At 41.1% G+C, this 72,089-nt stretch overlaps 3 protein-coding genes across 3 annotated transcripts; all 3 read left to right on the top strand.

The window, feature by feature from the left end:
• The first annotated feature begins 27,352 nt into the window (after positions 1 to 27,352).
• LOC136747126 (odorant receptor 131-2-like) lies at positions 27,353 to 28,376 on the top strand. The gene has a single exon (XM_066700082.1). It carries the CDS (start codon positions 27,357 to 27,359, stop codon positions 28,374 to 28,376), a length of 1,020 nt encoding a protein of 339 aa, XP_066556179.1. The 5' UTR covers positions 27,353 to 27,356.
• A 19,858-nt stretch (positions 28,377 to 48,234) lies between these two features.
• Positions 48,235 to 60,214, top strand: LOC136747125 (odorant receptor 131-2-like). The gene is made up of 3 exons (XM_066700081.1): positions 48,235 to 49,173; positions 55,344 to 55,409; positions 60,122 to 60,214. The coding sequence occupies exons 1-3, from the start codon at positions 48,235 to 48,237 to the stop codon at positions 60,212 to 60,214; spliced, it is 1,098 nt and encodes a 365-aa protein (XP_066556178.1).
• A 1,594-nt stretch (positions 60,215 to 61,808) lies between these two features.
• Positions 61,809 to 62,857, top strand: LOC136747323 (odorant receptor 131-2-like). The gene has a single exon (XM_066700261.1). The coding sequence runs from the start codon at positions 61,820 to 61,822 to the stop codon at positions 62,771 to 62,773; it is 954 nt and encodes a 317-aa protein (XP_066556358.1). The 5' UTR covers positions 61,809 to 61,819; the 3' UTR covers positions 62,774 to 62,857.
• Positions 62,858 to 72,089: the final 9,232 nt, after the last annotated feature.

Raw genomic sequence — 72,089 nt, 5'->3', positions numbered from 1 at the left:
GTTCACGTTGCTTTATTTTGCACAAAGACTTATCTTGCCGAAGTTTTGCTTTGCAGTACTCCGACTTCCTTGTCCTTTGCAGACCTCATTGGTAAAGCCTAGGGCTCGTGGCTACGACGGCAGCGTGCGCTTACCTGTGGGGCTCGTGTTGGTCCCAGCTGTGGGGATAAATTGAGGGATTGAATTGTCTAACTCTTTAGTAGATGTATAGTTTCTTAGTAATTTTCTATTGTTTTGGTGAGGGTTTTAGGATTTTAACTTGCCCTGTTTTATTACAGGCATTTTAGTTAGTTTTAGGATGATTACAGTTCCTACGATTATAATTTTGTGATTTAGTGATTGTAACATTTTATGTATGTGGTACTGAACAGACTTCGTGCCCTGTATCAATTATAAATTGTGTAAAAATAAAACTTGTACTTACCTTACTCATCCGTGTGGTGGTGCCTTGGGTCTGTCGAGCTCTTCCCTCTGGTAAAACACCCTAACACCCATAGGTGGTGACATCTCTCTCGGAGATTAACTCCCCCCTCCCAAAAGCATGCTAAACAGTCTCTCTGTACTCCTCTGTATCAATAGTCTTCTGATATACTACTGATACAAGCCTGGCAGCCAAACTGTCTCCTCACCAACCTATTGTTATGCTATTGATACCAGAAACCCTCTGCCATTCTGTGAATCAGCACACCACTCAAGAACATGTAGGGAGAACTGACATGTCCCAAACTATCAAATATTACCAGAGTGGATTTTTCCCAGTTTCAGAGTTTTATTCCTTACAAGGGGACTCCATTTTGTATGGGGGTGGAGTTGTGGCTGCTAGGTAAGACATTTCTTGTGGGGACAGCTGTGGAAATTGTCACTTCTGTTGGCTTAAAAAATGAATGCTGAACATGAATCGACTACAATTTGATTTGTGTTGGCTGGTATACATCAAAACCGTTTGAAGTGGCCCTGCAAAAATGTATACCACCAAAAATTAAAGTCTACAAAATGTAAGATTCTGTGTGTGTGCTCTCATTTCTACCTCGCTAGTGAGTGAGCTAATGCTTCCCAAGTAGTAAATAACAAAATGGGACACTTACATCAGAGTACGAATCTCCCAAGCAATGCTCGTCTATGGTAGGTTCTCCTTTAAAAAAAAAAAAAAAAAAAAAGACTAATTGGCCAGTATATGAAGATGCAAAACATAACACACTGGAAAAAAGTTTTAAATGTGAATAAATTAGATTTTTGTGGAGTCTCCTGTGTGACTAGCAGCACTGTCATTTTCTTATCACTTATCTCTCAACCTTATTATATGATCATCTGTTAGGGTGCATTAAGGCTATTCAAGTCAGAGCTATTTCTATATATCTATGTCCTATATATTGTAGTGATCGGGGACTGTGGTGTGTTTGTCTGTCAAAGCTGTGGCTTTACTCTGACTCTCATTATTTGTTTTGTGCTGGTGAATCCATGTAGCAAAAGGGGCTTAAACGCTACAATATGATGAGCTTGAATTAACGATGGTTCAAACTAACTAGTTCAAGGTTTGCCTTTGGATTTGAGTCAGAAACCCCCATCAATTAATGATTTAAATTATGGTCGAGGATGATGCTGCATTAGGCTTCTTAAGTCAGATTTATCTGTAGATTGAACAGAGCCTTAATGTGGTGCGTATCCAAAAATACCATGTTCCAAAATAACTGAATCACAGATTAATAAAAAAGCACTCTGCTTTCCATCCAGCAATTTCCAGTGTTCCCAGTCCCTCCTGACTTCCCTACTCTGGGGCCGCTGGGGCTGATTAAAGCAGGCCTGTCACCTGTCAGCTCAGGCTCCTCATCGTGCTGCTCTTCCAGGGCCCTGTAGGCCTTTGATAATTAATCCCCCTCACCTGTCATTTTCATTCAGACGGAAGAGTCTGAGCACAGATATATTGCCTGGTTTCAGAGCTGATATCAGTAGAATGGCAGAAGATGTTCTTAGACCTGCTTCTATGATCCACAATCACTCCAAAGACAACTGAGGAAACTCACAGGTATTTCCTTATAAACATATTTGTTTTGTTTTCCTTTAACACTGGAAATGTTTGGATGTGGTTTCAGTTGGGTTAATCTGTGAAATATAGATGTTTATGGTTATTATTTGTTATGGTTATTAACAGGAAAGCTAACCCCTGAGATGGGAACCATGACAGAATATTTGAACAACACTGTACCACAGCGAGCACTGGAGCTAAACACTGGGATTCTGGTAAAAGTAATCTTTTCCATGACACTGTGTCTCATCTTCCTCTATGTGAACGGCATTATGCTCTTCACCCTGAGCACAAGAAGCACCTTCAGAGAGACATCACGCTACATCCTGTTTGCTCACATGCTCTTCAATGACTCCATACAGCTGCTGACCAGTACGCTGCTGTACATCTTTTCATCAGTAAACCTGTATCTTCTCACTGGTGTGTGTGCCGTTCTTTTTTTAATCGCAAGCATCACTTACTGCAACTCACCATTGAATCTTGCTATGATGGCTCTTGAAAGGTACACAGCAATCTGCTTCCCTCTGAGACACAGTGAAATAGCTACTCCAACAAGAACTGGAACTGCCATAGGTGTGATATGGTTCTTTGGCAGCTTGAAAGACATAATTTGCATCTTGAACATTTTAGTAAATGAACCCTTATACTTCTTGACTTCTGTGCATTGCACAAGCAACATAATTTTCAGGAGAAAAATACTGTTTGATGTGAGCACAGCATTCACATCTTTCTATTTTGTGGCAGTGGCTCTCATTATCATATACACATATGTGGCAATAATATTGGAGGCCAGGTCCGTCTCCTCTGGAAAGAATTCAGTGACGAAGGCACGAAACACAGTGCTCCTGCATTTTTTTCAGCTTGCCCTGTGTCTCACATCATTCCTATATGGTTTGCTGGAAAGTCTGGCATCAAACTTGGATGGGTCTGTGTTTCTTACCATCAAGTCCATCCTCTTCATTGTGCTTATCATCTTTCCAAGGTGCTTAAGTCCACTGATATATGGTCTAAGAGATGAGAGCTTCAGACCACTTGTGAAATACTATTTTATGTTTGCTTTGAGCAACAGAGTAAAACACCATTCAGACACTATTTAGAGGGCTTGTGCATGGGAGAAAAGGTCTGCCATGTTTCCTGTGGGAATGTAAGAGATTGTTAGCATATACAGCAGTCAGAACTGAGGGACAGATGAATTCCAAAGAATACCAAGATAGTTTAGCAGAAAAGGTGATGCATGCTACGTCTCAATGCTCAAGCTTGGTGAGAAATGGAATACGATTGAACACTGTATTTTACTATTACTATACTATACTATTACTATAGTTACTATTTCTGAGAGATACATCTTGATACACACAATACTGATAGTTATGCAATTTGTGTTTTTTCTCATTTGTATTGAAAAATACTGAAAGTAATGTTCTTGTGCAATTTATGTTTTAGAAACAATATGTAACAGGAAGTGACAGAAAAGGCTCACAGTTCGGCTGATGTTATTAATTTCAGTTATACTTCGCCAATTATCAATATACACTCACCTAAAAGATTATTAGGAACACCTGTTCAATTTCTCATTAATGCAATTATCTAACCAACCAATCACATGGCAGTTGCTTCAATGCATTTAGGGGTGTGGTCCTGGTCAAGACAATCTCCTGAACTCCAAACTGAATGTCTGAATGGGAAAGAAAGGTGATTTAAGCAATTTTGAGCGTGGCATGGTTGTTGGTGCCAGACGGGCCGGTCTGAGTTTTTCACAATCTGCTCAGTTACTGGGATTTTCACGCACAACCATTTCTAGGGTTTACACAGAATGGTGTGAAAAGGGAAAAACATCCAGTATGCGGCAGTCCTGTGGGCGAAAATGCCTTGTTGATGCTAGAGGTCAGAGGAGAATGGGCCGACTGATTCAAGCTGATAGAAGAGCAACTTTGACTGAAATAACCACTCGTTACAACTGAGGTATGCAGCAAAGCATTTGTGAAGCCACAACAAGTACAACCTTGAGGCGGATGGGCTACAACAACAGAAGACCCCACCGGGTACCACTCATCTCCACTACAAATAGGAAAAAAAGGCTACAATTTGCACAAGCTCACCAAAATTGGACAGTTGAAGACTGGAAAAATGTTGCCTGGTCTGATGAGTCTCGATTTCTGTTGAGACATTCAGATGGTAGAGTCAGAATTTGGCGTAAACAGAATGAGAACATGGATCCATCATGCCTTGTTACCACTGTGCAGGCTGGTGGTGGTGGTGTAATGGTGTGGGGGATGTTTTCTTGGCACACTTTAGGCCCCTTAGTGCCAATTGTTTAAATGCCACGGCCTACCTGAGCATTGTTTCTGACCATGTCCATCCCTTTATGACCACCATGTACCCATCCTCTGATGGTTACTTCCAGCAGAATAATGCACCATGTCACAAAGGTCGAATCATTTCAAATTGGTTTCTTGAACATGACAATGAGTTCACTGTACTAAACTGGCCCCCACAATCACCAGATCTCAACCCAATAGAGCATCTTTGGGATGTGGTGGAACGGGAGCTTCGTGCCCTGGATGTGCATCCCACAAATCTCCATCAACTGCAAGATGCTATCCTATCAATATGGGCCAACATTTCTAAAGAATGCTTTCAGCACCTTGTTGAATCAATGCCACGTAGAATTAAGGCAGTTCTGAAGGCGAAAGGGGGTCAAACACAGTATTAGTATGGTGTTCCTAATAATCCTTTAGGTGAGTGTAAGTGTCTTATATAAGGTGTCAATATAAGGTGCTTCTCACCCAAAAGTTTACTAAGTTTACTATTCACGGCACATACAGGTTAATTGAAAGAGGCTGCACATGAGCCATTCCTCATAAATTTTACAGTTCATTCAAACCTTTAGTCATGTTAGCAATATTGTAGTTGGCTTGCTTTTGCCTAATAACATGTATTACTTTTAATCTTGTAGTGCTAAAGGAGTGTGTGCCTTTTCTTTTCCTTTGAGAAATACTGTAGGAAATTGAAATTTGTGTAACACACTAAATGTATACAGCGCAATATGTTTTAAAGAATGGCAAAACTATCTAAGCTGATCATTGTCACAATTTAATTTGCATATGAATAGGAATCATGGCACTGATTAACATTAAAATATAGCTTGCAGGTTATTTTTCTTCTTCTAAATGCTGTTTGCACTGGGTGACCACTTCCTTGATCCTGCACATTAAACTGAGTCCTAATATGCATATGGATACATTGCTCTAAAATAGAATTACATTAGCAAACATGTAAATAAGTTAAAACAGGGCAGTACTGTGGTGCTGTGGTTAGCACTGTTGTCTCAGCTCCTGTGACCCAGGTTCAATTCTGGCCTTAGGTGTCTGTCTGTGAGGAGTTTGCATGTTCTCCTGTATCTTTGTGGCTTTGTCTATGGGGGCTCCAGTTTCTCTGCTACTTAGGTTGATTGGCTACTCTAATCACGTTGTGCATACTGGGTGAGGCTGTACTGGACAACATGGTTATTGATAATGAATAAATTAAAACATAAGGAAATAAATAATTGCTATAGAAGTGAAGTGATGAATGTGTCAGTGGTACTACAATTTCAATGTCAGGTCTCATGGGTGCTCTGCTTTTTCCTGACAATCATAACCCTCATTCATTGTGCTGGAAATTGTGTGCTGTGATAGTTAATAAAAACCTGCTTTAATATTTCAATTAATGATGATAAATCACTGTCTCTCTCATAGTGCAGGTGAGCAGTGAGTGCACTGTTAGAGACACACAGCAGTCACACTGCCCCTCTCTGTACAGCTGCCTGAGAGGTGAACATTAGAGCAGCTCTGGGCTCACAAGCTCCTCACCTCCTCTCTCTGTTCCCACAGCACTGTGTCTGCTGCTCTGTACCAACACCTTCTCCCACAATAAAGTGTGCTCCACAACCTGTCTGGACTACTGTCTTTCAATACATCAAATTATATACAATTTATTCAAATATAAAGTGTCCGTAGGTTTAAGTGTATTGGTGTACAACTCCAATGTTATTGACAACTCTACTGTACCACAAATGTGGCATCAGGCTTTAATTGAGGTCACTGCTAGGTAGCATATTTTTAAGCAACGTGAACCCTCAACATTTTGTGTGTGGTGGTGAAAGGATGAGAAACTGAGCTTTCTCAGGGTACTGGGGAAAATAATATATCATTGTGGCTCAGTTTACTCATGTATTACATCAGACCAGCTTCTCTATGGAGCCTGCTCTCCTGGTATGAGTGCAACGCTGAGCTGTTAATCAGTTCCTGTGCAGTGTTTTAAATTCTCTAATGAGGCCACTGGAATCCAAAGAAACAACAACAAAAGAGACGCAATTAAGCATTACAATTGATCTTAATAATTAATGAAGCTGTTGATGCCATTTCAGAAAAATAAATTAAACACTTGGGAGTTCAAGCAACGAGTCTTCCTTGCAGTGATGAAAGTCTGAAGTTCTTGACTTTTTAGGTTAGGTTTCTAGCCCTTTGATGATTAGTTTGACTGTTTTTACTGTATTTTACAACATCAAAAATAAAAACATTTAAATTTGTAGTACTAATAAAAATTAAAATCTGTTTCTTAAAAACATTTCAAAACTTTAAAATCCTAAAAGTGTTTAACAAACCAAAATACTAAATCAACTGAACATAAGATGAACATGTGCATTCAAGGAAAAATAATTCAATTTGTGATAAGATGGCAAATTGCCAATATAACAAAATTATAACAAAACAATCTAATGCATTGAAATAAACGGGTAATGCATCAGACAAACCAACAAAAGTAAAAACAAAAACAAACCAAAACAGTCTGATGCATTCTTAACATAACATAGCCAATGCATTAGAGAAATCAAACAAAACAAAATGCTCCCACCCTCAAAACAAGAAAATCATGAAAATCAAGTGTTTTTAAAAACAAATTATTTCTTTAAAACCATTAATATTAATTAAAATACATTTTCATCAATAAAATATTAAAAGCACTTGGACTTGGGCTCCAGCAGGGGCAGTGTCCGTCCCCGGAGGTGGGATCCCATCATTGCACTTTCCAGTTCTTAAAGGCTTCCTCCATGCCCCTCTGATGGATCTCCAGATTGACATGGTCTTTCACCAGGTTCATGCCCTTCTGTGCGATGGCTTTTGGGTCCGGCTCCTGCTTATTAAACAAGCAGATGTTCTGTCCCTCCCACAGGGCCTGCTTCACCACACGGACGACACGCCACCAGCATCTCAGAGGTGTAGATATGAGTCCTCTGGCTGCACAGTACATGATCTGCTGGGCAGTCATCTGCACATGAATGGCAAACCTGTGGAGGAATTGGAGACAAGGGGCATTCCTTAAAAATGTGAGCCTCCATCTCCTTTCTCAGGCAACCCTTGTAGGGGCAGGTGTCAATCAGGGCTAAGCCCCTTCTGTACATGAACACTCGAGTGGGGATACACCAACTCACAGCCAGCAGGATACATCTTTCTATGTATTCATGAGACAAACATGCGTAGCGTTAGCACAGATATTTCTGCAGGTTTCAGGAGGAAACCTGCAAATCTTCTATTCTGCTGGTCTCCTGGGTAGATCTCATCTGGCTACAGAAGGTCTTGTAGTCCTAGGAGACCAGCAAGGCTTTGTCGAGGCCTTCTTCGAGTGCGAATATTCAGAGCACGAGTGTGGCCTGGTGTATCCATGGCGCAGAGGCTGAATGGTCTCAGACTGCTGGAAAGGAAAAAGTGGTTAATAAAACTCACTTTCTTGCCAGCAGCCTGTATGTTCTTAACCACATATGCCAGCCCCTGCGCCTTAATGAGCCGCACAACATCAGGGACCCCCCTACCTTCATCCAGGGCACCCTTCAACATCAGTACTCTTTTCAGCCTCTCCATTTCACTCCCCCAGATAAACCGAAATATAATTCTCATAATTAGTTTACTTGTATGCGGACCCCAGCCGACAGGCCATGCCTGGGAGAGGTAGACCTTGTTCTTGGCCATGTCAACAGCAGCCCCCGTCGCTCTGCAGAAGCCGTCCATGCATACCACAGCCACATCATCCTTGTAGGCCATGGCTTTCAGTTACTCTCCGCTAGGGATGGGGATCGTTAATTTTTATTGATATTGGTACCATTTTCGAGATTGCTTAACGATCCGAGTCTTTATCGATAACATTATCGATACTTTTCTATTATTTGGTGGAAAGACGAGACGACAATAAATTCTTAACAGAACTGTTATTGCTATTATTGCAAAAACTGTGAGTCTTTAATTTCTGATTTCAACATAACGTATAACTATGAGAACAGTAAAATAATATATCTGCAGCAAAATGTCCAACACGTTTTTTCCAACAACAAAGAAAATAAATAATATACATAAATAGAATAAATATTATGCTTTACACAAAAAGAAAAAAGAATCGACAGCTCTTCTTGACAGCTCTTCACACACTGTCCTCGTAAATTATTTTTCCCGTTAATGCACGTATCTAATTTTAGGGGGATATCCTAGCTGATCAGGACCAGGGGAAGCCTTCTCTCACTCATGTAGACCATGACATCCCTGAGCAGCATGACGTTGTCGGCCGCCGATCTCCCCCGGGCCCCACAGACCTGGTCGGGACCCATGACTTGAGGGAGTGGCCGCTGTAGCCAAAGCATGAGTGCTTTGGCCAGTATCTTTTAGTCGGTGCACAGGAGGCTGACCGGCCACCAGTTCTTCAGTTCTTTGGATATCACTCAATTAATCAATCAATTTTTATTTGTATAGCACCCTTCACAGGGTAGCCACAGAGCGCTTTACTACGGTGGCCCTGAAGTGCAAAACACAAGAGAAATATTTTTTGAACACAAAAAATAATTTGAGAGCACAAAAAATAAATTCCACAACACACACAACGGAAATGACATCACTCATGACAAGGCAGTCTGGAGCAGGAGGAGCGGAAGAGAAACGGCTGGAAATCGGTAAGGAGTTTGTTTTTAATCTGAAATGCGCTTATTATTGTAACATGTCACTCGACACATGCTGTCCAGCAGGACCGGCAACCTCTTACACACGGAGGGACAGCGAGTCTCATCACAGTGTTTTCTCCGGTGTGAGGGGGGGTGACGGTGCGTATTTTATGAATGAAAGTCGGCTCCTCTCTCGCCGGTGCTGCGGGCCGTGATCACCCCACGCGTGTACAGGTTGCCGAGCCCCGCTGTGCGGCTGCGCAGTGAGAGAAATGCGTTTAACAGCTCTAGCTTTAGGGGTCACTTTCCAACAGCAGTGTAACGACACTTGAGTAGTAGGACACGTGTATTAATTAAGTTACATTACATTATGTGCATAACTGTATCAAAAGATCAAAAACAACATGAACGTAAATGGTCAACTGAAAATAAACATAAAAAGGATTTGAAATATACAGTTGAGGTATGCTTTTATTTTAAAAATCTGTCCTTTCTGTTTGGAAGTCAATATATATTATCAGTAAGGTGTTTGTTTCTAAACGTCTCCATGGATTATTCACATTAAGCAATCAGTGATGGCAATACATTTGTTGCACTTGCATTACAAATATTGGAATTCTAAATAGAAAAGTTTATGTAGTTTTTACCGTGTTGGTTGTTTAATCCAAAACAGTAGACTGTAGGCACTTACTGTAAGGAGTAGTATGAAATCAGTAAATGTACCTGATTATTCAAATATCTACATAAAGTTTTCAATATAGCTTAGTATATTTCTCTAAACATGCTATACTTTTTTAATGACTTGTTTTTACTGTTCATGGCTGTATTGTAAAACATTTGTAGAGAATGTGAATTGGATTTAAATATATACTTGTTGTCAGTGTTTAATTTTTTAAAACCCATGGTTTTGATAAGTTGTTGGTATATATTTTTTTGCCAGTATTTAAGATTTCTTTTGTATGTTTTCAGGTTAATGTTGGGATCATGACCGAGTGTGATGGCATTTTGAAAAAGGAGAGACGAAAAACCCTGCCTCTTTGTATTTCTCCTGAAGCTTCTGAAGGAATAAAAAAGATTCTGAAAGGATCACATACAAGTTTTATTTGTTATACTGCAATGCAAAAAACATGAGTAATTACAGTACAAATTACACTAAAGACCAAATGGCAATACCATGTAAAAAGATTTATGCAACTCAGTTTTCCATCTTTGTTATTATACTGGGTTTTGGCAGTGAGGTGGAAAAGGTAATTGATTCAAGGGAATCTGATAGAAAGGTATACAAAACAGAAGAACAATACATATACATGAGGTAGTTGGACAGGTAAATTAAGCAGATGCAAATTATGTGCATGTCATACTTTACATTTTGTTACATATCATTAATATTGTTGTACTGCAAAGTTGTCACGTTTACAGGTGAGTTTGATTGAATCAGTGGCAATTGGTAGAAGTTTGATTAAGTCTCACCTAGATTAAGTTACAGACTTGGGCTGGGACCTCATCAAATCTCAGGGCACCTGTCCATCACACTTTACCAAACGGAATGTTATTGCCTTTTGTTTTTGTAAGCATCTAATTTCTCCTACTCAAATAAACAAAAAGTGATAATATTGTTTTGTAAAGTGTGACTAGCATGTCCCATGAGATTTTACCACCACCCTATCAAATGTTTAGAACAGTAATGAAATGCATTTGAAACAAAAATATTGTCCAGTACATTTTACAAGTAGCATTAACAAATGCAAACAGCAATTGCAAATGTCAATTACAGCATGCAAAGTGCAAATGCTTGTAATTTGTAATTGAAATACAAGTTTGTTTGTTTTTTCTTTCAACCCTTGTCTGTTAGTATGGCCCTTACACTAATTCCTAGAAACTATAGCTTCTATGTAATCTTTACACAGTAACTATTTCTTTCAATTTCAAATACAAGTCAAGGGCAAATTCACGTGTCAGTGGGGTTAGGAAGTGTTTTTTTTTTCTATTACTGAGTTCAAATAGTTCAGAATGTTTTAATCTCCACAGAAGCAAATCTCTTCACAGTGAGCTGAAAGTTGCTGAAGCCGTTCGTCAGACACTCCACTGCCACAATCCCTCAATTGAAACCTAAACAAGATATTACAATTACACCAATGATTCACTGTCCCCGTGCACAATTGCACTGCTACACAAGATAAGTCTATTTCATGTTCAAATATAAGCTAAAACAAAATAAGTAACAAAATAAAATTTGGATGTACTCATTAATATTTAAAAAACTACAACAGAACATTGCTATGGCAGTGTGTTTTCAGTTGGTTTGTTATAAGAAGCTAATATTAGAAATAGTTTCCCCGCTCGTTTAGTCAAGTCTTATAAAAAATAAACTTGACCTGTGCAGCAGGTTGAATATCTTATTAGGAATTCCGGAAGGACAAGCTGACATTCTCTAAGGTCTAATTCTATACTGGTTGCAGAGCAGCTTGTATTCATTTAAATCCTTTTGGAGGATGTTAACAAAAGCAAAGCACAGAAAACACTCCTGTTCATGGCTGCCATTGAAATAACCTGCATCCTTCAAGTCTAGGAGCTCCATCCAAAACTGGGTGTTGAAGATATGATGACATTTAGTTATTCAACATAACTCACTTGTATGACACATTGTTTTAAACATATTGTGTGAAAGGTATTTGAATTTTAATAAATTATATGCAAAGTTTATTTTAAAATACAAAAACAAGGAAAGGGTAATCTACAGTACCGAAGTTCATATAAATGCATTTATGCATTTTAATAACAATCGTGTGCATGACTACTGCACAATGTAATCATATTTATCTCTTATTTAAACGTGACTTGAAAAGTGGTCAGTGTGCTTTGGATTGTGTGGGACAACAGTTTACTCATAAAATCTTTCTCGAAAATCCATCCATGCATCCACTTACCAATAAGGTTTTAATTAGTCGTTTCCAAATGCGTGACGAACATAATGTGGCCCAATAGACTGATAGCTGATCTACAGAACCGTCTCCTCTGCTGACAGATGTGCAGGACATACTCATTTCAGATACAGCTTCATTACATCACGTCTCCTCACACGCAACTGGTGTTTGTGCTGTGAAGAATCCCCTTTTAATTACTCTCAGAAAAATCAGACTGTAGAGTAGATTGAATCAGAGTATTTATTCAAGCTGCTTGGAGAAAAGTAATACACACAGACACGCAGGTCTCTGTCCTTACTTCTCTAAAATCATAGAGCTTACATGATGTTATATACATACTGCGATATCCTGGAAAGGGTGAGTTTGAACCAATAAGGGGGAGACAACTCCCTATCTTATGATATCCTCACTATCTTCCTGATTAAGCTTAAACACAATGTTTTCTATTTTATGCAACAAATATGGAGACATATGTGCCCATTTCGTTATTTATATTCCACACGTATCTAATGCATGTCTAGATAGGCAAAGGTGGGTTGTGTGCCCACTTCCCCTTCTTCTTGTGGTTTTACTAGAACGTACGTTCTGTACTAAATTTGTATTGTGTGTCTGCAGAGAGATGCATCTGATACAAACCGGTAGAAGCTGGTCTCATTATGTGCTCTTTGGTAACCTCATGTACGGGTGATGTATTTGGGGCCTCTTCATGCTGTAACACCTGAAACACCGTCCTGTATTATATTTGGACGTCCTTCATTATAATATAATAAAAATTATATTTGCTTTACTTCTCAGTGACTTCTCCACTTCATTAAAGAAAGGTTCTTCATCCTGCATGATGGGCTTTTAGAAAATCCAACATTATATCATAGCATCATAGGTGTAGCCTTTTCTGAAATACTCCCTTATTATATCCAATTGAGTCAGGCCATCTCAGGTCATACCTAAAATCGTACAAATGAATAATTAACACATACGGTAATGATCACAATTGGTAGAAATGCTATTATCTAAGTGTCACAGGCGGGGCGTGATTGGCCATTAGCGTTAATTGCTCAGTTATTATTTATTTGTTAATTATCACTCTTTTCATTTAATTATTGTGTTGTGCACTGTTTATTATTCACGATTGTTTTATTTATGAAGTATGTTCTTTTTTACTTCCTTATTGTTTCTATTTTTATGGTTAATTTGGTATTTGGGTTGATTATTGGTTTAATTAATTAATTGCTTTTGTTGCCAAGAGCAAGCTGCCGGATTACATTCTCACATCGACTAACCTGCACGCTTTCTCATTGGTCGCTTTTTCCTGTGCCCCTATTTCTCTATTTAGTATTTAAGCCCGGGAAATGGTCATTTAATGGAGAGCAATGGACTAGTGAGCAGGACATCAGGAGTGGAGTGGAGTGGAGTGGAGTGGAGTGGAGTGGAGTGGAGTGGAGTGGAGTGGAGTGGAGTGGAGTGGAGTGGAGTGGAGTGGAGTGGAGTGGAGTGGAGTGGAGTGGAGTGGAGTGGAGTGGAGTGGAGTGGAGTGGACGAGGACGAGGACGAGGACGAGGAGTGAAGCGAAGCGAAGCGAAGCAAAGCAAAGCAACCGGCAGAGTGAGTGAAGACTGGGAAAGCAGTGAACGGTGAGGATTTCTCTAAGCATGGATTATAAAGGAAGCTTTGGAAACAACGGACATTGGATTGCTGGAGATGACAGCGCAGGCTACGGAGCGTTAAGTACCCGGTTGTAATTCTTTAGAAGGGGAATAATTAGAGAAGCCATATGTTGCAGAGGTTGAACTTTCTTTATTAAGTCTTTGTTGAGATCTCCTCTGCCGGTTTACTTTGTGGAGAGCGTTCCCTGTCCTGGGGCTAGAGACTTACCTGCTGTGATTTATTTTTCGGTCTTTGTGATGCAGACGGTTGACTGCGGGATAGAAGAAAAGACATTCGTTAATTACATTTGAATTCGTGCAATCTGAGACTTGCTAATACTTGTTCCTACCTGCAGTTGCTGGGGTCCCGGTTGGCCGACGGGGTTCCAACCCAGCTGCAAAGAGACTTGTTTCCTCCGAGAGGAAGGGGGATTCTTTGGTGTGGTGTCCCCTATTGTTAACAGAAGAGACTGTGAAACTGGCATTGCTTTCTGTGTTTTATATTAGGAAATTGGGTTTTATTTATTCTACTTAGTCTTTTCTTTGTTATTCTGGGTAGGGTTTTTAGTGTTTTATGTGCCCGTTTTTATTAAAGGCATTTTAATATAGGTTTTAGAATTATAGGTAGGCCAACTTCCTAGGGTTCTGAGCTAGTACAGTCTTCATGCCCTGATCTAGCTATATATAATAACAAGTTACTTTTTTGTGAACTTGCCTTCTGTGTGGTGGTGTTCTGGGGTCCGGTCAAGCCTGCCTGGGAGAGAGAATTGACGGGGGTGAACGAGGTCCTCTCTCGTCAAACAAAAGAGGTGGCGTGGTCGTGAGTGTGTCGCCCCTACGCACCCCATAGGCGGTGACATAAGTTATATCCAAAAAGTATTGGTCACATCCTAAATATGAGTTAGACAGTAAAGCCTGGCCTGCGCTGCCCGCTCACTGCACTGCGGGACTCCAGAGCCCAGAGATCCGCCCCAGCGGCACCATGTCTCAGGTCATGCTAGTGGAGGTCGAGCCGACCTGGACAAAACATGACCTGGGTTGAGAAACGTGACTTAACTTATTCTATGTCCTGGTTTCCAAAAAAAAAAAAAAGATAATGGCGCATTAATAAAACACTATTATACACATAGTGTAAATTAATACACGTGTCCTTACACTGCTGTTGGAAAGCGACCCCTAAAGCTAGAGCTGTTAAACGCATTTCTCTCACTGCGCAGCTGCACAGCGGGGCTCGGCAACCTGTACACGCGTGGGGTGATCACGGCCCGCAGCACCGGCGAGAGAGGAGCCGACTTTCATTCATATAAAATACGTACCGTCACCGTCACATCCGTTGTGAGAATTGTGTATGTTGTGGAATTTATTTTTTGTGCTCTCAAAATATTTTTGGTGTTCTCAAATTATTTTTCTTGTGTTTTGCACTTCAGGGCCACCGTACTTTACAGACTGGAAAACACACAACAAAGTACAGCAAAATAAAGTACATAAATACAATAAAGTAAAATAAATGTAGACCTGTACACAGTTTGCATGATCTAAAATAAAGTGAGTGAACATTTAAATAAACCATTTAGGCATGGAGGAGATAAAAACAAAAAAACTCCTATGTATGGCATATAGGAGAAAAATGAATCTCTGGGGGTCCACAGCTTAAGGCCTAGGCCTAATGGTTGCCTTCCCTCCAGGCAGTATAGTTGTTACAGCGGCAAGGAGATCAGAAAGTTCTTGATCGGTGTTGCTGGCTGTGGTTTTCCCTCTGGAGGAGGCCTCTCGCCGGCCATCGGGGGGGTAGGGGGGTTGGACCATCAACAGCCTTTGGGTGGCGATGGCTCATCAGACCTTGGGTGTGGATGCCCTGCTGGCCCTCCGTGATGGGGTGCCTCAGAGGAGGGTTGTACCTCATCAGACTTCCATAGTGGGGGATGAGGTGCCTCGTAGGACCCTCAGAGTGGGGTGTTGCTGGAAGACGAGACGACAGTTGTGCTCAGATACTGGTCATGCAGTGCAGGACATTTCCAAAAACAGTTGTGCAATTGCATGTCCATGGCACACCGGCGGCACTATCGGCTAGAAAAACCGAGACTAAACAGATGAGTCTTCAGCCATGATTTAAAGGTTAAGACGGAGGGGGCATCTCTTACGTTGTCTGGAAGATCGTTCCACAGTTTCGGGGCCCTATAACTAAATGCTCGACCACCTGCGGTTTTCTTGTATATTTTACAGACCACTAAGTAACCGGCTTCCTGTGATCTCAATGGCCAACCTGGAGTGTATTCGATAAAGAGATATTTTAAGTAGGGAGGTGCCAGTCCCTTTAGTGCTTTAAATGCTAGTAAGAGAACTTTAAAGTCTATCCTGTAGTGCACGGGCAGCCAGTGAAGAGAAGCCAATACTGGAGTGATGTGTTCATGTTTTTTTGTTTTTGTAAGAATTCTTGCAGCAGCATTTTGGACTAACTGAAGTGCAGAAATAGCTCTGTTTGTGCTGCCTGACAGAATGGCATTACAGTAATCCAGTCTAGATGTAACAAATGCGTGTATCAGTTTCTCAGTGTCCTGTAACGAGAGGAATTGTCTCAGTCTAGTAATGTTTCTAAGCTGGAGGAATGAAGATTCCTCATACACATTCTGAATATGTGGTTCAAAGGATAGATTTAGAGCACAGATGACACCCAAGTTTCATGCCATCTCCTTAGGGGAGAAATTAAAGTTATCATTACTCAGATTTGTCAGTGCATGATGAACAGTTAGATTTTTGTCCCCTAAAATTAGGACTTCTGTTTTGTCAGAATTAAGCATAAGAATTTCTTGTCCTCCATGTTTTAATCTCGGACAGACATCAGATTAGTTTTTCTAGGTCTATGGTATTGTTAGGATGTACTGACAAATATAATTGTGTGTCGTCTGCATAACTGTGGAAGTTAGTATTATGTCGTCAAATTATATCACCTAAAGGGAGCATGTACAGTGAAATAAGTCAGAGGACTGAACCTTGTGGCACTCCGTACTTAACCTCAGTTATGTTTGAGTGGTTCTCATTAATCTGTACATATTGAAGTCTGTTTGAGAGATATGATTTAAACCATGACGGCACATTGTGAGACAGGCCAACAAGGTTTTCTAAGCGGTGTAACAAGATTTTGTGGTCGATTGTGTCAAAATCCGCACTTAAGTCTAATAAAATAATAACAGTGGCTTGCCCTAAGTTGGTGGACTGAAACACGTTGTTTAATACTTTTAACAGGGCTGTTTCTGTACTAAGGCTGGAACGGAAGCCTGATTGAAATTTTTCATAAAGATAATTATCAGTTAAAAAAGCTTGCAATTGGTTTGCAACTACTTTCTCTAGAACCTTAGAAAGGGCGATTAGTGTTTTCGTAGGTTAGGGTCGGCACTGGATTTCTTAAGAAGTGGTTTAAGTACAGCTTTTTTAAACTATTCGGGAACAGATCCTGAGGATAAAGAGGCATTAATAATATTGTGTATTAGGTGAATAATTAATTTCAGAGATTGTTTTAGCAGTTTAGTGGGTATAGGGTCTAGTGCGCAGGTTGTAGTTTTCATTTTAGTAATTAAGGAGACCAATTCCTGGTGATTTACTGCGTTAAACGAGTCCAAGGTAGGCAGGGGCTGAGAAGGACTGCAGGCATCAGGTATCTTATCAGGTATCTTATTATACTGTCATTCCATGCCATATGGAAGACCTCTAGTTTTGTTGCTCTCCATTTACGCTCATATCTACGGCATTCTGTTCTAAGTGAGCGAGTGTGCTCCTTAAACCTTGGTGACTAAAGCAGTGCTTAGTTTATTATTGAAATTATTTAATTAATCTGTAGATCCTGTTTTGATAAAGGTACATTTGGCAAAAGAGTAGTACATTTATTAATACTAGTAGGATTTAGGCAATGAGTTTCTATGTTCCTTTCCTGTGTGTCTGATTCTACTCCAGGCAGCTCAAATGTAATAAGGCAGTGGTCAAAAATCATCTGCTTTTGTGATGATATTAGGTTGTGAATCTGTACCCCGCGGGTAATAACTAGATCTAGTGTGTGATTGTGACGATGTGTGGGTCCTGACACATGCTGAGTGAAGCCTACAGACTCCAATAGGGACAAGAAACTAACAGTGAGGGGGTTGTCTTTAAGGTCAATATGTATGTTAAAGTCCCCCAAAATAATGAGTTTATCATAATGTATGGCTAAATTAGATAAGATCACCTACATTCGGTCATACAAATGGAATAGGGGCCTGGTGGCCTATAAACGGCTATAAACTGAAGAGCTGGATTAAGCCTAAATTCTACCTGGTGAATTTCAAAAGATGTGAAGCTGTCTAATGGCTTAATAGATAGGCGCAGGTCTGTGCGGTAGATGGTGGCTAGCCTGTTTGTTACCTGTTTGTTAGCGTCTTAGTGCATCCACTTCAATGGAATTAGCATTAATTACCATATTAGTCTTCCTGTTTTAACTACGTTGTTGGTAGAGATAAATTGTAGGTAATAGAGGTGCAAGATGCATTTTACCTCTACCCATAGTAATTTATGTAATATAGGTGTAATTTACATTACTGTGGATAGAGGTTTAATGTATGTAATATAGGTGCAGAAAATGTGTGTGCTTTTACAATGCAGTTTTGAGTAGTTTATGGAACTTTGTATTTTATTTTTGGCAACAAAGAAATGTTGACTGACTTTGTATTGAGAAAACGTTAAATAAACGAGTTGGGACTTGAGTAACGCCTAACTGAAAAGAAGCCAGCGCTGTTGCGTCTCATCCGTTCTCCTGTTTCACAGGATTATCATCTGTTAACATGGTCCAATTCCTGGGACCTGTAACACTACTAATAATCTTAATCATAATAAAAACATTTTTAGAACGTTGCCATAACGTTTTGTATAACACAACCAAACTAGAACCTTTCAGCAACGTTCTGTGTTGGTTGATACAACTTTTACAGAACGTGATTCTTTCATATTGCTAGAACGTTCATAGAACATATGTAACGTTCTAAGAACGTTTTAACGACTTTGTGTTTGTCACAACCAAATGGGAACCTTCCAGGAACGTTCGGAAAACGTTTTGTGTTAGCTGGAAATATCGTTAGTGCCAGCGTGAATAACCAGATTAGAAACGTTACCGCTAGGCAGCTCGTCTAATTTAGCTGCGATGTCAGAGACTCTGGCTTGCGGGAGGCATTTGACTTCTACTGCTGGTGACACAATCTTTATATTTGTGAATATGGAGTCTCAATAATGAGCCCCTTCTCCGCAGACGCGCCGCCGAGGGGCTGCACTCTGTTTGCAGTCCGGATGGGAGACCAGTGCGCCGGAGCTCTACTTCTTGAGTTCGTGCTTCTGGAGCCTCTTTTTACCGAGACCCAGCGACCCTGCTGTGACTGCGCAGCCGCCGGTGTGGCCTCTCGCTGCTATACAGGACGGATCCGTGTTTCTACAGACCGAGTCCAGCCAATTTTCTGCCGCTTTTATTTTTCTAAGAGCATCTACGTGCTCCTCCAACACACGTACTCGTTCCGCCAACTCCTTATTAACTACGCATTTTGTGCAAGTAAAATTACCATTATGGTCGGCGGATCTAACCATGGTAAACATGCTGCACGACAAACAGTAAATGGCGTTAGAAAAACACGTATTAGCAGTACTGCCCTCTGTGTGCGCTGTTTTGCGCTATTTTGCTGCACTTGATGGAGGTAGATCCACAGTACAGTCACTCCTGTGTGGGTCGCTGTTGTTGCTGCTCTTGCTTCACTCCCGGTCACGTCCGCACGTCTGCTGTCTCGCTCGATGCAATAAGGTGCAATAACTATCTGACTGAGTATTAAAAAAAGATGCTTTATTGCCAGCAGAGTCCCAGAGAGTCAAGACACTAGCAAGACATGGAGAGATGAATGCAGTTCACTGCAGAACAGGCCTCTGTTGGTGCCTCATACACGCTGTCTGAGGGGGCTTTCCCTTGACCTCCACCAGTTACTCCCTACATGTCCACATTCATTTCCAACAGAGACACTTCCTGTTTGTAAATATTTCACAGCAGCAAACCCTTTATTTAAAATTACATATAGATTATACAAAAAAAAAATCCTTCCTAATCCAAACCGCTATAGATCCCATTTAAATTAGCCGGTGTGTTGTTGTCATTTGCCACTGGACAGTCAGGCAAGCCAGCAGAGGAGTCGCCTAGCTCACCCCAGTTATGTATCGTTTTTTCACGTTTGCTAGTTTAGTTACGAGATGCATCGATTGTTTACGTGGTTACTTGTTTCGCTAGATATACACTCACCTAAAGGATTATTAGGAACACCATACTAATACTGTGTTTGACCCCCTTTCGCCTTCAGAACTGCCTTAATTCTACGTGGCATTGATTCAACAAGGTGCTGAAAGCATTCTTTAGAAATGTTGGCCCATATTGATAGGATAGCATCTTGCAGTTGAAGGACATTTGTGGGATGCACATCCAGGGCACGAAGCTCCCGTTCCACCACATCCCAAAGATGCTCTATTGGGTTGAGATCTGGTGACTGTGGGGGCCAGTTTAGTACAGTGAACTCATTGTCATGTTCAAGAAACCAATTTGAAATGATTCGACCTTTGTGACATGGTGCATTATCCTGCTGGAAGTAGCCATCAGAGGATGGGTACATGGTGGTCATAAAGGGATGGACATGGTCAGAAACAATGCTCAGGTAGGCCGTGGCATTTAAACGATGCCCAATTGGCACTAAGGGGCCTAAAGTGTGCCAAGAAAACATCCCCCACACCATTACACCACCACCACCAGCCTGCACAGTGGTAACAAGGCATGATGGATCCATGTTCTCATTCTGTTTACGCCAAATTCTGACTCTACCATCTGAATGTCTCAACAGAAATCGAGACTCATCAGACCAGGCAACATTTTTCCAGTCTTCAGCTGTCCAATTTTGGTGAGCTTGTGCAAATTGTAGCCCCTTTTTCCTATTTGTAGTGGAGATGAGTGGAACACGGTGGGGTCTTCTGCTGTTGTAGCCCATCCGCCTCAAGGTTGTACATGTTGTGGCTTCACAAATGCTTTGCTGCATACCTCGGTTGTAACGAGTGGTTATTTCAGTCAAAGTTGCGCTTCTATCAGCTTGAATCAGTCGGCCCATTCTCCTCTGACCTCTAGCATCAACAAGGCATTTTCGCCCACAGGACTGCCGCATACTGGATGTTTTTCCCTTTTCACACCATTCTTTGTAAACCCTAGAAATGGTTGTGCGTGAAAATCCCAGTAACTGAGCAGATTGTGAAATACTCAGACCGGCCCGTCTGGCACCAATAACCATGCCACGCTCAAAATTGCTTAAATCACCTTTCTTTCCCATTCAGACATTCAGTTTGGAGTTCAGGAGATTGTCTTGACCAGGACCACACCCCTAAATGCATTGAAGCAACTGCCATGTGATTGGTTGGTTAGATAATTGCATTAATGAGAAATTAAACAGGTGTTCCTAATAATCCTTTAGGTGAGTGTATTTTGCACCTGTATTGTAGTAACAGCTGCGACTGTTTGCTAGTTCATTAGCAACTGACTTAGGGCACTTTGTTACGGAAGCCGAGGAGTGCAAAAGCAAAACAAACTCGTTAACGGGACGTTGCAGCGACCACAGAAGAGAAAGGGCTGTAACATTTGAAACGCGTCAGCAGCGTCAGAAGAAGAAACACGCACGGACGTGGACATGTACAGGTCCCGTTCGTTTAGTGCAGATGTCCGCAGTCATGCGCAGATCTGCGCTGCTGCACCAATGGGATCAGTGGATTTCTGCAGATCTGCGCAAAACTGCGGAAATCTGCGCAACAAGAACACGACCACAAACTGCAGTGGCTGTTCATTTTCGTGTGTCGGACGAACACAGAAAGCGGAGAGAAAAGAGGATGAGTGTGGAGACATGGCCGTGAGAGCTGCAGCTGCGCAACACACCGGCTCTGTCCATCCCACATAGTGAGCATCGCATTGTAGGGTCGATATTGTGCGCAGACCTGGGTCAATTACAGATACGAATTGGTATTTGAAAATATTTTCCCTGTATTGGAGTATTTTAAATAACCTGCGCCGAAACAACCATTGGTATTTGAAGTATTTTAATAAATACGTATGAAAATCTTATTCTCCTGTCATGTTTATTCTTCCGTTTCTTTTCTTCAGTCAACTCGGCTCTCATTGGCTGCTGATCACGTCACTCTCCACGATCGGTGCCGATCCAGTCGTAAATCTGAAACCTGTTTAATAAAGTCGTAGCGGCTGCGACCAGCTTACGATCAGCCCGTCTCTCACTGCACGACCAGCTGCTTGTGACGATCAGTGCCGATCTGTCGTGAGGGCCAAATCGGGCTCAAATCGGCTTAAAATCGTGTAGTGTGACCCAGCATTAATCGGAGGACGTGAGTGCGAACGGGATTGGGACTAAATTGAACTACATTCATGTGTAAATTAACCATTTAAATAAATAATAAACTCTTATTTAAGAGTATTATTAAGCTAATAGCCCATTACCAGGATACAGCTCTGCAATTAAATACATCAGTAGGGCTACCATATGGCTCCAGATAATGGTGGAATTGCTGCAGAACACAGTGATGTTGCTTTGATCGTATTTGCATACTGGCTAATTAAATATTAACAAAATAGAAAGTAAATGGCAACCCGTTGATTTAGTTCTTTGTATAATACAATTCATTGCTGTTGATGGTAATAGCACTTTATTCACTTTAGTTAAATGGTTAATTTACACATTCATGTAGTTCAAGTTACTCCCAATCCCGTTCGGTCTCGCGTCCTCCGATTTTTGGAGCCACGGTGACCCTAAACATAGCAGAGATTGTGCACAAACACCGAGAGCGATGCGTCACAATGGCAGAAATGGGGAAACTAGGTGAGCGTCTGGGAATGTGTCTTTGCCGCCACAGAATCCTATTTCGCAGTTTTCTATAAAGCGGAAGTGGTTACATTGTAGGCTGTTATTATTTCGCATTGTTCCGAGCTATTGATCAGTGTAACTGTGCGTCTCTCGCAAGGTCTTTGTCTGTATTTAAATTTAAAGCATTTTAAATTTTTAGACTCCTGCCCTCCTGCCTGGGAGGGATTGTGCCATACCGACAGCCTTGTGTCATTCAACACTACACAAGTGTGTACCGTCCTAATTAGCTACAGGTGGAGTATTTAACAGCCCCCTGAAGCTGTGCGCCAGCGGTCAGCGCCACATTTCCAAAGGGCAGTGACTCTAGCTGCGGGGACTCCAGCGAGGAGACACCACACAGCAACAGCAGGCAGCCATGAAGATTTCTCCGATTCCAGTCCTGCTCTCTTCTTCCTCTCAAAGACCAGACCTATCAAGTGACATGGCGAGGTTCCTCATCCACCCCCCAACCTCTCCTTACAGGCATACCCCCCTCCTGTTCTCTCGAATCCCATGGTTTCTGTTACCATTTCTACACAGATGATGCCCAGATTCTTCCTGAGCAACATACGCCAAGTCTGACTCTTCCTCACCGACTACTTGACTCAGCTGCTCATCCAGTCACTGGTCCTCTCCTGCCTGGACTACTGCAACTCCCTCCTGGCCGGCCTGCCTGCATCTACTACCCACCGCTCCAGCTCGTCCAGAACTCTGCAGCTTGTCTGGTATTCTCTCAGCCCCGATTCACACGCGCTACTCCACTGCTCCGCTCCCTCCACTGGCTCCCGATACCGGCACGCATTCAGTTCAAGACATTGACCCTCACCTACCGCTGTCTCGAACAGACTGCACCGAGTTACCTACAGTCACTCGTCTCCCCATACATCCCCTCCAGACCACAGACTAACTCTACCTCCTCTCCACTCCCCTTCCTTCAAAGCCCACTCCGTCTCATCCCTGGCCTCTAAATGGTGGAACGACCTTCCTACTGAAGTCAAAACAGCTGGACCTTCTTCCGGCGTTATTCAAAAATCTTTTCAGACAGTACTTCTAATTGAGTCATTTACTCTGCTGTAAGATAGCACTTACACAATGTTTTATCATACTACTTGCTTACTACTTACTACTTGCTTACTACTTACTACTTATTGTGATTTCCCCTATGCTCCCTTTCCCTTGGCCCTCGACTGTGACCTAACATCTTGTCTGCACTCAGCTTTTACAATCCAGGATGTAAGACCTCATATATTGTATACACTTGTGTAAATTGGAATTTGTAAAATGTATTATGCCTTGAACTGCACTGTATTTTTGCACTTTGTATTGCGGTTATATTTTGTAAGTCTCCCTGGATAAGGGCATCTGCTAAGAAATAAATAATAAAAATAATAAGATAGATATTTGGGAAGCCAAGCTTTTACTGAGCGCCAAATGAGAATCCCCATTGCCCTCCTTTGCCTCCAGCTGATTCAGGTGCTCCCAGTAAGCCCTGCTTTCCCAGACGATGGGCTGCTGGGGCTGATTATGGCAGCCCTGTCACCTGTCTGCTCTGACTCCTCATTGTGCTGCTCTTTCCAGGGACACCTTAGTCTTTGATAATTAATCTCCCTCACCTGTCACTTCACTGCCAGAGACACTGCTCATCTACTTCATTAGTGACACACACAACTTTGTACACACTCACAATTACTTCATGATGTCATGTGTTTGTCTATCCTATATCTACAGCATGAACAGAGTTTCTCATTTGAAGCTTAGACCACTGCTGGACGAACTCACAGGTATTTGCCTGTATATTATGGTTTTTCACTCTCATTTGAAAGCAGGAACAAAATTCACCATCGTTTCCTTCATTTGGTAGGTAACTTGATTTTAAAATAATATTAGTCAGTGGATCTAAAAGTTAATCTAATAAGGCTTATTGTAAAATAATACATTTTGATAAGTCCATTTCCTATATAATCACAAGGGAGATATCACTGTTTTATAAATATGTTGTCCTAAAATATACAGCTGTAGAAGGAAGTCTACCTCTAGAGCAGCTGGTTTATTTCATCAGGCCACACTGGGTACACATTGTAACAACTGATTGTAAAGAATGGCTTCCTATTCACACATCTTTACATTCAGTAATCAAAAAGAAGTGCAGATCTGTTATCAATAAGATAATGTGGTTTAGTCCTGTATCTGTCTTATCAAAGCATTTCAGCAATGAAACCTGATGTGGATTGATGTAGACCTAAGGTTTTCTTTTTCCCCTACAGGTTTCACTTCCTCCTGAACCAGACAACAACAAAAAAAGAATTTTAAATCATTCATATGAATTAGGCTAGTTGAGGATTTCCTATAGAAAATGTTCACTAGCCTTGTATTTGATACCTTAAAATTTTATATTCATATATCAGGGGTGTCATGCAGCTCCATGTTTTGTAATTACGATTGTTAAAGATGGTTGGTATTTCATGCTTTTAACTACATCTATTGGGTATCCTAAATTATTTTAAATGTAAGTGACCTTTATTGTACTGCTCTACATACATACTCAATAGTATTGTTCTGCTGTTTTTGTTGTATTCTAGCCACTGGTATTTCTGATATCAGTTACTGTTAAAACATCTTCACTTGGTTCCAAACAAAGTGTAAGGGTAGGCATTGAACACTGGTGGAGTGGGAGCCTCTCTTATATATTCATCTATATTCATATTTCATCTCTTGCCAGACATTTCTTGGCACAGTTAAACTAGTTGTTTCTGATTTTATATATACTGCTCAAACAAATTAAGGGAACACTTCAAGTTCAGAAATCAATGTTAAGTGTTCCCTTAATTGTTTTGAGCAGTATATATAAGTCATTACCTTAAAAATGATGTGCATAATGCATTGTACAAAATATAAGAACAATTACACTACTGGTCAAATTTTTTAGAACACCCCCATTTTTCCAGTTTTTATTGAAATTTAAGCAGTTCAAGTCTAGTGAATAACCTGAAATGGTACAAAGGTAAGCGGTAAACTGACAGAGGTTAAAAAATGGAAAAATAATGTACATTACAGAGTTATATACTGTGTTACTACACCCTCTTAAGCATTATTTGGCAGTGTTACACCCAGCTCCTGTGCACAGAAGTTACACTGTATTCCAACAATGCCCACTACCAGTGCGGGGGGGGGAGGGTCTCATTCAGATGGTCACAGATCACTCAGTTTCAATCAGATTTCTTTGCAAATAGGCTCATTTTGTTCAGAACAACCTCATGATTAATCCTATTTGATGTTCTGACAAACACAGAGAAGTTCAGACCCAATTATGTAAAATCGTGCATTAGTACACTGTAAACAGAGTTTTCCATCTTGACATTTGGAGCTCTCGGTTGTGTGTTGCTTCTACCAAAACATGGATGGTCTTGTTTTGATCAGTAAACTGTCTAGTTCCAGAATGTCATAATTGTCAATATTGTCTGACATATTGTTTGTATTCCTACTTAGACCAAGTATCCCCCCACCCCCCCCTTCAGAATGCGTGGGGGGTATAAAAAACTTTTTTTCACATCAGAGAATTCACATTCATCATGGGATACCAAACATTTGGCAAACAATACAGCAGTGAAGAGTAGACATAGGATTAAAGAGAAGCACATCTTAAGGGTTTACATTTTGTTAAACAAAACGATTCCATGATTTATTTTTTATCTCCAGTTGTTTATTTGTTCTATGCTTTAATTTCAGAGTACGCTGAGACATTAAACAGCATAAATTTCAATAAAAACTGGAAAAAATTAGGTGTTCTAAAACTTCTGAGTGTAGTGTAGATCAATGTGATTGCAACTAAAGCTTTTTACAAAGTTGCACTTTATTACTGAAGTATTTATTTCGCCTTGTTGTACTACTTCAGTTTTAACTTTGTTACCCTAAACAATAATCACCACATCTTACCTTCCCGAACCTCACTGGTGCTGTTACTACAGCTGGCTTCAGGGGAGACTTTAGTTACAAGGGCTTTTCATAAGAAGATAAAAAATAATAATAATAATAATTAAAAAAAAATATATATATATATATATATATATATATATATATATATATATATATATATATATATTCTGCTCTGCATCCTTGCTCAACATATTTTTTTGAAGAGGAAAGGGGCTAAAACAAACAATTATAATAGCTTAATCACATCTACTTGTATTTCTGCATCAACACAAAGAAGCAGATCACATTGTACTAATTGTACATTTACAGTGCCCTCCAGATTTAAATATAACCGATGCAATGTAACAAAAACTTGGTTTTAGCAAGGAAATGCGTAAAGTGATTTTTTTGGTTTTCTTGAACAATACATACACATATAAAACACTGAGACAATCAGTGTTAGATATAGCAAAAACCTTTCAGTTCAAAGTTTACTGGATAATAACTATATTAATACTGTTCAACCTATTTTTTTCAAAAGTACTTTTGTTTTTCCATAAATAAAGGGAATTCTGCTGAACATTTTGTAATAATCAAAGTGCTGATCAGTGTGATGTACTGTACAATGTGCAACAGAAAGACAGGTGACGCCAGGTACACAATCGATGATGTGCATGTGCTGATTAAGGGGCTGTCGCTAAATTGCACAATGTAGCTGAAATGGCGAGGGATCTAAGAAAAATTGAATTTACTGAAATGTTTCTACATAGATTTGACATAAAACATATGAACAATGGGTATAGTTTTGGGGGGCAAGTGCCACAATGGCATGACGCAACTGTATATATAAAGAGTATCGTTAAAGGTCAAGAGTCATGAATGACTTAACTATTGTTAAGGATATGTCCATCTTACAATATGCATTTGTTTGTCTTAACAGGATACCTACTTATGGAGATGACAAATGTTTCATTAGTTTGGAACATCTTAACGTACCAACAAGAATCCAAGACCACAATGAATTGGGTGCCAACACTGAAAATGATAATTGTTCTCTCAACTTGCTTTTTCTTCATCTCTGTGAACAGCATGATGCTGTTCGTCCTGAGGAGCAAGCCCTGCTTCAGAGAGACCCCCCGCTACATCCTGTTTGCCCACATGCTCCTCAATGACTCCATTCACCTGCTGATCAGTATGTTGCTGTTCGCCCTTGCCTTGATGTATCTGTACCTCGTCAGGGCTGTGTGTGCGGTCCTTGTACTACTGTCCAGCACCACCTTCTATAACACTCCTCTAAACCTCGCTGTGATGGCTCTTGAGCGCTACATAGCTATCTGCTTCCCACTGCGGCACAGTGAGATGGCTACCCCTCAAAGAACTGGAGTCGCCATAGCCGTGGTTTGGTTTCTTGGCTCTGTAAACCACCTCATTGATGTTTTTGTTCCTCTGATCACAGAACCCTCTATTTTACTGACACCTGTGTATTGCAAATATGAACAGATTTTAATGTTTAAGTGGCAGGCCGATGCCTTTCAAGGATTCACAGCTTTTTATTTTGTGTGCGTGGGACTCATTCTTGTGTTCACGTATGTTGCAATCATGCTGGAGGCCAGGTCTGTCTCCTCTGACAAAGCTTCAGTGACCAAGGCCCGCAATACAGTGTTACTGCACACAATCCAGCTGTGCCTGTGCCTCACCTCCTTCCTGTACGGAGTGATAGAAGCCCTGCTGGCAAGGATGGTGGATGTGTCTGTCTTCATTCACCTGCGGTACATGAACTTCATTGTTCTCCTCATTCTGCCCAGATGTTTAAGTCCATTAATATACGGTTTAAGAGATGAGAGTTTAAAGACAATTTTTAAATATTACTTTACATGTGGTAGCAAGAAAGTAAAGCCTGTAAGAAAATTTTTAATAAAAACAGATTCAGACTTCTCCATCCATAACGGTAATCAGTTGGTTTCATCCATGAACTAAGCTTTGTGAAATGTACTCTGTGAATTGGTTGTTTAATGAAGATATTTTCTTAAAAAAATAAATAATAATAACACTTCTGCTATACATAGCTTTATGTAGATCACATTCTGTTAAAAAAAATTCTCATGTATAAATATATTAAAATGAGAAATTAAGACTAGAATCCACTTTTATTGTGAGAAATAACTAATTTCTGCATATTATCAGGGTTTTTTAAGTTTGTTTTTAAGTACTGGCCCCTTGGGCCACTGAGCTAATGATTTTACGGACCCGGATAAAATTGTACGTGGCCCAATATCCCCCCCCCCCCCTTAACAATCATTGGATCACCAAATTCTACTCATAGCAGTGGTCCCATCCATCAAATCATGCATTTAAACTCTATTTGCTACTAATTTAAACCTTTAAACAAGCTCTATTTTACAAAGTATACAGCATAATCAAAATTAATTTGCCACTCATATTTATACACTAATTTTAATAAACTTAAAATTGAAACTTAAAGGTAGGGTGTGCAATCTTTTCCAGAAACATTTTTGTTATACTGGTTGAAAGTCCCTTCACATCCTGATAGAAATCAATAATTTAAGTGGTCTAAATGTAAGACAATATATATATATATATATATATATATATATCTTCTGTGGAAGGGACAGGACTAAAAAAGGTTCGGCCAATCATTGCATTCGGTCCGAATGTAATGATAGGTTGTCCTTCCTGTCTGTCAATCTATATTTGCATACCGCCACGCAACTTGTTTGCGCAAACAATCGCACGTCATTAGCGCGGGAACCTTGACGCTGTGCAGAGCGAGCGCGAGAATGCAAGGCGAACCGCAGCTAATATTTTTAAAAACATAATAACCGTAAATAAGTCGTTTACGTTTGTTATTATTGTAATGTCTAACCTATGAATGAGACATGCGGTAATCGGAAACTGTTGCGATCGATTCCACCCGCACGTCTCTCCTCCTGGCGCTGAGACTCTGCTCTGTGTGCGCATGTGTGATAGAGGGGGCGTGGCTTTGGAGACGCCTCTGAAGCGAGGGCGGCTCTATGCTTTCAAAACAAGCTGCTAACTGCTGGCTTCTCATGATTGCATACCCTAGCTTTAAAAAGACAGCACAACACTCCTTAACTTTTTAAAAACAATAACTTTTTAAATTTCCGAATTCCACACTTAATACACTTAAATTCAATTAGAAAACAGTTCAGTTAGTAACTTATTTTGTTTAAGTGGTACATTTGTTTTGTAGCAATGTGCATTCACAAAATACTGTTCACTTTCAAGACTTAAATGCTAATTGTTACTTTATTTAAATAGTGTTATTGTAGTTCAACACAGCAGTTGAACTATGAAGTTTGCTATGCTTTAAACCACAGTTTAACTGCACTAGATTGGCCATCTAGCCTTTTGACCTCCTAGTATACCAAACAAATTCTTAAAATGTGACTAGTTTAATCTAACAATTATTCATTCAAGCTGTATGAATTGTAAAAGAATCAAACATTTTGATGCTAGTACAATACATACAGTGCATCTGGAAAGTATTCACAGCGCTTCACTTTTTCCACATTTTGTTATGTTACAGCCTTATTCCAAAATGGATTGAATTAATTATTTTCCTCAAAATTCCACAAACAATACCCCATAATGACAACGTGAAAGAAGTTTGTTTGAAATCTTTGCAAATTTATTAAAAATAAAAAACAAAAAAAGCACATGTACATAAGTATTCACAGCCTTTGCCATGACACTGTATTGAGCTCAGGTGCATCCTGTTTCCACTGATCATCCTTGAGATGTTTCTACAACTTGGTTGGAGTCCACCTGTGGTAAATTCAGTTGATTGGACATGATTTGGAAAGGCACACACCTGTCTATATAAGGTCCCACAGTTAACAGTGCATGTCAGAGCACAAACCAAGCCATGAAGTCCAAGGAATTGTCTGTAGACCTCCAAGACAGGATTGTATCGAAGCACAGATCTGGGGAAGGGTACAGAAACATTTCTGCAGCATTGAAGGTCCCAATGAGCACAGTGGCCTCCATCATCCTGTAGTGTATGGTACACTTTCAGTTAAAGAAGTGCATTTAAGTATCACCTTATCAAGAATCCTAGAATCTTGTAGAACTCAATTTATGCAATAACTGGATGCAGACACCAATTCCAAAGATATAAATTCTCAAATTTATTAAAAACAAAGATAAAATGTAGCACCACACTAGTTATACAAAAAGGGGAAAACTAATTAAAATTCACTAAAGATCAACAAATCAAAGACAAATCACTTCCGTGACCAAATCAAAGACCATGGAATCGCATATGATGACACACATAATGTTACACAAAATTACAAACACATTGACCAGTTGGTATAGACGAAGGTGAGTCTCTCATTAGTATTGTTAGTCGGACATTAAATAACTAATGCAAATTAGTATTTAAGTCAAATAACTTCTCGTTACATATATCAGTCTCATTTACGTTTGGGTGCCGAGAAAGATTCTATCATTTCTTGTAACCACAATTCTCCCTAATTGATTACTGTTCAATGATTAAGGATAGGCAGAGCCACCTATAATCTAGTGTCTATTAACATGTGTCCGTTTCAGACTAAACAGTTCAACAGGAATGAGAAGATATTTCTCGGCGTTAACAGATTTTATTTCTAAAATTTCTATTTAAATGACTGAACGCTTTTGTATTGCAGTCGACTTAGTCAATGGTCCAGCTGTAAAACTCCACTGATCAAATGCGTACAGGCGGGCATGCGCAGGTTCTAAAGTTCCTTACTTAGTAAAGTTCTTTAAAGAATTCTTCGTACAGCTCAATCTCCTTCTCCCAGTTTAACTCTTCTGTTGCCGGCAAAGACTTAGTTGGTTTCCGGTTTCGGTTCTGGCAACAGAGCTACAAGTTGAGCTGTGGCAGCGGGTTACTGGTTCGGGTGAGAGACAGAAAGAAAAAGTTGCTGTGCATTGCCTTTTAATGCCTGTCAGATCAGTAGATGATTGGTTCTTGAGTTTGTGAGATTGGATTTCGGTTTCAGCCCCCAGTGTCCTATTGGAGGAGGCTCGATTTATTTATCCATGCCATCTTTTGGAAATGTCGGTTGGCCTGGGTTCGTAGCTCTGTGTCGGGATTTCGGCTCTCGTCCACTTCAAAGAGTTTTATGACCTCCACGCCATATTCCCCAGACATTTTCACAGCAGGGATTCCAAGCCATTTGGCCCATTCTCGGTGCCATCCTCCCAAGACTGCCACTTTAATATAGAACAATTCATGTGCCGATGAGCTCAGGAAATCTGATAACTTTGGGGGAGAGGTCTTCATCAGATCAGAGCTTCAGCTCAGAGCTAGAATGCTCTATCAAAATACACCCCCCCTTAACGCTACAATCCGTAAATGGAAGAAGTTTGGAACCACCAGGACTCTTCCTAGAGCTGGCCGCCCGGCCAAACTGAGCGATCGGGGGAGAAGGGCCTTAGTCAGGGAGGTGACCAAGAACCCGATGGTCACTCTGACAGAGCTCCAGCGTGTCTCTGTGGAGAGAGGAGAACCTTCCAGAAGAACAACCATCTCTGCAGCACTCCACCAATCAGGCCTGTATGGACAGAAGCCACTCCTCAGTAAAAGGCACATTACAGCCTGCCTGGAGTTTGCCAAAAGACACCTGAAGGACTCTCAGACCATGAGAAACAAAATTCTCTGGTCTGATGAAACAAAAATTGAACTCATGTCCGGAGGAAACCAGGCACCGCTCATCACCTGGCCAATACCATCCCTACAGTGAAGCATGGTGGTGGCAGCATCATGCTGTGGGGATGTTTTTCAGCGGCAGGAACTGGGAGACTAGTCAGGATCGAGAGAAAGATGAATGCAGCAATGAACAGAGACATCCTTGATGAAAACCTGCTCCAGAGCGCTCTGGACCTCAGACTGGGGCAAAGGTTCATCTTCCAACAGGACAACGACCCTAAGCACACAGCCAAAATAACAAAGGAGTGGCTACAGGACAACTCTGTGAATGTCCTTGAGTGGCCCAGCCAGAGCCCAGACTTGAACACGATTGAACATCTCTGGAGAGATCTGAAAATGGCTGTGTGCACTGACGCTCCCCATCCAACCTGATGGAGCTTGAGAGGTCCTGCAAGAAGAATGAGAAACTGCCCAAAAATAGGTGTGCCAAGCTTGTAGCATCATACTCAAAAAGACTTGAGGCTGTAATTGGTGCCAAAGGTGCTTCAACAAAGTATTGAGCAAAGGCAAACTTCTTTCTCGTTGTCATTATGGGGTATTGTTTGTAGAATTTTGAGGAAAATAATTAATTTAATCCATTTTGGAATAAGGCTGTAACATAACAAAATGTGGAAAAAGTTAAGCGCTGTGAATACTTTCTGGATGAACTGTACAGTACCAGTGCAATGATGGTAGCTGATGACAAGGGTTATTGTTTAAAATATATATATATTTGTACATTTAGGAAATCTTAAATCACATTAGGTCAAAGATGAAAGGAAATAAAATCAGCACTCTCACTAACAAGTAATGTTCTGTCAGTTCACAAAAAAAAACAAAAAACTTTGAATTGTCCACATATTGGTCAAGATTTTAGGTAACCTATGGCAACTGCTTTAATTTTTTACAGTCTTTTAATGCCAACGACTTCTCCTTTAAAAAAGTAAAGCGGCATCTCGTATACTTTTAAAAGCATACATAAAACCAAGGACGTCAGTAGGATTTTAATACATTCAGGGCAGCCCCAGCTCCGTGATTTGCACAAGTGTAAACACCAGAACATACAATTATTTGCAAGTCTGGAATGATTTGTACTGTTATGTTTTACCAGTACAAATGTTTTGTATGTTTTAAAAGTAATTTAATGTTCCAGCAAAATTTGAGTTCAGGTCTCCAACACAAGGTTAGCAAAGGTAGGGCCTACTGATCAGATTTCTAAACAAGGCTTCAGCATCACTATAGTTACACAATGCATGTTTGACACTGCAACACTTGTTAGTTCAGTGGATCGGCAACAGTGAATCTAATTATCTGTAATGGATATTTATTTATTTTATTTGTTTGATACCTGGAATTTATTCTACCAATGAGTTTGAAATTCCTCTTTAGTGCTTTTTCCACGCCGGCCAATATCCCGCACTCTGGGTAGAGAAAATAGTTAATCGCAGAGTTTATATCCCAGAGTTGTGTAATAATACTGATACATATGTGATTAGTTTGCAATTTACCAATTTGGGGCTATAAAGCCCTGGAAGCCCGGTGCGAAAGACTCCACTACATAAAATACCTAAATCCCTACAACACTGGAACACTATAATAATAATAATAATAATAATAATAATAATAATAATAATAATAATAATAATAATAAATGTATTTATATAGCACTTATCAAGCTTAAAGCACAAAGTGATGCACAATCAATAAAGTTAAAACAAGGATATACAAAGAAATAAAAAGAATAAGATGCAAGTACATTTAAAATGTAAAAATAAAGCTCATGAAAATAATTTTTGGAAATGCAAGTGTATAAAAATGAGTTTTAAGATGCAATTTTAAAACATGGACTGACTCAAGAGGATCTAACGTTAAAAGATAGGCTATTCCAAAGTCTAGGGTTTTTTTATGGCTAGGGCTGTGCCAGTGACAGATTTTTGGTATCGATATACCATTGAAGAATTCAGCACGGTGATCGGTATTATCGCGGGGGCGGGGCCTGTTGGGCGGGGGCGGGGCTTTGTTACACTATTCTGAAAAAGTAGGAGGTCTCTTCTGTTTTATTGTTCAAACAGTAGACCTACTACACATATACAAAATAAAGGTAATATTAATAAATACACAACACAAACCGAATAAAATAAAGATTTAAATTAACGATGTGCAAATTACATTGTAAATTGTTTTCTTAAGTGTTACGAGTTAAAAAAGCATTTGAAGCAGACTTTTTAGATTGAAATACATATTTTTAATAACTATATGTAAATTAATCAATTTCAATTTTGTTGTTTTTAAGTGTTACAAATGTGTGATTTCAGTTATGTTCCGTGCCAAAAATACCAACATGACTGTCTGTCTGGCTTTAACAATGATCAGAGTTGCAATGTTTCACTATTCGTTTTAAAAACAATGTATAAATGGAGCATAAGGTACATGTCAATTTGTTATGCACTTTTCATCATGAGTTCTTAATCACAAACAATAAGGTAAAAACAAATAGCGCTATAATAAATCATAAATAACAGATTGAGCGTAATGTACAAATAACAGTATGTATTCACATACAAATAACATAAATAAAACCTCAATAGACTATTAATCAATCGCAATTAACAGATACTGTAAGTATTCAATTCAGTAGCTACATAAATAAAACCTGATCACTATTAATTTTAATCTAGGCTACTTCTTAACCCTGCTAACACACAATTTGGGCACAACAATTGTAACAATGTAATTTACGCTGCCACGGCAATTTTGTGTGTTAGCTGGGTAATGTCCTACAACGATTCCAAAACCGCCTTTAATTAAACCAGTTACCCACGGCAGTTCTACTGTTTTCACATTTTTAATTTCACCCCTCTCTATCGATGATTCTGTCTACATGTTGTAATAGAAACATATGTATATAAACTAGACGTAGAGTACCAGACGTCACTCAGTCATTCTGCACAGAATCTGACCATTGAATCACTGAATGCGCAGACTCTGTGGAGCGCGCCGCTGGGGAGAGGGGGTGGCGCATGCGCGTAGCATAGTTTGTTCGAAATGTGTTGTATACGCGTAACTTCAGAGGAATGTACGCAAACACCCACTTCTAGCATAACAAAATTAAATACTGAAACAAAACAAAAATAGCCCACAATGATGAAAAATAGATGACTATAATAGTAAAAAATGTATTTTCTGGTGTTACAGGCTCTGAGGATTTTATGGTTGCAGCACTGGCTCATGGAGCGAATCTCCCGCACTGCGACCTTACCGCATCACTAAACAGAGAGGCTTCGGAATCGCTACACTGTATACAAAATAATAATACCATTTAAAAAAGACGGTATTAACGATACATTATGAGGGCGTGTGAAGAGCTGCTATTCATGTTTTGTATGAACTGTATAATGTTTTATATTAATGTTTGAAATAGTAATATGTCAACAGAGACAATTGTATTAATTATCAAGCAAGCAAATTTTAGCAAGGCTGTTTTTACCAGTGCTGACACTGGAGAAGTCCCTTCCAGCATTTGCTTCAAGGTGTTCTGTGGCTTATCTTAAGGCTGGAGAGGTCACATCATGGTTATTGATTAACAGTTGTTAAAGATGACCATGGGACCTGATCTCTCCCATTATATCAAAGGAAGCCATCTGATTTCCACATCCCACACCCTCCTCCAGGAAGAAAACCACAAACATTACAAGGGCCAGAGACCTGACCTCAAGGCAACACTTCTTTGAAACATGTGACTGACCCTGCCCACAGAACCACATGTCATGCTTCCTGCATGTTAACTTTTGCTGTTCAGAGAGATTCCGCTCAGGTGGAGAGCTTCCATGTCAGGGCCTTCCAGGCTGGGCATATTAAATAAATGCATTATCCTCTGTGCTTGAAGACTTCAGTTCTTTACTGGGTTCAACACTTGGCATCACAAATGAGGATCTGAACTTCCTCCATTCCCGGTACCAAAATGGGTGACTATTTTTATTCAACAGCGTGACAGCGGTGAGGTGGTATACTGTTTACTAGAACAGCCCTATTTACGGTAAAAGCACAATCTCCCTTAGATTTCAACCTGTACTTTGGATCAGCTAAAAATCCCTTATCTGAGGATCTGAGTGGCCTTTTTAGTCTTAATAGGTACTTAGCATCTCAAGAATGTAGGAAGTCGCCAGACCATGCAATGCTTTGTATGCAATTAGTACAATTTTAAAATCTATTATAACATTTACCGGCAACCAGTGTAGAGCAGCTAGTACTGGGGTAACGTGTGAGGAAGTTTTCTAGTCAGTAATCTAGCAGCAGAATTTTGGACAATCTGGAGCCGGGCCAATGTATGGTGATTTAGGCCTGAAAATAAGGCATTGCAGTAATCAAGATGTGAAGAAATAAAAACATGAAAATATTTTCTCTGTATCCCTGCAGTTCTGCACAGAAATTCAGAGATATGCATTCTTGGACTATTTCTGCGTGACGCCACTAAGCCCCACCTGCAGAAATCTGTGCAGAATCACTGCAGCCAAGCGCAGATCTGAGAAACTGCTGTGGGAGGCGAGCTGTGGCTATAAGACAAAAGACTATGCAGAAATCAAGAGGGAAGTGTTAAGCTGAATGATGACTACTGCGAATGTCAACTTATTACACAATTAAACTGTGAACAGCATTATCAACACCATAGATATAGAAATATATGTACATTTATGATGCAAAATAAAGTTTTTGATTCTTTTATATTATTTTAGTTTTTATTGAAAAGAAAATGAAGTAATCCAATTACATCAATTTCTGCAGAATTTGTGAAATCTGCGCTACACAGATGTGACTGGCTTTCTTTGATCAGATGCGTCTGATGTCAGACAGTGCAGCCTAGCGCAGCAAGTTGTGAGATACGTGAACACGGATCAAGTTTATTGGTAGCTGAATGCTATGGCTGAATGACACTGTAATTGCTAAATTATTCAATTTAGCATAGGAAACTTTAAAGTACTGATATGAAGGTATAGTAAAAGTACAAACCGTTCTGTAAATGATTACTGGTATATATATTTTTTACAGTATACCACCCAGCCCTGTTGTCAATACATGGGACTGTGACTGATTCGAAAGGCAACAGTCCTCGAGACATCAGCAAGGCCATATACAAATGAACCCATCATCATCTTTAATCTGTGGTTCAATACAGGTTATGTGAAAATTATGTGTTGATGTGTACATGTCCAAAAAATATGCAGTCATAAATCTTTCTTTGTCACCAAGGTATAAGTAACATTATGTAATGGTTTAGTTCTGTGATCAATATAGAGACTCAAGACTGGATGTTGAATTTATAAAAGGCAGTCATTTACGAGATTGTCATATGTCATTGTACTGAACATTGTCATTGTCATTGTCATTGAACAAGAAACAAGTGTAGTCACTGTCAGCACAACAAAAACAAATCCTCAAAACAGGACCACAAATATGCCAGTGTTGACCTACACCCAGCTCTCTTCTACTGAACTCCTTGATCCTGCTTTTATACTGTGGTCATCTTAACCCCACACCCTAGACCCAACCATTAGAAAATAGGTGTGATAAAAGAAACATTAAAACATACAGCCCCAAACATACATTTCCAAAATAGGTCTACATGAAAGTACCATGGCCTACGAGTCAGCTGGAGGACCGGTACCTGAACACCTGGTAGCCCACTAGACTCGAGGTGTAGCCACGTCGTGGGCCCTTTTTCAAGGTGCCCAACTTATGATGAAGGTGATGTTTGATTATAAAACAAATCTAAAGTATAAAAGTAAATAAACACTCCAAAAATAGCATTACCCCCCCCCCCCCCCATGTCAGCAGTAAGGTTATTCAGGTATTTAAAGTCCCTTACCAAGATGGCCTCTGTAACCTTCCCCTACTTCCCCCAAGATGGCCGCTCCACAACCCTACACCAGGTAAGTCTTTGTTTGTTCAAAATGTTTTCAAATATCTTAACAAAGGGATGGGCCTTGCTCCATCACAGAAACCCAATCGCTGAAATTGTGATTTTAACTGCAGTATTGACACTTGTCTAATTTGAGTCATTGATTGTACAGAAACTGGCAAATATTTATTACAAAGTAATTTATGATGTATTATTATTATTATTATTAATATTATTATTTATTTATTTATGTATTTATTTATTTCTTGGCAGACGCCCTTATCCAGGGCGACTTACAACATAAGTGCAATACAAAGTGCAAGAATACAGTTAAGTACAAGGCATCAAACATTACAAATTCAAATTTACATTAAACAAAGCAATTAAAGATATAATACATATAATACAACTTCCAATTTATACAGTTAAGTACAGTAAGTGCGGACATACATCCTGGAAAGTAAAGCTAAGTGCCGTCAAGATGTAAGGTCACAGTCAAGGGAAAACAATCAAAAACCCAATCAAAACTCTATGAAGTGCAATCTAACGTGGATTAAAAGGACTAATATTATAAGTACACTCTGAAAAGATGTGTCTTGACTAAGCGCCGGAAGGAGGTCAAGGACTCTGCTGTTTTGACTTCGGTGGGAAGGCCGTTCCACCATTTAGGGGCCAGGGATGAGAAGGAGCGGCTCTGGAGGAAGGGGAGTGGAGAAGAGGCAGAGTTAGTCTTCTGGCACTGGAAGACCGCAGTGGTCTGGAGGGGATGTATGGGGAGACGAGGGTCTGAAGGTGGCTTGGTGCAGTGTGGTCGAGACAGCAGTGAGGTGAGGGTCAATGTCTTGAACTGAATGCGTGCTGGTATCGGGAGCCAGTGGAGGGAGCGGAGCAGTGGAGTAGCGTGTGTGAATCGGGGCAGAGAGAATACCAGACGAGCCGCAGAGTTCTGGATGAGCTGGAGCGGCGGGTAGTAGTTGCAGGCAGGCTGGCCAGGAGGGAGTTGCAGTAGTCCAGGCGGGAGAGGACCAGTGACTATGATGTATTGAGGTGGCTAATGAGTTTATGAGAAAGAACTATGTTTTGGGGTGGATTCATCTTTTAGGGTGGCTCTGCCCCACCTGCCATATGAACAAGCTAGTCAGGAAAACAGACATTCTTATTTTTCACTCTGGTTGTCAATTGTCACAGCTGAGGGGCTTCATTACCACCTACGCCACCTCAATTAGTAAGCAAGAGAGGAACTTGCAACACCCCTTCTGTTTATCTTCCCAGGCAGGCTCGATGGGACCCCAAGACACAACAGCACGAGCGGGTACGTAATAATAATATTTATTTATACAGGGTTGATCCCACACATAGGACACAAATACTGTGCTAGGACAGTTGTATATGATAGCACACTCCCTCCAGGAGAGGGAGCAATCACTACAGCTAGCCAGGGTGTACCCCCAGACCGTGCCTCTGGGTCAGGCCTGCACACAACCTGTAGGGCCTAGACGTACAGCCCCCAGGCAGCAGCCCCACTCTCCTGCTGACCTTCGCCAGCTCCTCACAAGCAGGGAGGTGCCTACCCAGGCCCACCGCGGTAGAGCTAGGCCGAATCCCAGGAACCGTGGCAAGAGGACGGGTAGCGGCCCCCCATCCCCCAAACCTCCCGCACCGTGGCCCTGAGGTATTCTAGCAACTCATACACCCCCCAGCAACTCTCCAATTGGCACCTCCGAACCCAGGACTCCTGGGTGCTCCAAATTATAACAGTTGGCTACTCCCTACAGTTCCAGACCCGTCCACCCAGCTTCCGAGGCATGGTATGGACGAGAGTGAGGGACCTGTTGCAGTGTGTGGCACTTCTCGTGGAAATCACTCCTCTCTTGGAAAAAAGCACATTGTCCACTATGGTTCTGCATCCGAGACCACTCAGGGACCCTGGGGATCGACGTGCTAGCCCACATGTGGCCACGCTATCTCCTCTATGCGTTCCCACCGTTCCCTCTTCTGGTGGTTCTGGAAAAGATCAGGCAGGAACAAGTTACAGTTCTGCTGGTAGCGCCCCAGTGGCCCCACAGACTGTGGTTTGTGGATCTGATCTTCCTCTTGGATGGAATGCCTTGGCAGCTTCCCCTTTTGACAGACCTGCTGTCTCAGGTGCAGGGCACACTTTGGCATCACAACCCAGGCCTGCTCCAGCTCTGGGCCTGGCCCCTGAGCGGGATCACCTGATGTCTTGGGGTCTGTCGCACGTGGCCACTATTCAATCGGCGAGAGCTCCTTCCACGAGGTCGCAGTACTCCTACTGCTGGCGGACAAACTTGGTGTCAGGAGAAGTATCATCTCCTCATGTCAGGATTGATGGCAAGCCTCCAGGGTCTAATTTTTTATCGGAGCAGTTTCTGAAAAGTACACGCAGGCTGCGGCCTACCCATGCCCCTTCCCTGCCTTCATGCCACCTTGATGTAGTGCTAGATGCATTTTCAGTTATTATTATTATTATTATTATTATTATTATTATTATTATTATTATTATTATTATTATTTTTATTTCTTGGCAGATGCCCTTATCCAGGGTAAGTGCAAAAATACAGTAAGTACAAATGGTTCCAGGGTTATGCTTTGGCCTAATCCTGCATTCCTCCCGAAAGTGCTGTCTCCTTTCCATATCAACAGGCCTATTGAGTTGATGGCTGGATTGTGAACACCATTACCATGGCCTTCGTGTCGGCTGGAGCACCGGTACCTGAACACCTGGTAGCCCACTAGACTCGAGGTGTAGCCACGTTGTGGGCCCTTTTTCAAGGCGCCCCACTGGCAGACATTTGTATGACTGCGAGCTGGGTCTTGCCACACACCTTTGTTCGGTTCTACAGACTGGCTCCTTCTATTGGGAACCTGGTGATGGCTTCAGTTGAGCTTCAGTAGCCTATCAGGCACTGACTCCTACCTTTTCTATCCCTGTCTGCCCCTGTTGAGCGTGCTTGGAGAAGCTACACATAACTGTTTTCCCTTCCTACTGGACTGTGACTTGTATACAGTTCATTCTGTAGGTGGAAGTGCATATGTTTCTACATCCTGTACCCTGCCATTGTACATAGTTCCTTTGCCAGCAGTCTTGTGGCCCCGCCCTAGATATATTAGTTGTGCTGAGGGCTGCTGCTGCTGTGTCCAGCAGGAGGCACATGAGTTAACTCTTGTTACCCCGCTGTGTATATAGTTTGTTCATTACTGACATCAGTAGAATGCCTGTTGCTGCTAGCCGCTGGTCGGCAGTGTGTAATTGCTCCTGTGTCCCACGTGTGGTGCATGAGCTGGCATTTGTTGGAATACACAGTAGAGCTTGTCCGCTCCTTACTTAAGTTGAGCAAGGAGATCTGCTTCTGTTGTTAGCGGAGGTACATTGTGCCACGCTATGCATATAGTTCCATTATTCTTATAATTGAATTATCCAGCAGTGGCTATTCCAGTCTGGTTAGCCCGCTGTGTGAGCACAGGGTGCGAGACTGTATGCCTGTGCTTATATGATGCTGTGTAAGTATCGGAAGCCCCACTCCTAGCTCTGCTGGTAGAGCAGGAGGCTGCTCTTACTAGGCTTCATGGAAGGCACAAGAATTATTGTTGCCCCGTGGATACACTATTCTTTTTTTCCCCAGTATAGCGTGACTGCAGTCTTAGCATCTAGGTAGCCCAGATGTGGCCCAAAATGGCCCCTGTGGCTTCTATCTAGAGTTGGTAATGGCCCCTAGTAGGTACGCCTAGGTACGCATTTTCTCTTACCAGCTCACTGCCTCCTCCCTTGCGACAGTTTGGTTATACTGTAACCCCTCCCCCTTGGGCAGTGCTTCCAACTTGAAAGATAACAATTGTTTGCTAATGCAACCATGGTTATCTGAGAGAGGAAGTAGAGTGAGAGTTCAAGCTCCTGGCAAAAAGAGGAAGTCCCTGTGCAGATGTTGCCTTTATATTAACAGGAAGTGGAAGGGTCCTGTTTGAGTGAGGGGCCAATGGCAGCTTTGATAGACAAATGTCTTCGATATGTTGCAGTGGATGCGTGATGAAACCCCTCCCCCTTGGGCAGTGCTTCTTTTCTCAGATAACTGTGTTTGCATTTGCATGTGGTTGCATTTTGTATTCTGGTATTCGCTCATGCCCTAATTGAACCTTTTTTGTTTAATGAGCAACACTTCCAATACAAATCCCACAGGAAACTTGGCGAAAGATAATTATTATACATTTTTTGTGCACCTTAAGTCCAAACACAGTAATATATTTTTTTACCCATCTTTTGTATGGTAATTTTATGTGTTTTCTTTATTTCTACTAATTGTCTGAAAATTGAAAATTCACCCCCCACAGTCCCTGACATCAGATACAGGAGAGCAGGCTAAATATACATTTAATTTTATTTTATTAATATGTGGTGGGGTGCTGTTGCAGGGGCATAGGTACCTCCCACTGATCAAGCTTCCTTTTCTTCATTCTCACCCCTCTCAGATGCTGAAGTTTCCGCTCTCCTTCTACGTCACAAACCTACAACGTATGCCCTGGACCCTCTCCCTTCTCGCCTCCTCCAAGCAACTGCTCCTGATCTACTCCCCTTCATCTCCTCCATCCTCACTGGCTGCTGTCATCCTACTCCCCAAGAAACCAACCCTTGACGCCACCTCTCCTCAGAACTACCGCCCCGTCTCCCTACTCCCCTTCCTCTCAAAGACCCTCGAGCGTGCAGTCCACCGTCAGCTCTCTGACTTTCTGTCCCAACACTCACTCCTTGATCCTCTGCAATCCGGCTTCCGCACATCTCACTCCACTGAGACGGCTCTCCTGGCAGTCACTGACTCCCTCAGCTGTGCTCGGGCGGCCTCCCTCTCCTCAGTCCTCATCCTCCTTGACCTCTCCACAGCATTTGACTCGATCACTCCATCCTCCTCTCCTGCCTCGCTGACCTTGGAATCTCTAGAACTGCTCTCACCTGGTTCTCCTCCTACCTCAACGACCAGACCTACCAAGTAACATGGCGAGGTTCCTCATCCACCCCCCAACCTCACAGGCATACCCCAAGGCTCCGTCCTGGGCCCACTCCTGTTCTCTCTCTACACTCTACTCCCTCATTGCATTCCATGATTTCTCCTACCACTTCTATGCTGATAATGCCCAGATCTTCCTGTCTTTTCCCTCTTCTGATCCTCTCATCCCCTCTCGTATCTCTTCCTGCTTGTCTGCTATCTCCGCCTGGATGCATTCGCACCACCTCAAACTCAACCTCTCCAAATCGGATCTCCTATTTTTCCCACACTCTTCCACACCTTCTGCTGACCTCTCCATCTCGATCTCCTTGGAATCCACCACACTCTCTCCTTCTTCCACTAAAAATCTAGGAGTCACCCTCGATCCTGCACTCTCCTATACCCAGCACATCACCACGCTGACACACACCTGTAGATTCTTCCTGAGCAACATACACCAAATCCGTCCCTTCCTCACCGACTATTCGACTCAGCTGCTCGTCCAGTCACTGGTCTTCTCCCGCCTGGACTATTACAACTCCCTCCTGGCCGGCCTGCCTGCAACTACTACCCGCCGCTCCAGCTCATCCAGAACTCTGTGGCTCGTCTGGTATTCTCTGCCTCGATTCGCACACGCTACTCCACTGCTCCGCTCTCTCCACTGGCTCCCGATACCGACACACATTCAGTTCAAGACATTGACCCTCACCTACCGCTGTCTCGACCACACTGCACCAAGTTACCTTCAGACACTCGTCTCTCCATACATCCCCTCCAGACCACTGCAGTCTTCCGGTGCCAGAAGACTTACTTTGTCTCCTCTACACTCCCCTTCCTCCAGAGCCACTCCTTCTCATCCCTGGCCCCTAAATGGTGGAACGACCTTCAAAACGGCAGAGTCCTTGACCTCCTTCCGGCACTTACTCAAGACACATTTTTTCACACTGTACTTGTAATATTAGTCCTTTTAATCCCCGTTAGATAGCACTTCACAGAGTTTTGATTGCGTTTTAGATTGTTTTCCTCCTTGCTCCCTTTCCCGTAGCCCTTGACTGTGACCCTACATCTTGACAGCACTTAACTTTTACTGTCCAGGATATATGACCTCACTTACTGTACTTGCCTGTGAAAACTGGAAATTGTAAAATGTATTATATTTTGAATTGCTATGTTTAATGTAAATTGAATTTGTAATGTTTGATGCCTTGTACTTAACTGTATTTTTGCACTTTGTTTTGCACTTATGTTGTAAGTTGCCCTGGATAAGGGCGTCTGCCAAGAAATAAAATAATAATAATAATAATAATAATAATAATAATAATAATAATAATAATAGGTATAATTTCAGAACTGGAGGAAACTGTCAATATTTGCGGGGACTCTGTCAATATTGGGGGAGATGTGTCCCCTACACCTATGGATCTGGGCATACAATGTAGGGGGGACAATTTAAGGTTCTCTCAACATTCTCCCGTCTCCCCCTAAACCTACACTTACATTGTAATCAGCCTCCTTAACTGAGATATTACCTGATAATTAGCTTGTACACCTTCACTCAAATTAATAATGGTGCTTAATTATCATGCACAGCAAACTATGGTATAATTACAATAATAATGTATACAATATATTACTTTTCTTGTATTTCATTATTATGACTCATAATCACATATCATTGTTCATACACTAATATGCAGACACTAATATGTTAAAATCGTTAACTTTCTATTTGTTAATACTGTATTAAATTGCCATAACCTGCCATAACGCTCCCTGTCAGTAACATTGCTCAGCAGTTCAGAGGCAGGATGTTGAATTGATCATCAGAATGACTTGTTTGATGCACATTCAGCAACCGATTCATTGTAACAAAGGTGGTGGGATAATTAACACGTTGATTTATTTCAATTTAGCAGCTAATTTTCAATCCAAATCTCAAAATGTCCCGGGATTGTGGGGTGGCAACCCTACAGAGCAGCACCTCACAGAGAGAGGTGCATCTCCCAGCTTGTGAATTCTTTACAAAATGACAATGTAATTGGGTCAACTTCTGAAGTGGTTAATAAAGAAAAACTGTTTAAAAACATATATTCATCCCGAAGGACTGTGGTGTGGTTTTGCAGTCCATGGCTCTATGGAGCCTAACATATTTCACCCTTAATTCCACAGAAGAGCCACCTTTCACCAGCCATTAGTACCACCTCTCTACAGTGTTATTTCCATTAGAGCTAATTAACATGATTAACATTAATTAACATTAACATTAAATGATACACTGTGAATATATAATGAAATGTCTATTTTTCATTTTACCCCTTGATGAAATTAAACATACACATTAATGAGGATGCACTTCCTGGTGTTTAACCCACAATTTACCATTAAAGAGAAATGGGCACTTCACTTAGGTAAGACCAAGACTCTCGCCTTAGGGTAGGGTGTTGGAATGACATTTATTTTTAATGAGCTTCTTATTACATCCAAACAAGATGCAATAAGCATCTTACTGAGTGTAAACACAATTATATGATTGTGCCTACAGATCTCAGTTCCACATGAAAACTGCTTAGAAGAGATAGCAGACTCACAGGAGGGAAATGCTGGAGTCCCTGAGAGTCAAGACACTAACAAGACATGGAGAGATGAATGGAGTTCACTGCAGAACAGGCCTCTGTTGGTGCCTCATACACACTGTCCGAGGGGGGCTTGCCGCTTGGTCTCCACCAGTAACTCTTCGTTTGTAAATATTTCAGAACAGTAAGCCCTTTACTTAAAATTACATTTAGGCTATTCCACAAAAAAAAACAAAAAAAACATGAAAAAACGTTTCCTAATCCAAAATGCTATAGATATTTGGGAAGCCAAGCTTTTACTGAGCGCCAAATGAGAATCCCCATTGCCCTCCTTTGCCTCCAGCTAATTCAGGTGCTCCCAGTAAGCCCTGCTTTCCCAGACGATGGGCCGCTGGGGCCGATTATGGCAGCCCTGTCACCTGTCTGCTCTGACTCCTCATTGTGCTGCTCTTTCCAGGGACACCTTAGTCTTTGATAATTAGTCTCCCTCACCTGTCAATTCACTGCCAGAGACATTGCTAATCTACTTCATTAGTGACACACACAACTTTGTACACACTCACAATTACTTCATAATGTCATGTGTTTGTCTATCCTATATCTACAGCATGAACAGAGTTTCTCATTTGAAGCTTAGACCACTGCTGGACGAACTCACAGGTATTTGCCTATTTATCTTTGTAGTTATTCTGGTTATTCACTGTTATTTGAAAGCAGGAACAAAGTTCACCATCGTTTCCTTCATTTGATAGGTAAATTGCTTTAAAACATCTTAGTCAGTCGATCTAAAAGTTACTCTAATAAGGCTTACTGTAAAACAGAACGTTTCTCAAAATGAATTGTAAAATAATACATTTCAATAAGTCCAATTCCTATATAATCACAAGGGACATATCACTGTTTTATAAATATGTTGTCTTAAAATGTACAAATGTAGAAGAAAGTCTAGCTCTAGAGCAGCTGGTTTATTTCATCAGGCCACACTGGGTACACATTGTAACAACTGATTGTAAAGAATGGCTTCCTATTCACACATCTTTACATTTAGAATTAAAATAGTAGTACAGATTTGGTGTATTCTAGCCACTGGTATTTCTTATATCTGTTACTGTTAAAACATCTTCGCTTGGTTCCAAACAAAGTGTAAAGGTAGGCATCAAACACTGATGGAGTGGGACCCTCTCTATTATATATTCATCTATATTTATATTTTCATCTCTTGCCAGGCAATCTTTTGACACAATTAAACTTGTTTCTGATTTTATATATGTATGTCCTTACTTAAAAAATTGGGAGCATAATGCATTGAACAAAGAGCAAGTAGGTCAATGTGATTGCAACTAAAGCTTTTTACAAGGTTCCACTTTATTACTGAATTATTTATTTGGTCTTGTTGTACTATTTCAGTTTTAATCCTGTCACCCTAAACAATAATCACCACCTCTTACCTTTCTGAACCATACTGGTGCTGCTACTACAGCTGGCTTCAGGGGAGACTTTAGTCACAGGAGCTTTTCATAAATACATACACATATAAAACACTGAGACAATCATGTCAAAACATGTCAGTCCAAAGATACTGGATTTGAATGTTTATGGTATGAATAACTTTGAGCTTTGTTTTTGAAAAAATATAAAAAATATATTTTGCCAAGCATATTTGCATAAGTACAATACTGAATGTCTGACAATAGTACTGTTGTCATTCATTTATGGAAACAAATACTGAATGTACACTTGCAATTATGTTGATAAAACCCACTGTAATCTGTGAAGGATGTGAATAATTCTGGAGGCAACTGTACCTGTAGTTGGTAGTATTACTAGATCTAACTTTCTTTTTCTTCTCTGCCAACGGAGAACACAGGACAGAACCTGAATACATAAATAATAATAATAAAGTACCAAAAATAAAATGATTGATAACAATTTATGCTGTTCACCCCAGTTACACAAAAACATTGAACACCTGTATTATTTCTTAAAATAATTTAGCATTTTGGTAAAAAAGTTTATAGACATACATCACACTGTTGTCACTGCCTTAAAAAACAATAACAGAACGAACAACAGCTAGGCAATATTTTCTTTAATTAAACATTGTTTGTGAGCAGATTTCATACTGATTAAAACCAGCACATTACTACAAAAATCTGAAATTTCAGGTAAAAAAAACACGTCATAAACTACTTTATTTTATGGAAGAAAACAAAGACGTCAAGATATTTAGGCAATGCTTCAAACTGCCACAGAATAATTTTGAATTTTGCTGAACATTTTGTAATAATCAAAGTGCTGATCAGTGTGATGTACTGTACAATGTGCAACAGAAAGACAGGTGACGCCAGGTACACAATCGATGATGTGCATGTGCTGATTAAGGGGCTGTCGCTAAATTACACAATGTAGCTGAAATGGTGAGGGATCATCTAAGAGGAATTGAATTTACTGAAATGTTTCTACATAGATTTGACATAAAATACATGAACAATGGGAATAATTTTGGGGGGGAAAATGCCCCAATGATATGACACCACTGTATATATAAAGAGTTTTGTTAAAGGTCAAGAGTCATGAAACACAACTATTGTTAAGGATATGTCCATGTTACAATATAGATTTGTTTGTCTTAACAGGAAAACTACGTGTGGAGATGACAAATGTTTCATTAGTTTGGAACATCTTAACGTACCAACAAGAAATCAAGATCACAATGAATTGGGTGACAACACTGAAAATGATCATTGTTCTCTCAACTTGCTTTTTCTTCATCTCTGTGAACGGCATGATGCTGTTCGTCCTGAGGAGCAAGCCCTCCTTCAGAGAGACCCCCCGCTACATCCTGTTCGCCCACATGCTCCTCAACGACTCCATTCACCTGCTGATCAGTATGTTGCTGTATATCCTTGCCATGCTGTATCTGCACCTCGTCAGGGCTGTGTGTGCGGTGCTTGTACTACTGTCCAGCACCACCTTCTATAACACTCCTCTAAACCTCGCTGTGATGGCTCTTGAGCGCTACATAGCTATCTGCTTCCCACTGCGGCACAGTGAGATGGCTACCCCTCAAAGAACTGGAGTTGCCATAGCCGTGGTTTGGTTTCTTGGCTCTGTAAACCACCTCATTGATGTTTTTGTTCCTCTGATCACAGAACCCTCTTTTTTACTGACGCCTGTTTTTTGCACACGTGAACAGATTTTAATGTTTAAATGGCAGGCCAATGTCTATCAAGGATTCACAGCTTTTTATTTTGTGTGCGTGGGACTCATTCTCGTGTTCACGTATGTTGCCATCATGCTGGAGGCCAGGTCTGTCTCCTCTGACAAAGCTTCAGTGACCAAGGCACGCAATACAGTGTTACTGCACACAATCCAGCTGTGCCTGTGCCTCACCTCCTTCCTGTATGGAGTGATAGAAGCCCTGATCGCAAGGATGGATGCGTCTGTCTTCATTCACCTGCGGTACATGAACTTCATTGTTCTCCTCATTCTGCCCAGATGTTTAAGTCCATTAATATACGGTTTAAGAGATGAGAGTTTAAAGACAATTTTTAAATATTACTTAACATGTGGTAGCAAGAAAGTAAAGCCTGTAAGCAACTTTAAATAAAAACAGATGCAGACTTCTCCATCCATAACAGTAATCAGTTGGTTTAATTCATGAACTAAGCTTTGTGAAATTTATTCTGTGTATTGGTTGTTTACCTAATATATTTTCTTATAAAACAAGAAAACACCTCAACTATACATAGCGTTACATAGATCACATTCTGTTTAACACATTTCTCCTATATAAATCTATATTAAAATTTTGAGGAAAATAACATCAGAATCCACTTTATTTTGAGAAATAACTTACTTCTTTACATGATTTATCTTGCAGTACTATTTGGGTATTAAAACTAAGATTGGATTTAGGTAGAGGTGACATGGGCAGGGCGGCACGGGGCGCACGCACATAAAAATTTAGAATGGTGACATTGCGTTTTCTATCACTCATTTGCACGTCACGTCAATGATATCATGTCACCGTGTGGGACTGTGGGTCAGTTAACCTTGTCGAAATGGGCGCTCTTATTCTAGTTTGTGAGCTAGACAGGCTACTGCCTGGGAAGGTCTCCCACTCAGAAGTATGAGGTGGAGAGGGGGGCGGGAGCAAGTTGACCTCAGTTCTCCCCACTGGAAGCCCGAGGTAGGGGGAGCGGGGGAATCTATCAAATAGCGCACCTCTAACTGTACAGTACTAATGCAATTAGTAAAATCAGTCACACTAAGAAACTTAGTTCACCAAGGTGAACTGGTTTAGTCTTGACTCTTGGTTGACAGTGTTGAGGGATGGGTAATGTATTGATGTTCAAGTGCCAAATCAACACAAATGGATAAGAAAAGGTCTAAGACATCAGGTGCCCAGTTTAGGAAAAAGAGGAAAGAAGAAGAAGAAGAGAAACGTGTAAAAGATAAAGGTATGCAGCTATGTCACCTCTTTATGAGTATAATATTATGCATGTAATGACATAGACTAGTTTAACACTTATGTTTGTTAGCCTATGTTGCTATGTTGCTTCCTATGCAGTGGTGGTTCTAGATAATTGCAGCTGGGGGTGCCGGGATGGGGCCAGTAGTATTAGTAAGGTGGCCTTCAATTTCCCCGCGGTGGTAATCAGGGGGTAGGGGGTGGGTTTGCTGATGGGGTTTCCATCATGCTAGCGGGGGGGCCTGCCTCAATTTAGGGGAGGGCCGTGGCCTTTTGCTATTACACATAGGGCAACAATATTCAATTTTCTGTCCGACTAGCTTACATAACATTGGATATAATTTCACACAGTTTCATGATGATAATGACACGCTATCTTATTTTTGTATATATTTTTATATTTATATATGTTTAAATGTTTTAATTATTTGTGTTGTTCCAAATGTCTGAATAGAAATTACAGTTAGTGCAGAATGGTGCTTTTTTTTTGTTGGTGGGGGGGGGCGCTGAAGGGGGGGGTTCACCCAAGGAGCCATACAAGCTAGAATCGCCATTGCCCACAATTCAACAGTAGAACTGTCATTCACATTTCAGTTTTCAGTAAAACAAGATTTAAGAATTTAAACAGGGAGCAAGAGCATGCTATACTGATGACTGGGTTATTGTCAATTATGTACTGCAACATGTACAGTGAGGGAAAAAAGTATTTGATCCCCTGCTGATTTTGTATGTTTGCCCACTGACAAAGAAATGATCAGTCTATAATTTTAATGGTGGGTGTATTTTAACAGTGAGAGACAGAATAACAGCAAAAAAATCCAGAAAAACGCATTTCAAAAAAGTTATAAATTGATTTGCATGTTAATGAGGGAAATAAGAATTTGATCCCCTATCAATCAGCAAATTAGGAGCGCTCCCTTTAAGAGAGTGCTCCTAATCTCAGCTCATTACCTGTATAAAAGACACCTGTCCACAGAAGCAATCAATCAATCAGATTCCAAACTCTCCACCATGGCCAAGACCAAAGAGCTGTCCAAGGATGTCAGGGACAAGATTGTAGACCTACACAAGGCTGGAATGGGCTACAAGACCATCGCCAAGCAGCTTGGTGAGAAGGTGACAACAGTTGGTGCGATTATTCGCAAATGGAAGAAACACAAAATAACTGTCAGTCTCCCTCGATCTGGGGCTCCATGCAAGATCTCACCTCGTGGAGTTTCAATGATCATGAGAACGGTGAGGAATCAGCCCAGAACTACACAGGAGGATCTTGTTAATGATCTCAAGGCAGCTGGGACCATAGTCACCAAGAAAACAATTGGTAACACACTACACCGTGAAGGACTGAAATCCTGCAGCGCCCGCAATGTCCCCCTGCTCAAGAAAGCACATGTACAGGCCCATCTGAAGTTTGCCAACATCTGAATGATTCAGAGGAGAACTGGGTGAAAGTGTTGTGGTCAGATAAGACCAAAATTGAGCTCTTTGGCATCAACTCAATTTGCTGTGTTTGGAGGAGGAGGAATGACCCCAAGAACACCATCCCCACCATCAAACATGGAGGTGGAAACATTATGCTTTGGGGGTGTTTTTCTGCTAAGGGGACAGGACAACTGCACCGCATCAAAGGGACGATGGACGGGGCCATGTACCGTCAAACCTTGGGTGAGAACCTCCTTCCCTCAGCCAGGGCATTGAAAATGGGTCGTGGATGGGTATTCCAGCATGACAATGACCCAAAACACACAGCCAAGGCAACAAAGGAGTGGCTCAAGAAGAAGCACATTAAGGTCCTGGAGTGGCCTAGCCAGTCTCCAGACCTTAATCCCATAGAAAATCTGTGGAGGGAGCTGAAGGTTCGAGTTGCCAAACATCAGCCTCGAAACCTTAATGACTTGGAGAGGATCTGTATGTCACTATTCTGTTTGCATTCTCCTGCCTGGATTTTACATCAGGCTGTCTGTCTCATATTTCCTGTTTTCACAGGCTGTCATGGCTGCAAAGCTACCAGTCTCTGCTTGTTGGCAGGCTCATGTGGATTTCAGCCTTTGAGTAACATTTAGTTTTCCTCAGACCTTACAGAATGTGTCCGTAACATGGTCTTTAACAAACACATCCCTGTCCTTCTGAGTCTTAGAGGACACCGTGACTATTTATTTCTCATTATTATTTATTGATCTAAATACATTCTTAATTTCTAATTTCTGATGTTTTAGGCACTCTGTATACAGTTAAATGCTTAAATCCTCATGAATCTGTTGTTACAACATCAATAACTGCATCGTTTTAAAATATAATTCTGAAATGATTGGTTCCATTCTTAGCCTTATTCTGGGCGATGCAAAATATTAAAAATACAGTACATACAAAACATTTACCTTGTATAACCTTCAGACTATATGTATATATAAACATACAAAGCACATACATATTGATATCCAAAGACAATTCAGATACCACATATGGTGTATTTTATTGACCCTGCAGTGTTTCAAACACCCTTTATCATTTATTTATTTATTGATGTACTATTTTATTTATTTATGAAGCTTCTTATTATTTAGAATAATGTAAATGTAAAATAATCTCTGAATTATTTTACTACTTCTGTGTTTTCTTGATCAATAATGATCAATATCTTCTCTAAATTCTTATTATTCTGATAAAGAATTATGGAAATGTTGTCAGTTTTATCTTGTTTTTCCTTGATTCTACTACTCACTATGTTACCTGGGAGTCCATTCACGATCCCACACTGCCTTTTCCATTTTAAGTATTATTATTTTTTAAACTTGTCTTGTAGGTATTCACATACAGACACATCCTGTGACGCCATTATGTCAATCCTATCTTTTGCCAATGATAGGGCTAATCATTGGTCTTTACAGTATCTTAGGTTCAGTCTGGCTATTGACCGCCACTAGCACTGGCCTACAAGGATTTCCTTGCTTAACATAGGGCTCAGTATGCCTTGTCATGCTGTTCAGTTCTCATGCATCAACCCCCTCCAGATTGTTACAATATAGATCCATAATTAGTCATTTTATTTATTTTGATAATTACATTGTAAGAACAAGTATTAAGTAGTTATTGTTACCAATTGGAACCAATTAATCTTTAATTAATCAGGATTTGTGTTTTATATTTGTCACTAGTTGTATGTGGTCTTGGGTCTCTAAACCAACACATACAGTTTTAACACAGAAACTATACAGTCACACATTTACTATTCTCTGTACATCTCCTACTTCACAGGTTCACTTTTAAATTACACTCTGAGAGCCTCAAAAAATCCTGAGACCAAATTTAAATATACAGGGTGGTAGAATAAAAATACTCACCTATTTTGGTCCCAAGAGTGGAGGTAAGATCAGATCCTGTTTGTGACACCAAGTGAAGAACCCAATAAAGAATTTAAGTCTTTGAAGCACAGAGAATAATATATTTAACAAGCTTGGAAGAATCACGTGCCGGGGGACAACCCTGCAGAGAGACTTATTTCTTAGCAGACATGAGTACAGCTTTAAAGGAAAAATTACATAGGGTACTGTGATCATTATCCAATCAAAAAGCTTAAAAAGGTGTAAGCTCTGCAACGTTTGTAGACTGTTTTCCTGGGGGAATGTTTACATCAGGAAACCAGATCTCTTTCTTTGATGGCATCCAAAGTGTCTGGTCTCACGATCTTCTTTGACAAAGGTCAATGAGATAATCATTTGCTATAAGGTGACATCTCCAGCCTGTCTGGAAGAACAGTAAATCTACAAACAGAAACTAAAGTTTAAAGAAGTGTCTCCTGTTTTCCATTTTGAATGCCTTGAAGCCCAATTTCCTTTTGTGTCCCCGGGTGCGTGTGTTCCTGCTGATCTGGAAAAGCTCCTCTGGTTTGATGTGGTCGATGCCTTTCATGATTTTGAAGACTTGGATCAAGTCCCCATGTAGTCTCCTCTGTTCCAGGTTGTAAAGGTTCAGTTCCCTCAGTCTCTCCGAGTAGGACATTCCCTTCAGACCTGGAATAAGTCTGGTTGCTCTCCTCTGAACTGCCTCTAGAGCAGCGATATCTTTCTTGAAGTGTGGAGCCCAGAACTGTACACAGTATCCAGATGAGCTCTAACTAGCGCATTGTACAGTCTTAACATTACTTCCCTTGTTTTAAATTCTTTTGACAATATACCCTAACATCCTGTTTGCCTTTTTAATTGCTTCCCCACATTGTTTGGATGGAGAAAGTGAGCAGTCCACATAGACTCCTAGGTCTTTCTCATGCGTTACTTCCTCTAGTTCTATTCCTCCCATAGTGTAATTATAGTGAACATTTTTGTTACCTGCATGTATTACCTTGCACTTGTCCACATTGAATTTCATCTGCCAGGTGTCGGCCCACAACTGAATATTATCTAAGTCCCTTTGAATAGCCTTTGCTGCCAAGATTGTATCTGCTGAGCCACCTATTTTAGTATCATCTGCAAATTTCACAAATTTGCTAACTATCCCAGAGTCCAGATCATTAATATAGATTAGAAAAAGGCCCTAGTACTGATCCCTGTGGAACTCCACTAACAACCTCACTCCGGTTAGAAGCAACTCCTCTAATCGACACCCTCTGTTTCCTAGACATCAACCAGTTCATAATCCATCTACTTACATTACCCTGAATGCCTACAGCTTCCATTTTGAGGATCAGTCTTTGATGTGGAACCTTATCAAAAGCTTTTTGAAAATCGAAGAATATCATATCATATGCTTTCACCTGATCTACAGCTGCAGTTGTGTGTTCAAAAAAGTCCAATAAATTAGTAAGATGTGATCTGCCTCGTCTAAACCCATTTGGACTATCTCCAATTGTAATTTCCTGGCTCAGTTTTGTCCCCTTTCTTGTGGAATGGTATGACATTTGCTATCTTCCAGTCAGTTGGTACATCCCTTGTTCTAAGTGTCCTCCCTCTCCACACTGCACACAGATAGGCTGGCCTTGGTCATCCCATCTGAGCTCAGCCCGTGGCCAGTACCTGCCCCCATCACCTGGACTGGAGTTTACAGTCCAGTGGTCTGTACGATTTTCAAGTCTCACTTATGATGCAGTCCAGACCGGAAGGACAGGTCCCTTCCCACAGCACTTCTACTCCTGGACTCCTCCTCACAACATGGCCAGCTTCCACAACAGGAGAGAGATGAAAGAGAGAGCTTAGGGAGAGCGCCAGCACAACAGCAGATAAGTGGCTTTTATATTCTTGAAGCAGGCAGCTTGTGACACACGTCCCTCTTTTACAGCATGTCTCTCTCCCCAGGCTGAGCCAATCCAGGCTCCAGACCTCCGGGCTTCAAAGGGACCCCGTCTCCGCCGGCACTGCAAGGTAGGAAAAATAGCAGCACTGAATGTGTAGACTGTATAACGGTTTGTGACTCTCTCTTCTTTTGCAGGTGCAACTGGCTGGCTGGCAAGTTGGGGGATATAAACAGCTTCTTATACAGGGGTTCCTTTCCTCCTCACTGAATCGATAAAAAATTCTTTAATACTTAGATTTTGGCTTGCTGGACTTCCTCACAGCTTCATCAGCCTGCCTTGCAATCTGTGCTGTTTCTAGTTTCCTTCCCCAGCTCTCTTGCACCGCTCGCTCCTGTCTGCTGCCCTGCACCTGTGCTTGTGTTCCACCCGAATGCGCTCCTCTCAGTGGATTTCAGGCAGTCTTTATACAATGTGAGTCTTTAGTCTTGGAGTGAGAGGTGATTTGAAAAGGTGTGTTGATTGGGCAAGGGGAGGATGCTCATTTAGTTCGGGCAGGTGTGCCTTGTGCAGTGCTGAAATTAACTTGTGCAAATCAAATGAAAACACTTGTGAAGAATTAAACAATTAGTGAAATAAGCCAACCGGTAAAGTAACAATAAGTGAAATAAGCAATAGAATAATATAAAGAAAACCCTCAATAATAAGTAAATCAATAAAGTGAAAGACAATACAAATAATTAAATGAGCTCAGCAAGCACCTCTCGTGACACTCACAAACACAGACATACACAGAACCAGTGAGCAGTACAGTCAAGAGGAGGCAGTGAGGATTTTAAACAAAAATTTCTTCCATTAAAATTAAAGCATAAATGAAGTGCAAATTTGTAAAACATGCATCGAATTAAAGACTGTTTACAGTAATATAAAGCATCCATTGTCACCGATGTCCAGAGATCACGTGTTTTACTCGGGTTCAAAACAATGGCTAAGATCCTGAAATCGCTGCACATGAATTACTGAAACTGGATGTACTTGTTTCACAAAGAATGCTATTAGATTGTCTGTCATTTGATGTTGACGTAGCCTATGTCTTTTATTGGACACTGTGAAAATCCAAACCTTTTTGACTGCTTTGTTTAGGTGTAACTTCAGTGTTTGACTTTCAACTGATAGGTTAAAGGGATGTTTTCCTCTGTGGTGTGCACGCATATAGTACACAATGTGCTTTGAGTATATTCTACCACTGACAAAGTGACAAAAGTGAGGGTTTTTCTTTTAAATCTAAATTAAACCTGGGTCGCTTTGGATCGGTGGAATTCTGCATATTTATGCAGATGTACGGAGATCTGATCTTCTTTTGACGTTGACGCAACATCCGCCACTTTAGCAAATAGAGTGAATGGACATTTCCAGTAAGTCGAATACAAGTGCTGAGGTCGACAACACCTGTAATTAGTTGACTATTCGACTCTTTGGTGCTAGCCCTGCTACACACCTGATTGAGGGAATCTGTAACAGCAACTGGGAAAGAGAAGTAGAGACAAATTGTTGTGCTTATTATTCCTGTGGCTATAGTGAAGTATTATTATAGATAAAGGAAATCATTATTATAGTACTAAGATCAAAATACTCACCATGATTGTGTATATGCTTTCCTCCACCTATGATAACAAAGAGAGGAGTACTATTAGCACTTTAAAGTATAGTGTGGAACATAGACATTTATTTTATTCATTATTTATTAGCATTTGGTTTCTTTTCATTGTATGTATTTTCCTTTGAAATTAGGTTAGAATTTTAGTTGCTTTTATTGCCCCATTGTAATTAAAGGTGATTTTTAGTTTTAAACATTGTAAAAGTTACACACTGTTTTCTATTTTGCAGACTTCCTGCTCTGCTTCTATTGATTAGTTGTATTAATAAACATTGTTAAAAGTTACCTATGCCTATTGTAGTGTTCTGGGGTCCTGATTCGAACCTGCATGGAGTGTAGTTGGTGGCACAAGTTCCCTCCCTCACAAATCTGAGGCTGGTTTGGTCAGTCAAGTGCACCAGCTAAATTGGCTACCCATATAGGACACGAAGTTGGGCCAATGTCAGCATATGGTTGGACAATAGTCACGGTCGGGGGAGTGATGTATGGCCGATGTTGAATTATGGCTGGCATGGTTGGACAGCAGTAGGTCGGGGGGGTAGAGGATGACCAACTAAGGCATATCGTTGTCATGGCTGTTTTCGAAACCACAAACCCTAATACATATTGCATACTGCATAAGTACATATTGCATGCTGCATGCTGATTTACTGACTAGGTATTAGTGCAGTACGCATTATGAAGATTAATGATTCACTGTACAATATTTGTCATGTGACCTCACATGACATGGAACGTCAGATGAACGTGAAGCATGGTGGGATTCAGTATTCATTGTAGTGAGCTCTGGTTGTATACTGCATATGTTGGTGAATGCAACAAGCCATCCAGGTACTTTTACCATACTACAAAATTATATACTACATCCAATATGCATACTGCATAGTACTGAAATGTTGGAATGTAGTATGGTAGTGTGCGGTTTTGAATACAGCCTTAGAATAACCTTCCTCTTCAGAAGAATATTGTCACTTTCATATTCATTACTAAAAGTATTGTATCCTTTTTATCATATAGTTTATCTAACTGCCTATTTAATCTATTTTAGTCATTGAGCTCTACTGGTCAAATGTCTTATAAAAGTTACTGAATTGGGGAAAACCAACTTTTAATATAAAACAAACTACACCAATAATACATGAAAAGATAAAACAAACATATCCTTTACTTTAATTAAATACAGAGGCATATGTGCCAACCCCAACTGGTATTCAAGACCTTGATAAAATAAAAAAGATCCTTATGTATAATTCCTATCCATAAACATGAAGTTAACTTTTGAGATTTTAGTCACATTTTAGTCATACACTTTTCTTTATTCGACTAAAATTGACTAAAATCAGATTTTTGTCATGCTATTTAATTTTGTAATATTGACCTAAAACCTGCATACATTTAATTCAGTTTTAGTCATTAGAATATTAAACAAATTACAGTAATGAACATATTAATAAAACAGATAAGGAATCTTAACTATTACTCAAATAATATATAAGAATCATGGACTGACTTACATTTAAAATCATTATTTTACCTCCTGAGCCTTCACATGATTGTTTAAGAAATAAATAAACACACAAATCTCACAAATGAATTTTGATTGATTTCTATCTTCACATGTCGCTTCCAATTTCCAGTCATATTGTAGCCACATTTGGTTTTGTTTCCTGCATTAATATCTTACAAAATGCTTTCTTCATTTTCTCATTGTATTTAAAGTGCTGCCAGACTGCAGGTTTCTTTTGCAAGTATTGAACGGTTACTGGCAATTTAGGAAAATACCAGTTGTATTGACAGTGCTCGGTATCCCGTCTACTTTTTACAAATCAGCTTGTATATAATGATAGTATTAACAGCAACATTATAGATAGCGTAACTAGCTTTAATCGATCACTGTCTTTTTGATCAAATATTTGTATTTATTTTGGAGGAATCGATCGCACTCTCAAAACTCTAGCACAGATTTCCTTCTCCGCCAATGGGATTGCTGGAATTGTGCAGATCTGCGCAGAACAGTGGAAATGTGTGCTACACGAGCACGACTGTGATCGTCTGTAACTTCCCGCTCCTCGATCCGCAGCCCGTGCTGTAGATCCCAGTTGTGTTCAGCCCGTTATAAGCTGCTCTGCATGGCAACAACGATGCTGGGATTGGGTGCTGCTATATGACAGACAGACAGGCGATAAAAGCACAAATAGTGAGTTTAAGTCAAATTTTCTCAGACAAAAATGCAAAAACATTTAATCATCATCCTCGTCATTTTGGATAATTGTAGTCAGATTTTCGTCTTTGTTATCTAAAATGAAAAAACAGTTAGTTGACCAACATTTGCGTAATCGATTTCGTCAATGAAATGAACACTGCCCGTACCTCTGTCATGAGCCGTGCGTAACAGCATTGATCACTTTGGCTTGTTTTCACGAATTGATTTATATTATTTTTTGTGTTATCTTTATTGCTGTTGCACTTAATTCACTTATCGCGTTCTATTTTCTTTATTGGTTGTTGTTGTTGGTTTGATTGTGTGCTTATTTAATTATTTTCGTGTTGGGTTATTGGTAAAGTGTTGAGTACGGCCTATCGGTGGACATTCCCACGTGGATGTCCCGGGGTCATCAATCTAATTGGTTTCACCTGCCCCCCCCAGCAGCCCAGGGAATCGGCTATTAAAAGCCTGGAAATCCCCTTTGACAGGGAAGAGAAACAGACCTATTGCAATTGTAGTGGCAGGGCAGGGCAGGGCAGGGCAGGGCAGGGCAGGGCAGGGCAGGGCAGGGCATCAGCCTGTGCGACCAGTGGCTTATTCGGTGGATTACAACGAGAGGCGAGGAGGCTGGTACTGGGAACCCGGGTTATATGTGTGATTAGATTAAATGAACAGAGCGTGGATACGGTTGTGAAGACCAATTTATTGCAAAAGGACTAGTGTTGCTGATCCGTTTGTCAGTGGTTAGGCTCGGGGTATTGCATCTCCTCCTTCCTCCTCTGCCGGAGAGACCGCTCACTGCGGCGACGGGGTTTGCTGCTGTGACTGTACCCGAGAGAGAGGTTGTATTCGTGTATGGTTGCACACTCTTGTGGTCTGAATTGTGTACCAGGACGTGTTCACGTTGCTTTATTTTGCATAAAGACTTATCTTGCCGAAGTTTTGCTTTGCAGTACTCCGACTTCCTTGTCCTTTGCAGACCTCATTGGTAAAGCCTAGGGCTCGTGGCTACGACGGCAGCGTGCGCTTACCTGTGGGGCTCGTGGTGGTCCCAGCTGTGGGGATAAATTGAGGGAACTTGTCTAACTTTTTAGTAGATGTATAGTTTCTTAGTAATTTCTATTGTTTTGGTGAGGGTTTTAGGATTTTAACTGGCCCTTTTTTATTACAGGCATTTTAGTTAGTTTTAGGATGATTACAGTTCCTACGTTTATAATTTTGTGATTTAGTGATTGTAACATTCTATGTATGTGGTAATGAACAGACTTCATGCCCTGTATCAATTATAAATTGTGTAAAAATAAAACTTGTACCTACCTTACTCATCCGTGTGGTGGTGCCTTGGGTCTGTCGAGCTCTTCCCTCCGGTAAAACACCCTAACACCCATAGGTGGTGACATCTCTCTCGGAGATTAACTCCCCCCTCCCAAAAGCATGCTAAACAGTCTCTCTGTACTCCTCTGTATCAATAGTCTTCTGATATACTACTGATACAAGCCTGGCAGCCAAACTGTCTCCTCACCAACCTATTGTTATGCTATTGATACCAGAAACCCTCTGCCATTCTGTGAATCAGCACACCACTCAAGAACATGTAGGGAGAACTGACATGTCCCAAACTATCAAATATTACCAGAGTGGATTTTTCCCAGTTTCAGAGTTCTATTCCTTACAAGGGGACTCCATTTTGTATGGGGGTGGCCAGTATATGAAGATGCAAAACATAACGCATTGGAAAAAAGTTTTAAATGTGAATAAATTAGATTTTTGTGGAGTCTCCTGTGTGACTAGCAGCACTGTCATTTTCTTATCACTTATCTCTCAACCTTATTATATGATAATCTGTTAGGGTGCATTAAGGCTATTCAAGTCAGAGCTATTTCTATATATCTATGTCCTATATATTGTAGTGATCGGGGACTGTGGTGTGTTTGTCTGTCAAAGCTGTGGCATTACTCTGACTCTCATTATTTGTTTTGTGCTGGTGAATCCATGTAGCAAAAGGGGCTTAAACGCTACAATATGATGAGCTTGAATTAACGATGGTTCAAACTAACTAGTTCAAGGTTTGCCTTTGGATTTGAGTCAGAAACCCCCATCAATTAATGATTTAAATTATGGTCGAGGATGATGCTGCATTAGGCTTCTTAAGTCAGATTTATCTGTAGATTGAACAGAGCCTTAATGTGGTGCGTATCCAAAAATACCATGTTCCAAAATAACTGAATCAAAGATTAATAAAAAAGCACTCTGCTTTCCATCCAGCAATTTCCAGTGTTCCCAGTCCCTCCTGACTTCCCTACTCTGGGGCCGTTGGGGCTGATTAAAGCAGGCCTGTCACCTGTCAGCTCAGGCTCCTCATCATGCTGCTCTTCCAGGGCCCTGTAGGCCTTTGATAATTAATCCCCCTCACCCGTCAAGAGTCTGAGCACAGATATATTGCCTGGTTGCAGAGCTGATATCAGTAGAATGGCAGAAGATGTTCTTAGACCTGCTTCTATGATCCACAATCACTCCAAAGACAACTGAGGAAACTCACAGGTATTTCCTTATAAACATATTTGTTTTGTTTCCCTTTAACACTGGAAATGTTTGGATGCGGTTTCAGTTGGGTTAATCTGTGAAATATTGATGTTTATGGTTATTATTTGTCTCAACAGGAAAGCTAACCCCTGAGATGGGAACCATGACAGAATATTTGAACAACACTGTACCACAGCGAGCACTGGAGCTAAACACTGGGATACTGGTGAAAGTAATCTTTTCCATGACACTGTGTCTCATCTTCCTCTATGTGAACGGCATCATGCTCTTTACCCTGAGCACAAGAAGCACCTTCAGAGAGACATCGCGCTACATCCTGTTTGCTCACATGCTCTTCAATGACTCTATACAGCTGCTGACCAGTACACTGCTGTACATCTTTGCATCAGTCAACCTGTATCTTCTCACTGGTGTGTGTGCCATTCTTTTTTTAATCGCAAGCATCACTTACTGCAACTCACCACTGAATCTTGCTATGATGGCTCTTGAAAGGTACATAGCAATCTGCTTCCCTCTGAGACACAGTGAAATAGCTACTCCAACAAGAACTGGAATTGCCATAGGTGTGATATGGTTCTTTGGCAGCTTGAAAGACATAATTTGCATCTTGAACATTTTAGTAAATGAACCCTTATACTTCTTGACTTCTGTGCATTGCACAAGCAACATCATTTTCAGGAGAAAAATACTGTTTGATGTGAGCACAGCATTCACATCTTTCTATTTTGTGGCAGTGGCTCTCATTATCATATACACATATGTGGCAATAATATTGGAGGCCAGGTCCGTCTCCTCTGGAAAGAATTCAGTGACGAAGGCACGAAACACAGTGCTGCTGCATTTTTTTCAGCTTGCCCTGTGTCTCACATCATTCCTACATGGTGTGCTGGAAAGTCTGGCATCAAACTTGGATGGGTCTGTGTTTCTTACCATTAAGTCCATCCTCTTCATTGTGCTTATCATATTTCCAAGGTGCTTAAGTCCACTGATATATGGTCTAAGAGATGAGAGCTTCAGACCACTTGTGAAATACTATTTTATGTTTGCTTTGAGCAACAGAGTAAAACACCATTCAGACACTATTTAGAGGGCTTGTGTGTGTCATGAAAAGGTCTGCCATGTTTCCTATGGGAAGGTAAGAGATTGCTAGCATATACAGCAGTCAGAACTGAGGGACAGATGAATTCCAAAGAATACCAAGATAGTTTAGCAGAAAAGGTGATGCATGCTACGTCTCAATGCTCAAGCTTGGTGAGAAATGGAATACGATTGAACACTGTATTTTACTATTACTATACTATACTATTACTATAGTTACTATTTCCGAGAGATACATCTTGATACACACAATACTGATAGTTATGCAATTTGTGTTTTTTCTCATTTGTATTGAAAAATACTGAAAGTAATGTTCTTGTGCAATTTATGTTTTAGAAACAATATGTAACAGGAAGTGACAGAAAAGGCTCACAGTTCGGCTGATGTTATTTATTTCGGTTATACTTCTCCAATTATCAATATAAGTGTCAGAGTGATTCTCACCCAAAAGTTTACTAAATAATGTCACACCTTATTCACGGCACATATGGGAATACAGTTCATTCAAACCTTTAGTCATGTTAGAAATAATGTAGTTGGCTTGCTTTTGCCTAATAACATGTATTACTTTTAATCTTGGAGTGCTATATGAGTATGTGCCTTTTCTTTTCCTTTGAGAAATACTGTAGGAAATTGAAATTTGTGTAACACACTAAGTGTATACAGCCCAATATGTTTTAAAGAATAGCAAAACTATCTAAGCTGATCATTGTGACAAATTAATTTGCATTTTAATAGGAATTGTGGCACTGATTAACATTAAAATATAGCTTGCAGGTAATTCTTCTTCATCTAAATGCTATTTGCACTGGGTGACCACTTCCTTGATCCTTCCTTGAACTGAACTGGACCTTGAACTGAGTCCTAATATGCACCTGGACACATTGCTCTAAAATAGAATTACATTAGCAAATATGAAAATGAAAATAAATAAGTTAAAACAGGGCAGTACTGTGGTGCTGTGGTTAGCACTGTTGTCTCAGCTCCTGTGACCCAGGTTCAATTCTGGCCTTGGGTATCTGTCTGTGAGGAGTTTGCATGTTCTCCTGTATCTTTCTATGGGGGCTCCAGTTTCTGTGCTACTTAGGTTGATTGGCTACTCTAATCACGTTGTGCATACTGGGTGAGGCTGTACTGGACAACATGGTTATTGATAATGAATAAATTAAAACATAAGGAAATATATAATTGCTTTAGAAGTGAAGTGATGAATGTGTCAGTGGTACTACAATTTTAATGTCAGGTCTCATGGGTGCTCTGCTTTTTCAATCATAACCCTCATTCATTGTGCTGGAAATTGTGTGCTGTGATAGTTAATAAAAACCTGTTTTAATATTTCAATTAATGATGATAAATCACTGTCTCTCTCATAGTGCAGGTGAGCAGTGAGTGCACTGTTAGAGACACACAGCAGTCACACGGCCCCTCTCTGTACAGATGCCTGAGAGGTGAACATTAGAGCAGCTCTGGGCTCACAAGCTCCTCACCTCCTCTCTCTGTTCCCACAGCACTGTGTCTGCTGCTCTGTACCAACACCTTCTCCCACAATAAAGTGTGCTCCACAACCTGTCTGGACTACTGTCTTTCAATACATCAAATTATATACAATTTATTCAAATATAAAGTGTCCGTAGGTTTAAGTGTATTGGTGTACAACTCCAATGTTATTGACAACTCAAGAATATACTTAAATTATTTCCTATCCTACTGTACCACAAATGTGGCATCAGGCTTTAAATGAGTTCACTGCTAGGTAGCATATTTTTAAGCAACGTGAACCCTCAACATTTTGTGTGTGGTGGTGAAAGGATGAGAAACTGAGCTTTCTCAGGGTACTGGGAAAAAGAATATATCATTGTGGCTCAGTTTACTCATGTATTACATCAGACCAGCTTCTCTATGGAGCCTGCTCTCCTGGTATGAGTGCAACGCTGATCTGTTAATCAGTTCCTGTTCACTGTTTTAAATTCTCTATTGAGGCCACTGGAATCCGAAGAAACAACAACAAAAGAGACGCAATTAAGCATTACAATTGATCTTAATAATTAATTAAGCTGTTGATGCCATTTCAGAAAAATAAACACTTGAGAGTTCAAGCAGCAAGTCGTTCTTGCAGTGATGAAAGTCTGAAGTTCCTGACTTTTTAAATTTGAGGTTTCTAGCACTTTGATGACTAGTTGTCAGTTAGTTTTACTGTTTTTATTGTTTAAGTATTTTACAACATCAAAAATAAAAACATTCAAAATTGTAATACGATTAAAAAAAAAATCTGTTTCTTAAAAACATTTAAAAAACTTTAAAATCCTAAAAGTGTTTAAGAAACCAAAATACTAAATGAACTGAACATAAAATGAACATGTGCATTCAAGGAAAAATAATTCAATTAGTGATAAGATGGCAAATTGCCAATATAACAAAATTATAACAAAACAATCTAATGCATTGAAATAAACGGGTAATGCATCAGACAAACCAACAGAAGAAAAAACAAAACCAAACCAAAACAGTCTGATGCATTCTTAACATAAAACAAAACCCTCCCACCCTCAAAACAAGAAAATCATGAAAATCAAGTGTTTTTAAAAACAAATAATTTCTTTAAAACCATTAATATTAATTAAAATGCATTTTAATCAATACAATATTAAAAGCACTTGGACTTGGGCTCCAGCAGGGGCAGTGTCCATCCCCAGAGGTGGGATCCCATCATTGGATTTTAAGGTACCCCTGATCATGGATTTTCCAGTTCTTAAAGGCTTCCTCCTTGCCCCTCTGATGGATCTCCAGATTGACATGGTCTTTCACCAGGTTCATGCCCCTCCATGTGATGGCTTTTGGTTCCAGCTCCTGCTTATTAAACAAGCAGATGGTCTGTGCCTCCCACAGGGCCTGCTTCAACGTGCAGACGACATGCCACCAGCACCTCAGAGGTGTAGATATCAATCCTCTGGTTGGACTGTACAAGATCTGCTGGGTGGTCGTCCGTGCATGAACAGCGAACCTGTGGAGGAACGGAGACAACAAGAGCCAAACCCTGCATGCAAAGGGGCATTCCTTAAAAATGTGAACTTCCATCTCCTTTCTCAGACAACCATTGTAGGGACAGGTGTCAATCAGGGCTAAGCCCCTTCTGTACATGAACACTCGAGTGGGGAGACACCGACACAGCAATCCACAAGTAACTTTTCTGGAAGCAAGTTGCCGGTACATTTTTCTGCAATTATATGGAAGATAAAATCCATTTTTTTACAGAAATATTACATACATTTACAGTAATTACTTAATTTTCACATAATGCCACATATATATACAGTGAGGGAAAAAAGTATTTGATCCCCTGCTGATTTTGTACGTTTGCCCACTGACAAAGAAATAATCAGTCTATAATTTTAATGGTAGGTGTATTTTAACAGTGAGAGACAGAATAACAACAAAAAAATCCAGAAAAACGCATTTCAAAAAAGTTATAAATTGATTTGCATGTTAAGGAGGGAAATAAGTATTTGATCCCCTATCAATCAGCAAGATTTCTGGCTCCCAGGTGTCTTTTATACAGGTAACGAGCTGAGATTAGGAGCACTCTCTTAAAGGGAGTGCTCCTAATCTCAGCTCGTTACCTGTATAAAAGACACCTGTCCACAGAAGCAATCAATCAGTCAGATTCCAAACTCTCCACCATGGCCAAGACCAAAGAGCTGTCCAAGGATGTCAGGGACAAGATTGTAGACCTACACAAGGCTGGAATGGGCTACAAGACCATCGCCAAGCAGCTTGGTGAGAAGGTGACAACAGTTGGTGCGATTATTCGCAAATGGAAGAAACACAAAATAACTGTCAGTCTCCCTCGGTCTGGGGCTCCATGCAAGATCTCACCTCGTGGAGTTTCAATGATCATGAGAACGGTGAGGAATCAGCCCAGAACTACACGGGAGGATCTTGTTAATGATCTCAAGGCAGCTGGAACCATAGTCACCAAGAAAACTATTGGTAACACACTACGCCGTGAAGGACTGAAATCCTGCAGTGCCCGCAAGGTCCCCCTGCTCAAGAAAGCACATGTACAGGCCCGTCTGAAGTTTGCCAATGAACATCTGAATGATTCAGAGGAGAACTGGGTGAAAGTGTTGTGGTCAGATGAGACCAAAATCGAGCTCTTTGGCATCAACTCAACTTGCCGTGTTTGGAGGAGGAGGAATGACCCCAAGAACACCATCCCCACCATCAAACATGGAGGTGGAAACATTATGCTTTGGGGGTGTTTTTCTGCTAAGGGGACAGGACAACTGAACCGCATCAAAGGGATGATGGACGGGGCCATGTACCGTCAAATCTTGGGTGAGAACCTCCTTCCCTCAGCCAGGGCATTGAAAATGGGTCGTGGATGGGTATTCCAGCATGACAATGACCCAAAACACACAGCCAAGGCAACAAAGGAGTGGCTCAAGAAGAAGCACATTAAGGTCCTGGAGTGGCCTAGCCAGTCTCCAGACCTTAATCCCATAGAAAATCTGTGGAGGGAGCTGAAGGTTCGAGTTGCCAAACGTCAGCCTCGAAACCTTAATGACTTGGAGAGGATCTGCAAAGAGGAGTGGGACAAAATCCCTCCTGAGATGTGTGCAAACCTGGTGGCCAACTTCAAGAAACGTCTGACCTCTGTGATTGCCAACAAGGGTTTTGCCACCAAGTACTAAGTCGAAGGGGTCAAATACTTATTTCCCTCATTAACATGCAAATCAATTTATAACTTTTTTGAAATGAGTTTTTCTGGATTTTTTTGTTGTTATTCTGTCTCTCACTGTTAAAATACACCTACCATTAAAATTATAGACTGATCATTTCTTTGTCAGTGGGCAAACATACAAAATCAGCAGGGGATCAAATATTTTTTTCCCTCACTGTAGTTCATTTCTATGAAATCTAAGTTGTCAGCTCTTCCACTCTATTCAGTACTATTCAGTTGAGTAGGCTGCTCCTGTGCTGCACGACGGCAGCACAAGTTACTTGATTGGCCGCACCAGATATTGTGCAAATAGATTACAGCCTTGCTCCTAGCTGCACCAGTAGAGCAGCCAGCCTTGCTATTGTAACCTCTGTAGCAACACTTTGTATATGCTGATTGTAGAAAGTTCCCGGTAAGAGAATGACTACGGTCCTCGCTCCTGGGTGGCTCAGGTGTGGCCCTAAGGGGCTACTGAGATTACTGTCTGGAGTTGTGTTGCCAAGGCCCCATAGCGGTACACCTCAGGGCAGGCTCCCTTATCAGCTCACTGCCTCCCCCCTTGCAATGGTTTTGTTATACAGTAACCCCTCCCCCTTGTGCACTGCTTCCGACTTGAAAGATAACGATAGGTTGCAAATGCAACCCCATTTATCTTAAAAAGGATGCACTGCCCATGGGTTGCAAGACTGCGTGGGAGTCCTGAGCTCCCAGCAAAAGAGGACAAACCTGCGCTGACGTTGTGTTTTATAGAACAGGAAGTGGGAAGGGACCTGTTATGAGTGACAAGCGCAGGGGCCGATGGCGAGTGATGTTTCGAACAGGTTCCTACAGAAGTGCACTGAAACCCTTCCCCCTTGGGCAGTGCTTCCATTTTCAGATAAGTAGGGTTGCATTCACAACCTATTGTTTGTTTCACTTGCACTCCACTCCCCCCAAGGGTCCGTGCTCTATTTGCATAGGAGGAGGGACAATTCCTAAAAAGGTGCCCTCCTCCACCACACAGGTTGAGGGCCGCAGTCTCTTCTCCAACCTGTCGGCTGAAGCGGACCGTATTGTGGTGCCTCACTTCAGCCGTCTGCTGGGCCATGCTGCGTTCCTACCTGAGAAAGGGTCTGGAGATCGAGGCAAGATCCACCTGGCTGGGGAGCTGCATCCACCTCTGGGGATCTTCTGTCTTAGCTTGCAGGGTGCTGGCATTTGCGGGGAGATGTCCGGGCTCTGGCTGCAGGAGGCCTCCCTCAGGGACATTTAGTCAGTCCGGCCTGGTTGGTCCCTGGAATCCGAGGCCTCTCCTGGATCCTGGCTGATGTTGTGAGCTGGGGGCAGTCCTGGGCAGGTCCTCTGTCGACCGGAATCTCCATGTCTCGTCTGGCCTGGTGGAATCAGCCCCCTGCAAACGGAAGAAAAGACTGTCAAAAAAGAGTAACAGTTCGTCACCCCCTGCTGGACAAGGATTTCTCTATGGGTGAAGAGAAACCCGAGTCTAAGATGCCTCATTTAGTTTTACCTGCAAACATTATACTTTTATACATAGAATTCAGACTACTTTGGCTGGGTGTTCCTGTTATTTTTTTGTGAAAGAATTGTATGCCCGACAGGTGCACTTTGATGGAGATGACACTGAGATGCGAGTTGCGGTGTAGGAAGCTGATGTGGCAAGAAATGGTTAGTAGGTCAAAAGTGGGAACGGGATGTTAAATGAGCTGTGAAAGTATTGGAAAAGTTTCAGGCGGAACAGTAGGATTGCAGGGTTCCGGGTGCGAGACTGCTAAGAATGCTGTCCAGTGAATAAGCGAGGATGATTTATGGGAATATTATGTCTGAATAGGGAGGTGATGGAGGGGGCAGCATTGGTAAAAAGCCAACAGCAGGCAATCCGCATAGAAGAAGGTGATGCCGTTCCATTGCTCCAGGAACAGTTGCCACATGTGGAGTTCTGTGATGCAACTGGCTGTGAGGGCAACATGGTGATGGAAAGAAGAGACAGAAGAAGCGAGGGTGAGCAGATGGGAAATGAAGGCATGACCCTGGGGAATGATACGCATGGTGTAGTTTAAATGGCCAAGGAGAGAGAGCAACTCTCGTTTGGTACAGTGGTGAGACCAGAGGAAATCATCGAAAGTCAGACGGACTGAAAACTAGAAGCGGTACCGCCAGCTGATGACGAAAAGGTGCCACGAGTTGGAAGCCAGGGGTAAAATTTTAAAGGCATTTGAGATATCAGCCTTTGCCACACAGGTGTCACGGCCGGAGGCTTTGATGAGGGAAATGGCATGATGGATTGTGGCATATTGGAAGGAGAAATCAGCACTGGGGGTGAGACTGGGGGTTAATATTGGGGACTGTGGAGTTATGGGGAGCGGAAAGGTCAATGATAAGCCTCTTTTTGCCTGAATATTTGCATGTGGTGATGCCAAGGGAGTTGATGTGGAAAGAGCTGAAAGGGGGATGCTTGAATGGGCTGATGAGGAACCCCAAAATGAATTCCTTGGAAAGGAGCATGTCTACAGAATTGGGATCCAAGGAGGAAGAGGGAATGGAAAGGGTGGGTGAAAACCCGGAGTAGAGACCGTGCAGAAGGTAGTGGCAGAAGGAGGGGTTGGGATTGGTAAAAAGTTTGGATGTGAGAGTGGGGAAGTCTATGAGAGTGTACAGGTGTCTTAGCAATTAGCTGGAGATGGAGGGTATCAGGAGGAAAGTGGGACAGTGGGGGCACACGGAATTAGCATGGGCTTCACCACAGTAACTGCAAATGAGGTGGCAGGAGCAAACACGACAACCTGCGGAGTTGAAGTTGTTACAAACATGCCTGCCGCCAGCGAAAACTACGGGGCGACCTTGGATGTCAGTGCACCTGGCAGAGGATTGGGAAATTAGGGAAGCGGGAGACACCTGGGAAAATAGAGGAGCATAGGAAGCATGGGCTCAATGAAGGGACAGTGCAAGGAGGTGTATGAAGAAGAATTGCAAATGACGCATGAGAGCAGGCACAGACCGGAAAACAGCCAACAATAGAGTTCACTGCTCCAGATGGGCTGTGGCCCTGGCTGAAAATTGCTTATCATACATGTAAAATGTGGAGCCGCTGAAGTGAACTGACAGGCCCAGGATAATGGAGACATGATCATCAAGTTCACAGCGGCATTCGGTGAAGTGGGAGCAAAGGATGTTAAAGGTTGTTAAAGATTTGTCAAAGAAAGCATAGAAACAGTGGCAGAGAGGGGAGTGGGGAAGACAGGAGTGGAAGGGGGAATGGCGGAAGAGGGAGGAAGAGAAACCAGCGGGTCAGAAGACGGACTGCAGGAATGAGTTATGTCATCCAGACGTGACAGCGGGGCATCCTGGCAGCCATGTGCAGATGGATTGTCACGGACAAAGCTTGTGTAGAGGTGAAAAAGCTGTGGCTTTTGGAGACTGCAAGGATGCGCAACTCTGTGTTTGTGCAAAACCTGGTGCAAGCTAGCGACGGTCCAGTTCTTGATGGTGGGAGCTGATGGAGTGGAAGCCGACAGAAGTAGCCAAGGATGGAGAACAAGAATTGCTGAGGAAGGTACCCTTTTCTAAGTCATAACTATTGCTAGCAACTCAACCCTAGCCAACACCAGAATTTCAAGCTACACCTAATCAGCAACTCAACCCATCTCAGTTAATTTGAAAAATAATATAGAAAAAATAATATTTTTCTAACTAACCTCAATATTACATCTTGAACCAGCCCAAAGCCTTATCCTTGTCTGAACCCTACACAGCACCATTGGTGTTTAAGTGCATTAGTCCATGTCCTCACCTACAAAATACAAGAAAGCAATCAAGGATTATGACAATGTTTAATGAAAGTGAAAAGTATGGAATTCCAATCAATACAATTATATAACTCAGTACTGAGTTCAGCTTCGCAGAATGTGCCATTGTTGCCCCTAGCACAGATGCACCATTATATTACTATTATTATTGCAAGTAAAATAAATCTGAACAAACCATTACCATGTGTGCACTAAAGCCCTGCACGGGGCTCAAATATAGGCCCTAGCCCGGCCCTGGCCCGAGACGCTCAGGCCCCAGCCCGGCCCTTGTCCGACAGCTGATCACAATCTCGGCCCAAGTCCGACTGGAGCACAGTTTTTGTTTTTTAGTTTTTTTTCCCCCATTACACAGCCTATACTACTGTTGCAGCCATTAAAATAGTTCAGTTTTGATTTTAATGGCAAAGTATTTATATTTATTTTCGTTTCTTTATTAAGTTAATTTAGAAAGCATTTTTTGTTTGTTAAATTCAAGTTTTTGTTTTTCTTAAAGTGACGACCGAGCGGCCAGCGGCCGACAGTGAGTTGTTTACGTTTGATCAATTTAGCTTCTCAAATCAACACTTGACTTGCCTACAATAAAATCCATAGATATAAAACACTTCAAGCAAATCACACAATGTTAGTTTAAATGTTCATTATCACCACCACAGTAAAAAGGCATTTTTGATGAGCTGACCAGGCTGCTCTGCTGCTCGCAACGGCGTGCGGAAAAACGAACGGGCTGTACGATCTAAACACATAAAATAAAACACGCAGGTTATCTGACCTCAAAAATCAAG

This window comes from Amia ocellicauda, chromosome 3, assembly GCF_036373705.1.
Source record: "Amia ocellicauda isolate fAmiCal2 chromosome 3, fAmiCal2.hap1, whole genome shotgun sequence".
In the NCBI taxonomy this organism is placed as follows: domain Eukaryota; kingdom Metazoa; phylum Chordata; class Actinopteri; order Amiiformes; family Amiidae; genus Amia; species Amia ocellicauda.
This window is presented reverse-complemented; position numbering and strand designations above follow the sequence as displayed.

Excerpts from the sequence above, each read along its gene's own strand:
- LOC136747126 (XM_066700082.1), top strand. The coding sequence starts at position 27,357 with ATGACAAATGTTTCATTAGTTTGGAACATCTTAACGTACCAACAAGAA.
- LOC136747125 (XM_066700081.1), top strand. The coding sequence starts at position 48,235 with ATGACAAATGTTTCATTAGTTTGGAACATCTTAACGTACCAACAAGAA. Across the intron at positions 49,174-55,343 it reads GTAGCAAGAAAGTAAAGCCT|GCTGAGCCAATCCAGGCTCC; the intron begins GTAAGCAACTTT and ends CTCTCTCCCCAG. Across the intron at positions 55,410-60,121 it reads GTCTCCGCCGGCACTGCAAG|ACCTCATTGGTAAAGCCTAG; the intron begins GTAGGAAAAATA and ends TGTCCTTTGCAG.
- LOC136747323 (XM_066700261.1), top strand. The coding sequence starts at position 61,820 with ATGGGAACCATGACAGAATATTTGAACAACACTGTACCACAGCGAGCA.